Here is a 72,089-nt window from a genome sequence, read left to right as displayed (position 1 = left end):
GATAAAAAAAAAATCTGCACAGCAAAATAAACAGTCAACAAACTAAAAGACAACCTACAGAATGGAGAAGAGATTTGCAAATGACCTATTGGATAAAGGGCTAGTATCCAAGATTCATAAAGAACTTATTAAACTCAACACACAAAAAACAAACAATCCAATCATGAAATGGCCAAAAGACAAGAACAGAAATCTCACAGAGGAAGACATAGACGTGGCCGACACGCACATGAGAAAATGCTCCGCATCACTTGCCATCAGGGAAATACAAATCAAAACCACCATGAGAAATATCAGAAAGGGAGACAGAACGTAAAGACTGCTAACTCTGGGAAACGAACTAGGGGTGTTGGAAGGGGAGGAGGGCGGACGGTGGGAGTGAATGGGTGACGGGCACTGGGGGTTATTCTGTATGTTAGTAAATTGAACACCAATTAAAAAAAAAAAACCACCATGAGATACCACCTCACACCAGTGAGAATGGGGAAAATTAACAAGGCAGGAAACCACAAATGTTGAAGAGGATGTGGAGAAAGGGGAACCCTCCTGCACAGTTGGTGGGAATGTGAACTGGTGCAGCCACTCTGGAAAACTGTGTGGAGGTTCCTCAAAGAGTTAAAAATAGATCTGCCCTACGACCCAGCAACTGCACTGCTGGGGATTTACCCCAAAGATACAGATGCCTTGAAAGACCAAGACACCTGCACCCCAATGTTTCTAGCAGCAATGTCCACAATAGCCAAACTGTGGAAGGAGCCTTGGTGTCCATTGAAAGATGAATGGATAAAGAAGATGTGGTCTATGTATACAATGGAATATTACTCAGCCATCAGAAAGGACGAATCCCCACCATTTGCTTCGACGTGGATGGAACTGGAGGGTATTATGCTGAGTGAAGTGAGTCAATTGGAGGACAATCATTATATGGTTTCACTCATATAGGGAATATAAGAAATAATGAAAGGGATGATAGGGGAAAGGAGGGGAAATGAGTAGGAAAACATGAGAGACTCCTAACTCAGGGAAAGGAACAAAGGGTAGTGGAAGGGGAGGCAGGCACAGGGATGGGGTGACTGGGTGACAGGCACTGAAAGGGGCACTTGATGGGATGAGTACTGGGTGTTATACTATATGTTGATAAATGAAACTTCAATAAAAAATATATAACAAAAAATAATTTTTATTCTGTATGTTAGTAAATTGAACACCAATAAAAAGATAAAAAAAAAGAACAGGAATTTCCAAAATCAGGAAACACCTGCCGTCCTTCCCACTGGCATCCCTTATTCCCTTCAGTCTCTGAAGTGCAATATGCTGCTGTACTACCTTCCCTTTCTGGACCCCAGCCCTGGGGCTGCTGGCACAGAAGGCCCACCTGGCTTTTTCTTTATGCTTGGACAGCAGGTGACATCCCAGGTCGATCCCAGGTTGCAAAGTTGATGCCTCCCAGGGACCCAGATGATAACTACAGCCAGAACTGGAGCCCATGTGTTCTTGATTCCCACTTACCATGGGTGCTGACAGCCGCAGACCCCAGTGGGAAGTCAGCTCATAGCCCTGAGTTTAGAAACCTGCTGTCAGAGCCACCTCCTTCTGCATGTGATACCTGCTCACACACAGAAGTGGGGCACAAGGACTGTGAACCCCAAAGTACAGACCTATGCGTCGCACACCATGCTGTACACACCCCTGTTCTCAGCACCCACACCCTCTGCTCCTCAGACTCCCCCAGCCCCTGCCCTCTGTTCCTCCTTTCTGAGCTGCCAGAGGAGCTTCTCTTCACCCCTCATTTGCTCTGTGCCCTGTGTGTCCAGAGGCTCCTGGAAGCTGCAGACAGGGAAGCACTCTCCCTGCTCTAATAGGATCCCTCCCACCACAGCCTCTGTTTTCAGTTTCCATGGCACTCCTTGGGGAGACAGGAAAACAAAGGGAAATCTGGTGGTCTCTGAGCTTTCTGCTCTGAATCGGCCTGCCCAGGAATGGCTTGACCCATCAATAACCCACCAGGATTTACCCTATATGTTCTCAGACTTCCTACACTCCGATCCACTTCCCTATCAGAAGAAACTACTCCCATGCTGCAGGGTGAGGTGCTGGGCCTGACTTCACAAACTGACCCTGGCCTTATAGGGCACAAAATGCAACAAGATGATTTAAGTTGGACTCAGTAAGAACTTCCCAACACAAGGGGTCTGAAATCTTCATCCAATGAGAAATTCAGTAAGGATGTATACATAGCCTCACTAGAAGCCTCCAGGAGACAAGGACTTGTTCTGGACCTGTCTGGGTAGTACTGACTTGAGACAGAGGTTTTCACTCTGATTCAAGTTATCCCAGCTTCAGAAGGTGGCACACGAGGACTTCTGGGGACCCTAAGGCCCTCAGGCAGATTGGGGGGAGCCTAGAGTTAGGACCTACAGCATGGTCCCCTCATTCCCAGATCCTAGAGTGGAGAATGGGAGAGAGTAGGCCTGAACCCCCCAACGTCTGGCCTCCTTCCCACCCTGGCCACCCCTCTTTATGGTCTCCCTGGTCAGAGCAGGGCCTCTGAGCTCTTCCCATGCAGCCCTGAGTGCAGGCCCCAGCCTCAGACCCAGGACCCTGATACCCTCCCCCTGTTCCTGGCAGGGCAGAGGCACACATCCCCCACCGCCAGGACTGACAACCTCCCTCTTCTGGGCTCCCACCCCACCCCATAGCACAGCCTGAAATCTGCTGGAAATTTCTATAAATCAAATCAAAGACATCAGCTGTGAGTTTTCAGGCTCCCCTGGGATGGCACACACACATACACACATACACATGCACCTGCACCCATGCAGCTACTCACAGTTCTTACACTCATACAGACACATAGACTCATATCATCAAAATACACACATATACACATCCATGCATCACAAACACTCTCACATGTATACAACACAAAGACACATCCTCACAAACTCATATATTTACAGACCTGCACATGCAGACTTGTACACTCTCATACACTCATCAAACACCTGTGCACATATACACACCACTCTGTTTCTTCCAAGAGCCTAGAGCCCAGCTGCCTAGAGTCCAGAGGTCTATAATGTCCAAGAGAAAGCAGAAAAACCCGCATGACACCTATTTCCAGGTTCTAGGCCCACACTGGAGCTCCTCTGCTCTCTCCCCTTCCTTTCACCAGAGTCTCTAGGACTGTGGCCCACACTGTGGAAGTACAATCTGCAGAGATAATTAGTCTCTTCAGACAAGAAACACTTTTGATCACTAACAACACCCCCACCTCACCTCCCACCCCCAGGCCTGCAGCTGAGGCAGACACATAAAGAATAAGACCTTCTGCCCAGTGGTATGTGGGAAAGAGAAATAGCTCAGGAGTCAAGTATCTAAGTTCAAATCCTGCTTTGCCCCTTCATATTTTGGGCCGTTGACATAAAACCTCTCTGAGCCTCGGTTTCATCACTTATAAGGTGGGATTAATAACATTTACCTAATAAGTCTGTAAAGACTAAGACAAGTAAAGCTTCCATCAGCAATGTGTCCACCCATAGAAAGGGACCCCATTCCATTCCTCAACCCCTGTGGTGAGCATCTCCTCAATACCCTTCCAGTCCTGCTGTCCCTGACACAGAAACCCCATCTCTTTCAGCTTCAGACCCCCAGATGCCTACCTCAGGAAAACTGATCTCAGACTAGGCCAGCTCCTTAGGTTGCCCTTGCCCCCACCTCTGCCCCATCCCCCCTGGTCCCTAGTGCCTCTTACCTATTGGAGTTAGTCTTTTCCCTAATAACATTTAATGCAGCTGACCATGGTGCAAATTTCTGAGTTTCCATCTGACACTGACCCATCTTGGTACCAACATCTCCCCACCGTGCCCACCCCCCATCCCTCTGATCCCTCCCCTGCCCATCTCTCCTGCTCTCCTCTCCCACCTGGACAACCTCCCACCACACCAGCTTGCCTCCCTCCCCTCCTGGCTCACCTCCCCAGACATCCCCACCTCCCAGTGGGCTCCACCTTCCCATTACCTCCATCTCTCTACATCCTGCTGCATCTTACCATTTTCCCCATTTCTAATCACTTCTACATGTGCTTTCACACCTCGCCCACCCTTCAGAATCTAGGAATTAGGGCAGGGCTCAGAGCCCAGTGAAAGGGAAGACATTTGTCCCCTTCTCTCTCCTGCCCTCTTCCTGAGGACGACCCGGTCCGGTGATACCAAGAGCTGAAGAGAAATCTCTCCGTTAGCAAACTGATGGGCAAGGGTGCACAGAGGAAGAGAGGTGACCAGGGGATATTGGCCAGGCAATTCAGTCCCATCTGGGAAGCCACGCCCACCACACAAAGCCACACCCCTTCCTGGGTGGCCTCAGGAAGGCAAGGAGGGCCAGATCACAGCTCTGCCCCACCCCACATCAGAAGGGACCCTTGGCAGCCCGGGGACCTCAGGAAGGCCTGATGACCTGGTCACCCCAAAGCCATTCCGTGTCAGGAGAGGACAGAGGCAAACGGTGACTGCTCCCCCTCCAGTCGTCCCACCACCTCAGCCTCCACTCCATCTGGAGGGAGACTCCCCTTCTGCTCCCAGGGCAGGTTTACCAGAGAGAAAGGACCCTGCACAGCCTGAGTCTTTTCTCCCCACAGATCATGGAGGTCTGAGAGGTAGCAGAGGGCGCCTGGTTTATCAGTGACCCTGTGTGTGTGGGACAGGCCTGGCGCCTCCACCTGGAAGCCAGAGATCCCCCTAGAGCCTCAACTCCTTATTTGCCTGTTTGCACTAAGTGATCTCCCCTTCCCCCACTACAGCTTGCTGAACCCCAACACTCCTGGGGAGAGAGTCTCTCTCTGTGGGTCTCCTGTCCCTCCCTGTATCAGGCCCAGGATTTGTGCTTCAGAAAACAAGCAGCGCTGTCTGCTCAAGGGAGTTTCTTCCTTTCCTCTTGCTTTAATTGTTCTTGCTGTTGTAAATAATCATACTATTGGGAAAACATGCAGCTCTCTCCCAACCTTCCCTTTCTCCCCACTTCTTCAGTTTCTCCATAGTTTGTCCCAAATATCTAGCTTCAGATGCCAGGCTTCAGAGGAGGCTTCTGGGCTGGAAGATCACCCCTGACAATGAGATGTCTGTGTATCTGGGTGGGCTGCAAGGGGAAGGCAGTGGTTCCTGGGTGAGAAAGCCAGAGAACACTTTGGAGCTCTGTGCACACAGTGGGTGTGTAATAAGTGTGAAATGGCCCATTGAGAAGCTGGGCTTAGGTAGGTGAGGGAGGGGAGAGAGGATAGGAGTGAGGCTGGGCTGGTCTGAACTGTCTGCTCACCATTCTCTTCCCTTCTGCTCTGGGTCACCTGGAGAGAATATGCTCTAAGATAGGACCTGAGTCTGGAATCCTCCCTAAGCTGTGGGGGTGTCCTCCCCTCCATCCACCTCCACCCAGCCCAGCTCAGGACACCAGTATACCCTCCCCCAGGAGCCGAGCCACTGTTCCCCCACCCCGCCAACCATATACACCCTCTCTTCATCCAGGGCTCCAGATCTCTGAGCACTCATCTTGCACCCCGGCCTGAATGCCCCCATCCTGGCAGACTTAGGTGACCTCCCTGAGCCCCTGCTGTCAACATAGTAGTGTCTAAGCTTTAGCCAGCTCGTTTAGCCCACATGATGATTGACTAATCATTCTTTGTATACCTATGCCCCCAGACCCCCATGCACAAACCCCTGGCACTAGAAACAAGACCCCCTTGCACAATGTTCTAATGCTACAACAGTAGCTGGTACCCTGGAGTCTCATGTAATCAGGAAATGTTAGGGTCCCCTTTACTCCCTTCACTAATTAACTACCTTAATCTCCTTTAAAAACCCTTGGGCCAGTTACAAACCTGGCAGTTGGCCTTGGACTAGCGTTTAACTTCTCCCTAGGTGGCCCAGCTCCTCAATAAAGCTCATGTTCCTTTTCAATCCAAGCTCCTCTCTACAGTATTGGCTTCTGGAGTGACAGGCAGTTGAACTTAGATTGTGGTAACAGATTTTGGCAAGCCAGCCAGGAGCCAAGACCCCTGTGGCATCTAGTTCCCTGGTAATCCCAAGGTGGAGTAATTAGCCTGGATCAGCCTAAGGCTTCCTCCTTAGTTTATTGGGCTAGTACCTTGGAAAACCACAGGAGGTTAGTTGTTCCAGGCTAATTGCCTTTGGGGAGGGAATCTGAGGGATCTGTCCTGACAGCTATCCAGACTATATTTGTTTCAGAGAATGTCCCTGCAGATTCCTGACCCATGCTAGTTGCCAATTTCACTTTTGGTTTGGAGAGCTAAGAAAAGGAGCATTTGAGGAAACTGAGGAACTCCTGGACCAGGTAAGTCCTTTGGAGTGCACACTGCCATGATCATTCATTAAAAACTGTGTCTTTTTGTTTTGTTGTCATGCTTCTCCCATTAGAAAAACAGGACTTTGCAGACAAACTAAAAGGATTTCAATAATTATCAATTTAAGTAGGATTTGGAACAGATCTATTGTGGTGTGTGTGCATGGGGGTGTGTGTTGTGCTGTGTTGCATTGTGTTAACACTGTGTATAACGGGGAGGTCATCTCTATCCTACCAACTAGCCCACTGGCCTGAATTTGGAATAATTGGAAGGAATATAGTCAAGAATCTATGACCAAGAAAAAGACAATTTCTATTGTGATACCACCTTGCCATGCGTGTTAAGCTCAGAGGAAAGATGGCCATGAAATGACCCTCTTGGGTTTCTTCCTGCCATTGGGTTGCCTCCAAGTAGGGGATTTAATGTGGCTCTCTCAGCTTGTCTAGGGAGGCCTGATGTTTAGTCAGTGGAGGAATCAGACATTAGGAAGCCATTTGGTTCAGTTGACAAGGCCCCAACCTTTAAGGAAAAGCAATATCAACCGAGGTACTCTGTGCTTCATTTAGTCTTAGTTTTGTTTCCTCTGTGTTATTTCTGAAATCTTGCTCAGGAAGATAGGAGCACTCCTTCTGTTCCCAAAGAAAATCCATTAGAATATTATTTATTTTCTTAAGATCTATTTATTTATTTCAGAGAAAGAGTGGGAGAGAGAGAGAGAGGGAGAGAGAGAGAGAGAGAGAGAGAGAGCTAGCATTAGCAGGGGAAGGGCAGAGGGAGAGGAACAAGAAGACTCCCCACTGAGCAGGCAGCCAGTGTGGAGTAGTCTTTAAGCATTAGCCAGCACCCTTAGCCCCTGAAAGAGATGGGTCACGGGTATGTCTACACCAGGGAGACATAACAAGATAAACTCACATGATATGGAATGGAGGATTAGAGATATTATTAGCAATCAACTATCCATTTTCAATCAATTATATTGTGATTGAAAAGGGATAAAGTAGAAAAGCAAAGCAGTTAATGGAGACCATGATTCTCCATGAAGCCTCCCCTTTTCTCTCATCCCTTAATCCAGTGAACCCAGAGAGGATAACTGGACCCTCTTCCTTCCTGTGTCTCCCATCCTCTCCTCCTCCATCTTTTGAACAAAGCTCCTTTGGAAAATCTGCCCATATTCACCCACATTCATATCCTCTCTGGCACCAGAATGTGCTCCGGCTGTCCTGATCCACATGCCCCATCCTGTCTGCCTCAGAAGGGAGCCAGTAATGCTGCTGCCCAATGAGGGAGAGACTCCAGAAAGGAAGGACCGTCAGCTAGGAACTAGAGTATTAGTACAGTTTACAGATTATGAACTCTGCCCTGGATATAAATCTGGGCTCCCTGGGTTCAGGAGTCAGCTTCACCGTTCCCCTGCCTCCATATGTGTTCTGGCCTCCCGCCTCCTTTTCCTCGGCCAAGCAGTGATCTTTCTTTCCTACCTCACTTCCCTGCACCCATAGTATGCAGCCCCTGGCTAGATCTAAATCCCACAGGAGCTCATCCCAGCTGCTGGCCCTAAAGCAGATGTTAGTACATAAACCTCCTGCTTCAGGGCAGCAAGCGGACCAGCTGGGACAAGAACCTGACTTTTTGACTTCAAGAGCTCCACAAGTCCAAAGTGGCTTTCCATGTCTCTGGATCAGAAGTGTGTCTTGTGTGTGCCCTGAGCAGCTAGAAGGAAGTATAGTTCTTTCTCTTGCAGCAAGTGTCTCTTCAAAACATCATCCCTAACTCCACCAAGGAGAGTAGGGCCTTTGTGAGGCTAGGAGAAACATTACTCTTGAGCTAGCAACCAAAACCTGTTATCCCAACAAGAAGCAGGGTTAGGAAAGGGTTAGTGGGTATAAAAGCTCCAGGTACCATGCTCAGATTCTTTTTAGTCACTTCCCAGCCTTTCCTACTACAACCACTGCAAAAGACAGAAATGAGTGCTCCCAACTTGTGTCAGGAGAAGGAGGGCAGGAAAGTAGTGGAAAGAAGACCCTGGTAATGACCGAGCTGGCTGAGGCTGCTGCAATATTGGCAAACTGCCTGCTCCTCACAGCCTGGGTTGTCTTCAGCCTTGGAGTAGGGGCAGGAATGACTGAGGAGGGGGAGACAGTCTCAAATTTACTCAGGTGACATCTTCTCCCTCTCCAAAAGCTCAAAAGCCCTGAACAACTCCCCGAGAGAGAACAGAGCCCAGAACCCACTGAAATTGAAATGGGAGCTGAGAGGGAGTCTCTGTGACAGCAGTTAGCCTCTCTCTGTGCGTACTTCTGTCTCCAAGTCTCTAGCAAGATCAAAGCTCTTAACCCCTGTTTAATCTGCAGACTCTGAAGCTGGAGAGGAGGGTCCATCCTGAGTCTAGGGGAGAGCCGAGATGTCCCCTCTACCCAAAGCAGAGAGGAGGTTGGGAAGTTGGACCAAAAAGAGAGTCGATCCTAGGATTGATTGACAAACAGGCCCTGTGGTAGGAAGTCTGTTATTGTCATTCTCTCATTGATTTTATTATTGTTGCTCTTCAGGTTAGAAATTAAAGTAACTCATAGTGATAGTAGGATAAATATATGATAGTGACTATGAAGGCCTTTCCTAACCTCCATATCTAAATAAAACTCCCTGTTTTTATTAATCACAAGACTGTGTTTATTTCCTTTGGAAGTTTATCACACTCTGTAATTATTTGAACATTTGTTTTCATGTTTATTGTCTATTTCCCACTAGGAAAAGCACTAGATTTGAATGAGAGAAAGAATGAATGATGAATGAATATATTATATAGGAATAAACCTCCTGATGGGATAAACATTTCCTAACAATATGATCTATACCTCAAAGTATCATGTCTAGACATTTATTAACAATAATATCCGTTATCAATATTCATAATGCTCTGTTTCTACACCTATACCCATGGCCTCTTTCTCTACACCTGTATACCATGCATGCATGAAAGTTATTTAATAATTCTTTATCTCTGAGTTAAGCCCTGTGGAGAGAATATAACAATATACAGGGCACAGTCTCCCCATCCCAGGGCATACAGTTGAGTGAGGGAGAAAGGGAAGAAATAGGGTAACTATACCTGAAGACAGTGTTTGGAGAGACAACTATGATAATGCTGATCAAAGGAGTAGAGGAGGTTAAAGGAATTATATTGAGTCAGAGGCAGATAATCCAGGAAGGCATGGGCAGCAGGTAACATTTAAACTGGACCTTGAGCATTGCATAGAATTTTAGTAGTCAGAGACTGAGAGGATGGAATTTCAAGGAAAGACATAGGAAGCCTTTCTTGACTTTGGGTATCATTTAATATTTGAAGTTCTGTTCATCATGAGAGATGGAGATGCAGGGACCAGTGAAATTCAAAGTAAAAGTGCAGAAGGTAGAGCTGGAGGTTTTCTATAGGGAAGACAGCATCCAGGACCTGGTCCTAGCCCAGGTTCCATTTATTCCCACTTCTCTTACATCTGATCTTATTGAAGGGGTATATGATTCCAATGGGACAGGGTATCCATTATGCCTCCACCCATATGTCTCTCATCTCCTCTCTGCCCTCACTGAGTTCTTTATTAACAGTGAAAGGATTTCTTACTGAGAAGAGCACAAAACACAGAAAAGCATATACTCAACTAATTAAATTAGGTGGTTTGCATGCCTGGGGAAAGAGAGAAACCCTTCCACCTCCCCCTTCCATCTCCATAGGCAATTTTCCTCCACCTTCTGACACTATAATCTGTATACAATATCTATATTTCCTCCTTCCCTGGACCAAAGATACTGTGAAATGTTTAATGTAAAGTTTATCATAAAAATCTCTCAGAACAGTCTCCTCAGCACTGGAGTTGGAAGGTGGAGCCGGAGTTTCTGTGCTGTGTCTGCCTTCAAACCATATGCAGGTTGTCCTGCCTCCGGCTTCCGAAGTTTGCTTCATATTTTCTTAGGAAGGAAACAGAGATGTTCAACTCTTCTTGCCAATCTTGCTCCTGTCAAAGCTCAATGCTCTCTATGAAGTTAATGTCACAAATGACCAGTTTCTCATAATCTCAACTCTAAATTTTTTAATAAGTAAAATTTTTAATTTTCCTCTTTCTTGGGTAGCTCAAAAAAGAGTCCCACTTGGAAGCAAATAAGTAAATAAAATGGCTCCTCTTAGTACCTTCCATGAAGAGGTTCTAGGAGAGGGGAGGTGGTTATGTGGAGAGTGTACATACAATGGCGGCTATGTATTAGGTTAGAAAATAAAGGACTGGATGGGATTGCCTTGTGGCTGCTGTTCTCTCTTTGTCTACAAACCTCTTCTGATTGTAGCTGATGTATAGGGGCTCCACAGCATCCTAGCATCTTAGCCATAAACTTCCCAAAAAGAGAACTCACTGAGGTTCCTTTGGGAGGTGATGAAAAATAAATATCAGAGCTTGGTACAAGCACACCAACTAGTGCCGGGAAAGGAAGGCAGCCAGTTACTTAGAGGTGGTTGAACTCCTTCAGGATATGTGTACATACACACAGAAACAGACACAGACAAACACACACAGACACACACACATAAACACTATATCCAAAATGTCTAAATAATATGCTGATGTGTATAGACCTATCAAGATAAACATATCCCACACCTTGGTGCATATTTCCACTCAAATTCAAACACATATGTCCATATATTAGACACACACAGAACTCTTAGTGAGGTGCTTTATGAATATATGCATCCAGCCTCACCCCCATTCTAAGCTCCTGACTGCGGGGTGAGGACCAGTGATGGTGAAGGAGAGAGTGTCTGATATGAGCTGCATGTGTCACTAAGTGTGCCTCTGACTTCACGCCACAAAACACATAAAAATTGTTTTTCATTATTCATTATGTGGAGTTATCCACTGTCTTTCAATTGTCTCTATGCCATCAAGTTAGTGATCATCTGCTCCTTACTGAGCCGTTATTCTCTGGGGAGTATAGCTCAAGGGTTAGAAGCACAAGCCTTGCTCAAACTTAGTACAAATCCTAGCGTCAGTTGGCTCAGTGGTTGAGCATCTGCCTTTGGCTCAAGTCGTAATCCCAGGGTCCAGGGATCAAGTCCTTCATCGGGTTCCCCACGGGGAGCCTGCTTCTCCCTCTGCCTATGCCTTTGCCTCTCTCTCCATGTCTCTCATGAATAATAAAAAAAAAAAAATCCTAGCTTCACTACTCACTTTGTACAAATGACCTAACCTCCCTGAAACTTAGTTTCAACTTTTGTAAAATGAGCAATATACTCACCTCGTACAACCTTTGTATTAAATAGGTGATTATGAGACGAGATCGGGCGCGTTCAGGGTGGTATGGCCGTAGACAAAAACAAAAATGAACTATTGGGACTTCATCAAGATAAGAAGCTTTTGCACAGCAAAGGATACAGTCAACAAAACTAAAAGACAACCTACAGAATGGGAGAAGATATTTGCAAATGACATATCAGATAAAGGGGTAGTTTCCAAGATGTATAAAGAACTTATTAAACTCAACACCAAAGAAACAATCCAATCATGAAATGGGCAAAAGACATGAACAGAAATCTCACAGAGGAAGACATAGACATGGCCAACATGCATATGAGAAAATGCTCTGCATCACTTGCCATCAGGGAAATACAAATCAAAACCACAATGAGATACCACCTCACACCAGTGACAATGGGGAAAATTAACAAGGCAGGAAACAACAAATGTTGGAGAGCATGCAGAGAAAAGGGAACCCTCTTACACTGTTGGCGGGAATGTGAACTGGTGCAGCCACTCTGGAAAACTGTGTGGAGGTTCCTCAAAGAGTTACAAATATACCTGCCCTACGACCCAGCAATTGCACTGTTGGGGATTTACCCCAAAGATACAGATGCAATGAAACGCCGGGACACCTGCACCCCGATGTTTCTAGCAGCAATGTCCACAATAGCCAAACTGTGGAAGGATCCTCGGTGTCCATCGAAAGATGAGTGGATAAAGAAGATGTGGTTTAAAAAAAAAAAAAAAAAAAAAAAGAAGATGTGGTTTATGTATACAATGGAATATTACTCAGCCATTAGAAATGACAAATACCCACCATTTGCTTCAACGTGGATGGAACTGGAGGGTATTATGCTGAGTGAAGTAAGTCAATCGGAGAAGGACAAACAGTGTATGTTCTCATTCATTTGGGGAATATAAATAATAGTGAAAGGGAATATAAGGGAAGGGAGAAGAAATGTGTGGGAAATATCAGAAAGGGAGACAGAACATAAAGACTGCTAACTCTGGGAAACGAACTAGGGGTGGTGGAAGGGGAGGAGGGCAGGGGGGTGGGGGTAAATGGGTGACGGGCACTGAGGGAGGCACTTGATGGGATGAACACTGGGTGTTATTCTGTATGTTGGTTAATTGAACACCAATAAAAAATAAATTTATTAAAAAATAAAAAAATAAAAAAATAAAAATAAAAATAAATAGTAATACAAATAGGCCCTAAAAAGCATTAATTTGGTCTCTGTCAGGCAGTTATCCCTTATGCAGTCATCTGGTCTCTCCTTAAACTTTTCAAAAGATGAAAGTATCCTAATGGGTTCCTGAGTTGCTCAGTTAGTTAAGCATCTGCTTTTGGCTCAAGTCATGATCCTGGGCTCCTGGGGTTGAACCCCATGTTGGGATCCCTGCTGAGGGAGGTGTCTGCTTTTCTCTCTCCCTCTGCTGCCCTCCACTGCTTGTGCTGTCATAAATCAATCAATCAATCAATCAATCCAATCGGTCTTTACAAAGAAAGATGAGGAGTGCCTGGGTGTCTCAGTTGGTTAAGCATCTGCCCTCACCTCAGATTATGATCTCAAGGTTCTGGGATGGAGTCCCACATCAGGCTCCCTGCTCCGCTGGGAGTCTTCTTCTCCTCCCTCTGCTCGCTGTTCCCCCTGCTTTGTGCTCTCTCTTCAAATAAATAAATAAAAAGCTGTTCAAAAAAAAGATTAAAGTCCTAATTTCTAGGACTGATCATTAAGAACTCCCATTTCACTCCTCCCCAAACCCGCACAGCTCCTTCAATTCGTATCATCAAGTTATAACACAGTTGATGAAGGGACAGTGCAAACCTGATGCACGGCATGACCAATATGACTCTTTAGTCCCCTTCAGTAAGGGAAGTAAGGGAAATAGAATTGGCCACAGGGGTAACCCATGTAATCCATGCTCCAGAGGACCCCTGAGAACCAGGCAGACTCCAGCGAGGGCAGAGGCATCCCGAAGTGAGCGGAGCGCTAACCCTGCCATAGTGACTGGTCTGGGAGGCCTGGGAACAGGAGGGCAGCCTAGCCCACACTTCTCCCCAAATTCAATTTCCCCAGCCTGGGCCCCTCCTCTTATGTTCCCAGTTCCAAAGTTGTCACACCTTTCCACAGTGGTCATCTGAAGTCTGACACTTGTCATCCATCGCCTAAGTCGAGTGCTTATCAAACTAGAAAGACCATTTGAAGCACTTGGAGTCTGTTAAAAATACAGGTTCTGATTCAGCAGCTATGGGTTTGAGCCTGAGATTCTGCATTTCTAACAAGCTTGCAGGTGACAAGCACACCGCTGGTCCATGGACCACACTCTGAAGAGCAGGATCTAGAAGACCATAGCAGGTACTGCAACTGTCTCCCAGGAACAGTCTCTCTGTCTACAACCTTCTGTCTGTCTATCCTCAAGTTGGCAATGAGAATCATATCCCATCCTTTCCTGATTCAGGAATCTTGTTCCATGGAATAATACATAACACAGACTTGGCTCATAAATCCCTTCAGTAGTGAAAATACACATTCCTCACTAGAGTCTCATCTCCATCACTCCAAAAGGTCCCTGTAGCCTAGTATTACTGTCCTATTTCTTGTCCAACTCACCTATCCCTCTTCTATTTCCTAAATTGCTTCATTAGCATCCTCCTCCAAGAAGGATCTCATTTCTGCTCATACCTTTCCTTCTCAAATAATGATGCCTCAATCCCTATTCAATTCCTAATTTCTCCTATTTTGGTCCACTTTTCTCCCCATTTGAGGTATAAATTCTCTCCCCCCAAGAAATCTTAGATGCTCTCACAAGGTTTTTACATCAGTTTCTCAAAAAAGCATCTAAAAGAGTTCTAAGTATTTGGGTAATCCGGCCACTAGCAGGCATCCCTGAAGTCACCTACTCCCTGTTGGGAAGATAAGAAATTCCACAAGTAAGAGAGTAGCTTCCTATCCCTCCCTCCTAGGCAGGCCCTATACATAAGTATAATAGAAAAACTATGGCTCTACTATGCCAATCATAAACCCCTGACTGTGTCGACGAAGATGTCTGCCTACACTGGAGCCAGTCTCATCTTCTGGAATTCCCTGGAGTCAAATAAACTGGTTGGACCCTCTCTCGATTTCACTACTTCTTTCCCCACCCCCCACCATATCCCATTGGAATAGATGGAGCAGGACCAAGGTGATTGTGTCAGACATTCTCCTGCCCCAGGTCAGTACTTACCCTGTTGCTCTTTGAATACACAAAACTGTTCTTAATGTTGGATATAAAGGAATGGAGGAACCCACTCCCTGCACTAAGCAAGATTCCGCTCTGATAAAACACAGAAGATAGGTCCAGAATTCAGGCATAGCCACACAAAGGCAAAACTGGAAGTGCCTGGTACAGTTCTAGATGCTTGGTACAGATCTAGTTACAGTTCTAGAAATGCTGTTTGCCAAGAAAGTCTCCTAGAAGATAGTTTTAAAAGTAGTACAGTGCTAGTTTGAAAGAAAGGAGGGTTTTCTATACAAAAAAAAGTAAGGCTCAATTAAATTTAACATGAATTTATTAAATGCTCATTACGTGCGTGGCCCCAAGTGGATGCTCAGGGGAGTGAACAAGATACACTCCTGTTGGTCTACAATCAAGTAACAAAATTTGAAAAAAATAAAACACACAGATAACTGTGATTGTTTTAATTTCAGCTTTATGGAGTCATAATTGACATGTAAAGTTATAATATATTTAAAGTGTACATTGTGGTGATTTGATATACATATATATTATGAAACGATTCAGTATGGTTTCCCCACTGTGGAAGGATTAAAGGTCGTATTTTAATATAAGTGTTTCCTTAGATGAGGGAAATGATCAAAGGGTGCGTATGTTTCCTTTGCTTCATCTTTACATGTGCAAGGGCTTCAGCTGGAGCCTTGATCTTCAACATGAGTTCCCTGGACCAGCAGTATCAGCATCACCAGCATACTTGTTAGAAGTGCCAGTTCTGGCCTCCACTCAGACCTACTGAATTCCAAATGCTGGGAATGGGGGCCCAGAAATCTGTGTTTTCACCAGCCCTGTGGGTGAGGTGACACTTGCTAAAGGTTGAGCACCACTTAGCAGAGAACTATTCCTGGCCTCTCTCCACCACCTCTCGCACTATGACTTTGATTAGTGGGTTGAAGAGACGGCACTCAGCCCCTTCGAGTTTTTGGTTGATTTCCTTTTTTTTATCCAAAATCAACCTTCCCATAGGACACATGCATTCTAACCTGCTCATACAAAGGAAAAGTTAATAAAAGCAGGCTCCCTCTTGTGTTGGGAGACAGGAGGTGCTCAGTACTACTTGTGATGAGTAAGTCTGTCAATTTAATGGAGTGAAGCAGGATTCACAAGCCAATTAAGATGCATATCTACAGCTGACTGTTTAATTGTCTGTCTCTATCTCTGGATTATCATTTGGTTCCAAACATAGGAGGGGGAAATGGCATGTTATTTATTGTACCTCTACAGTTCCAATAGTGAGTTGTAGTGAAATGTGGGCAGGATGCAGGTACAGATCTCATACAGTACAGAGACCTAGTTGAAAGAATAACAGGACAGAAAACCAGGGGGAATCTTAGAATTTTTTAAGTAATCGAAACTTTAGAAATGATTATTTCTGACCCCATGTGTTACAGTTAAATAAGCAGAGCGTGGAAGGAACTGAGGGGCTCCCCCAAGCTCACATTGCTAGTTGGTGGTGGAAACCATGCAGGAAACCAGGACCCATGGCTTTCAGTTGTGCACTTTCTGAGCTGGTGGACCAAAGCAGACATCAGTGAAGAAACTCTGAAGTCCAAGAACGCCAATCTCACCAATTAGAAGTACCAGTCCCAGAGATTTTCAGCATGGGTAGTGGGTTCAAAGCCAAAGTGCCTTCTGTGCTCAGAAGAAAGCTCTGCTCCAATCCACTTGTGCATGCCCTGTTGCCCCCTCACACAGCCACGGCTCAGACTACAAATCCTGCTCAGTGTGCTCTGCACATTGCTTCTTTTCCTCTGATTTTACTATTGCTGTTCTCTCTGCCTATAGTCTCTCCTTCCTGACCATGTGTGGAAAATTGTTATCTTACTCTGGAGAGAACCAACACAGGGGCCATTCCTCTACAGCATCTTCTCTGATTTCACCACTTAACCCTCACCTCTGTTCCACCCACAAATGATTATCCTCCATTCTGAATTCCCACTTAATTTGTATGTTACTTATGACAACATTTTCTTTTTTAAAATTTTTTAAAAAGAATTTATTTATTAATGAGAGGCACAGAGAGAGACAGAGACATAGACAGAGGCAGAGAGAAAAGCAGGCTCCATGCAGGAAGCCCGATGCAGGACTCAGTCCTGGGTCTCCAGGATCACGCCCTGGGCTGAAGGCAGACGCTCAACCACTGAGCCACCCAGGTGTCAAATTAGAAAACAACATTTTCTAATTTGTGTCACAGCTATACTTTATGCTTTATATTAGAATATAAGATCCTTAAGGGCAGGTGCTACATTTCCACTCTTTTTCGGTCTTTTTATAGTTTCCTTTATTGTTTTATTATACTGTAATTAACAAACAATGTTGTTATATTGCTCTCAGGTGTACAATGTAATGATTCCACAATTCTGTATATTTCTCAGTGCTCATAAGTGTACAATTAATTCCCTTTATCTATTTCATCTGTCAGTGCACCTAACTCCCCTTTGGTGAACACCGATTTGCTCCTTTAATATTTAAGTATTTGTTCCTTTAGTATTCCAGTATTTAAGAGTCTGGGTGGGGTTTTTGTTCATTTGTTTCTTTTTTTTTCCTTTTGTTTCTTCATTTGTTTTGTTTCTTAAATTCCACATATGTTTGAAATCATATGGTATTTGTCTTTCTCTGACCGACATATTTCACTTAGCACTATTCCCTCTCAATACATCCATGTTGTTACAAATGCCAAGGTTTCTCTTTTCAATGGCTGACTAGTATTCCATTCTCTATATATGCTTCATCTTCTTTATCCATTCATCTGTGGACACTTGTGCTGCTTCCATGTCCTGGCTATCATATAAAATGTGGCAATGACCATAACTATGCATCTATCTTTCCAAAATCATGTAAATAAGAACCTTTTGTACGGTGAAAAAAAATGCTATCAACAAAACAAAAAATGCTACCCACTGAGAGATAAGATATTTGAAAATGATATATCTAATAAATGCTTAATATCCAAAACATATAAAGAACTTATACAACTCAAAACCAAAAAAAACCACTTAAAAAACGAGCAGAGGCCAACGGGCACAAGAAAATATACTCAGCATCACTAATAATCAGGGAAATGTAAATTAAAAATACAAGGAGATGCCACTTCACACTTGTCAGAATGGCTAAAATAAAAAAGACAAGAACTAAAAAGTATCGGCAACGACTTTGAGAAAAAGGAAACCTCATGCACTGCCTGTGTGAATGTAAATTGGTGCAGCCACTATGGAAAATGTGTGCAGGTTCCAAGAAAATTAAAAATAGTATTACCATATGATCCAGTATTTCTACTACTGGGTATTTACTCAAAGAAAACAAAACACTTTTTCTAGTTTTCTTTAATAGTAAATTTTCAAAGCCAGTACAGCTACAGACACAACTGAAAAGCAGACAAGCAAAGGAAATAAAAAGAGAGGAAAAAGAGCAAAGACACATTCTTTCCTCCACAAAACACAGCCATATTACTCTTGCCCCCACCAAAATTCTGTGTGAGGCCTATGTTTCATGAGCTAAAGAGTACTCTTCATTATTGTGCAGGGGGACCTACATTCAAGTAAGACAATGTCAAAGCAAATATGTACTGGCACTGCTGAGTTCAAGATCTACAGTAGAGGCCCTAAGTGAAGTGGGGTTAAGGGGCCAGGCTGTGCTGAATCCCATAGCTGAAGTAGATAGCAAGCCCAATAAGAATCCAGACACCAAATAGAGCCCAGGTACCAGCTATCATTTGCATCATGAGGTAAACATTCAAAAAGATGCTCAGGAGTGGGAGGAGAGGCAGACCAGGTACCTTGAAGTGAAGGGCAGTGGAGCTCTGTGGCTGTCTCCAGATGACTCCAGTGACTCCAGTGATGAGCACCAGGAGGAGCATAACCACTGTGATCCACACTGGGTCTCCAGAAAGTAGATGAGGCCACTGGGCCAGCACCAGGCAGAGAAGAGTCAGCAGCAGAGCAAGCAGTGAGGAGCAAACAGAGACAACCTGGCCAGAAAGTGGAGTGGGGGTGGGGCTGCCTGGAAAAAATAGTGTCTGTAGAGTCAGCTTCTCTGCTGCAGGTCTGTTCTCCTCCTGCACCTGTGCTTCATTTCCCTCATTCTTCCTCTCAGGCTGATACCTGAGGATGAGGACACAAGCAGCCACCAGGGAGTGAGTAAACAGGGTCCCAACTGACATGAAGTCCACAAGATCAATGAACTCAAAGAATAATGCCATGATTGCTGCCATAGTGCCCGAGACCACAGTGGCCACGATGGGGATGTCTTTGCTGGTGTGGGTGCTGGCAAGGACATGGAACAGGAGGCCATCTTTTGCCATCACCAAGATCATCTGACGGGAGGAGAACATATCATTCAAAATGGTGGTAAAAGGAGTACACAGAGCTCCAGTAGCCACAACATAACAAGCAGAGGTCCAGCCAATATGGAGAAATGCCTCAGGCAAGGGGCTCCCACGATGAATCAGGTAGTAGGGCACCATAAGTGTAAGCACTGAACAGACACCAAAATACACCAAGAAGCAGATGAACAGTGAAATTACAATGCCCATGGGGATGGAACGTTTGGGATTCTGGGCTTCCTCAGCTTTGGTAACGATATTGTTGAAACCTATAAATGCATAGAAACAGGTAGCTGATCCATGAAGAATCCCCTGGAAGCCAAAAGGCATGAATCCTCCAGAGCCCAGAGGGCCCAAGCTAGAGGTGTCATTGAATCCAGCCTTTATGTAGTCCTCTTCTGTGAGCTTCCAGTTGTGCAGGTCCCCTTTAATGAAGCCAGAGAGGATGACAAAACTGAGAACTAAAAGGCTCAATAATGTCATCACTTTGGTAACCAAGACTGACTCCTTAGCCCTCAGAGCCAGTATTCCAGTGAGCAACAACACCAGGCCCATAGCAAAGAAGTCTGTATATTCCACAAGCACATGTGGAACATGCAGTAAAACGCTTTCACGCATGGCCTGAGAAATCTGGTTCCCAATCAGATAGTAAAAAGCTAAGGTCCAAGCCAGGGCCATACCGGCTGCACCAGCAACATAGGAGATGATGAAGATCCAGCCAGTGATGAAAGCCCATATTTCACCCATAGTGACATAGGTGAAGCGATATGCAGAGCCAGAACAGGGAATCCAGGAACCAAACTCTGCATAGCACAGCCCAGCCAACACGGAGGATAGGCCAGCCACCAAAAAGCATAACACCGTGGCTGGTCCTGCTTGATTGCTGACCACCTCACCAGCCAGGAAATATATACCTGCACCCAATGTGTAGTCTACACCCAGGGCCACTAAGTCCAGAGTAGTCAGGATTCTGGCAGAGGAAGTCTCAGTTTCACTTAGCTCCACTGGACGTCTGTAAACAAGCCTTTGACCAAACCTGTGAAGTGCCTGGCCCTGCATTTTAGCTGGAATTGAATAGGATTCTAGTATCAAAGAGCTGTAGCAAGCCCAGGGAGCAGAGAGTTTGGGATCAGGTTCAGTGAGGCCAAGTTACACAAAGTTGGGTTGGGGCTGATGAGTTCAGCTTCTTAGGTTTCCAAACTGCTACTTCGTACTCTTCTGGTATGTGCTCTCCCTCCTTAGTGCCTAGGTGGACAATAGATAGTATGTAAAAAAATAAAAAATAAAAAATAACTACCACCTAAGTAAAGAAACAACACCTAAATAAAAAAATAAACATGGTGTACAACCCACCAACCAAAGCTCAGAAGTCCCATGTCACATGCTGCAGCCCAAATACCACAGACACTAACACCAAAGGGCATCATAGGAAACTCAACCCTGTTTTTCCCCTCAGAAAAAGTGCCAAACATCTCCCATATTGTGCTTTTTTACATAACACATGACATAATCCCATTTGGGTCCATCTAACTTATTTAGCTTCATGTACTAATTAAGCTATAAGACAAAACAGGGCATGAATATATTGTTCAATAATTCACAGGTGGATTATGTGCAAAGTGCTTGAGCATGAGTTATGACATATTAATTCAAGGACTAGCAGGCCTCATTGCAATTACAGAACCATATTTAAAATATCATCTGAGTTTCAAATACAAATATTGGTTCCTGGGTCTTAAAACTCTCATCCCCAACATCAGCTAGCCAAGGTGAGATGGCACTTTGGCCCCCTTCCTCACTCTGCCTCATCCATTCAGCTGTACTGATGGCCAGGAATGTACAGACCAACCCTCCCTTTACCTACCTAGGCCCACAGTGGTGCAGTGAACAGAGAGGAGGAGGGATAAAGGGGCAGAGTGTTCATAACCACCTGCAAGAAGGAGAGGACCAGGCTGCCTGGGAAGGAAACTCTCGAGAAATGGAGGCAGCAGCCACCGCAGGTCCAGGACTGAGAAGGGAGAGGAGCCAGGAAGGTGGTTTTTGGAATTCTGACATTCAATATACCTCACCCAAAGTAGCCAGGCAAAATTCACTACAGTTTTTGTATCCACAGTTATAAGAATATGATGGGTAAGGAGAAAAGAAATAAGTCACCTAGCTCAGTAGCTACAACCTAAACAATCCCTTCTATCTCCTCCCTCTCTAGGCTCCAGGAGAGTAGGTGAGCTCACTTCTGCAGACAGTCTCCTTACTGGCCACACTGTACTCTATATACACCCTATGCCATCAGTGAAGTCAGCTGCCAGGGGCCTCTAGAATCTGCCCTGTTCTGTGAGCTTGCATTAAAAAAGGACTCACTTCTAACTGTCCATTAATTTTTCACAAAGAGTTATTTTTAACTTGCTCAAACCATGCCAAAATGTTTTGTAAATGAAGGCATTAGCATGTGTTTCCTCCTTTCTCCTCCTCCCCTACTGCTATTCAAATGGTACCCTCCTTAAGAGGAGCAAGGCTTTGGACAAACAATATAGCAATGCCCCAGAAATGAGTAGTGGATGACAGAGAACACATAATCATGCAGGCCCCAATCTACACCCTACTCAGGTTTTGGTTTTGAGAGAATTTTTGGAAAGATTTTCAGAGATTTTGAAAGACAAGAAAGATCAACTCAGAGCTGAAGAGTTTTCTCTATAGATAATCAAAAGTAATGCTTGGGTTATTGGGTAAGACCTTCCACCTACAAATCCATCTAGACTCTATTTGCTACTCACCAGTTCCAATGTTATGCCTAACCAACACACACATGATAAAGATAAGGAGGCTCAGTTCTGGGATCCCTGGGTGGCGCAGCGGTTTGGCGCCTGCCTTTAGCCCAGGGCGCGATCCTGGAGACCCGGGATCGAATCCCACGTCGGGCTCCCGGTGCATGGAGCCTGCTTCTCCCTCTGCCTATGTCTCTGCCTCTCTCTCTCTCTCTCAATGTGACTATCAGAAATAAATAAAAATTAAAAAAATAAAAAATAAAAAAAAGGAGGCTCAGTTCTTAGCTCATGGAAGCCTTCTACACTATAAATGTGACTGAAGGGTGCCCCACCGATCCCCAGGCTGCAGACCCTTCCGCGGTTTCCACAGCCCTTCCTTCATAGTCCTTCCTTCCTTTACAATCTCACCTCTGCTGATTCCTCCAGCCTCATTCCCTGCCCAGTTTTTGCTCTAGCTTCAAAATTCAACACTCACCCTGTTCCCTTGCCTCTAACACTTTCCTAACCCCTTCACTCACCTATCCCTCCAAATATCTTTCAGTTCCCACCTCAAGAGTACTTCCCTAGGAAGCCTCCCCTGACCCTTATGATGCCCTTTCTATGTGCTCTCAGAGCACCTGGGCTTCCCCATGTGCCATTGACCCTAACGTATCAGAATTCCCGGTCAGCTGCCTATATCTTTCATCAGACTGTGAATTGGGTGCTCAATAAATATTTCTTGAGCAAATACCAAACTAAGAAGAGAAACCTGAAAGAGCACATAATCCAGACTTCCTATCTACTGGACATTGAGACACATACTTTGTAGCCAGGCAACCTTTATAAACCTGTGTCAGGTAAAGATATAGATGGTATCATCTTCCTTGGAGAAGGCGAGGAAAATGAAAAGTGTGAAAGGAAATACAATTGTGGTAAAAGCTTGACCACACATCATTCATGGCGGGTATAGGTAAAAGAGGGTGATAAAGAATAGTTTGCCTTTGAGGACACTTGTTGTAAAGCCATTAGTCTGCCTGTGGTTATAGGCAAACAACTACCCATGCCCTACCCACCTAGACTGACTGACAACTTCCAGGGGAAGCCAAGGGACTTAAAGTACACAGAATCAGAAGATACTCCCCTGTGGTTCTTTTTCTCTTTTTTTTCTTTTTCTTTTTCTTTTTCTTTTTGATTTGTTTCCTTCCCCCACCCCCTTTTTTCTCCTTTCTTTTTCTTTCTCTTTTTCTTCTTTTTTTTTCGTTTTTTTTTCTTCCTTTTTTTCTCTTTCTCTTTCTTTCCTTCTTTCTCTCCTCTTTTTCTCCTTTTCCCAGTACAACTTGCTTTTGGCCACTCTGCACTGAGCAAAATGACTAGAAGGAAAACCTCACCTCAAAAGAAAGAATCAGAAACAGTCCTCTCTCCCACAGAGTTACAAAATCTGGATTACAATTCAATGTCAGAAAGCCAATTCAGAAGCACTATTATACAGCTACTGGTGGCTCTAGAAAAAAGCATAAAGGACTCAAGAGACTTCATGACTGCAGAATTTAGAGCTAATCAGGCAGAAATTAAAAATCAATTGAATGAGATGCAATCCAAACTAGAAGTCCTAACGACGAGGGTTAACGAGGTGGAAGAACGAGTGAGTGACATAGAAGACAAGTTGATAGCAAAGAGGGAAACTGAGGAAAAAAGAGACAAACAATTAAAAGACCATGAAGATAGAATAAGGGAAATAAACGACAGCCTGAGGAAGAAAAACCTACATTTAATTGGTGTTCCCGAGGGTGCCGAAAGGGACAGAGGGCCAGAATATGTATTTGAACAAATTCTAGCTGAAAACTTTCCTAGTCTGGGAAGGGAAACAGGCATTCAGATCCAGGAAATGGAGAGATCCCCCCCTAAAATCAATAAAAACCGTTCAACACCTAGACATTTAATAGTGAAGCTTGCAAATTCCAAAGATAAAGAGAAGATCCTTAAAGCAGCAAGAGACAAGAAATCCCTGACTTTTATGGGGAGGAGTATTAGGGTAACAGCAGACCTCTCCACAGAGACCTGGCAGGCCAGAAAGGGCCTACCCACTTACTCTTTTGAAGGCATCATGCTCAAGTGCTATAATCCAGGTAGGATGTCCTAACACAGAGGTTCTCACTTCAGGGGACAGAGGCAGGTATAATGAAGACAGTGGGGGACATGTTCAAACTTCAGATCCTTTCCCTCTGGAGATTCTAGTCCACTGGTCCTGTACTTCCCTTGACTGCTCTAAGCCACCCCCAACTTGCCCTCAAGTTCAAGAGGAAGAGATTGTAAAAGCTTCCTTCACAGGAAGGCAGCACAGTTTAGTAGTTTGGAGTGAGGCTCTGGACGTAGACTGTTCAGGGTCATTCACAACTCAACCTCATAGCCAAGTAACTCTGGAAAAATTGCTTCACCTCCCAGGCCTTTAGTTTCCACACTAGCCAAATAGGATTAAAAGTAAATGCCTCACAGGGTAGTTGTGAGGCGCAAGATAAATTATGCCTGTAAATTACGTAGCTCGGTGTCTAGCAAACAGTATGGACATAATATCATCTAGCTAACACATAATATTAAATCTGATCCAGAGTCCTCTAACATTGCTAATCAGTCTTTATAAATGTCTAACCTCAAAATTATCTGCTAAATCTCAAGCCAGTTAGCTAGCCCTCAAGAGACAATGAAAACAGGTTTTTTTTTTTTTTTTTTTTAACATATAATTTGCCTTGAAACCCTAAGGACTCTAACTAGACATTCTCATCCATGCTGGTGCTAAAAATGAGACGGCCCTAGGCTAATGGAGTTAGAGCAGGCATCAAGAAATGTAAGGCTCAGATATAATAAGTAATAATAATAGTAAATAACATCTTTGCTTTCAGATAATAATAACAATATCTGTGCCTACAGATGCCTCATCTTATTTCTGAAAGAGCCAGTGCTGGGCACTATAGAAGGAAGAGTAATGACCATTATCTCAGAAATGCTGCATGTGTGTCCTGGCCCTTCCACGTGATCACATGAACAAAGGGAATTTGCTCACTCTCTCTAAGCGTCAGTCTCCTTGTCCACAAGGGCCCTCACCTGACCTCCCTCACTGCATCAGCATGAGAATTCAGTGAGAAGATACAAACCATCAGGTACCACTGGTGGGAGTGTCACTGAAGCACAATCCCAGTGGAATTAAGAATGCACACACCCTCCCACCTCCCAGTCCCTCTCCCAGGTACGCACCCAGGTACTGTCTCTTGAGTCCATAAGGAGCCCATGTGAGCACGTTCATCACAGGACTGGTTGTGGTGGCAGGAAGTAGGGGCTGCGCCAGTGTCTGCTCCTAGAATAACACATAAGTACAATGTGCCATGTGTGCACAATGAAATATGACACAGTCAGAGATAATAAAGTAGATTTACAGACAGCAACTTGGGTAGATCTCAGAAACAAGGATGAGTAGAAAACTTAAAAGCCATATGAGATGTGTAGCACAATACCATTATGTACATTTACAAAAAAGTCCCAAAATACTGTATGTTTGCTGAGGATACACATATACCTGTTAGAAATGTTATGTCATTCCTCTGCTCAAAATCTTCCACTAGTTTCCCTTTTCATTCAGAGTAAAGCCAACCTCTGCATTTAAAATAATTACAAAGTCCTACAGTATTTGTCACTGACCCAGCTACCTCTCAGCCTTCATTTTCTCTCTTCCCAAGTATTTCACTCTAGCTACTGGCCTCCTAATATACAAGGCAAGACCCTACCTCAGGGCCTTTGCACTAGCTATCTCCTATAACTGCACCACTTCTAGTTCAGATATCCACATGGTTGTTCCCTTAACTGCATTTGGTAACACAGCACCTTTGTTTTTTTGTTTTTTTGTTTTTTTGTTTTGCTTTGTTTTGTTTTTAATTTTTTTATTGGAGTTCAATTTGGCAACATACAGCATAACACCCTGTGCTCATCCCACCAAGTGCCCCCCTCAGTGCCCAAATCCAGTCACCCGACCCCCCCCCCCCCGCAACCACTTCCCTTTCCACTACCCCTTGTTCGTTTCCCAGAGTTCAGTGTCTCTCATGTTTTGTCACCCTCACTGATATTTTCACTCATTTTCTCTCCTTTCCCTTTATTCCCTTTCATTAATTTTTATATTCCCCAAATTAATGAGATCATATAATGTCTTGTCCTTCTCGAATTGACTTATTTCACCTTTGGAGCACAACCTTCATGAGTCACTCCATTTAATAGCCCAACCCCTTCCTGACCACACAAAACAGACTTGATTCTCTTGCTATTCTTTTTCCCATAGCAATTGTCACTATTTAACATACTATATGTTTTAGTTTATTTGGTCATGACTTTTTTAACTTCAAAAGACTGTAAGCTCCATGAAAGCAGGACTCTTTAAAAATTGTTTTGCCCCTGGCTATACTTCCAGCACCCACTATGGTGCCTGACAGAGTTAGCAGTGTACTTTTTGAGTGGGCAAATGTATCTAAATACACATGTAGAGCATGGGTTGAAAGAGTATTTCTTAAATACACTAAAGCACATACCTCCAATGGGAAGGGAAAATGAAAATAGAGATAAGGTTGAAAGGGGAGGGGCATCTGGGTGGTTCAGTGGTTGAGCACCTGCCTTTGGTTCAGGGCATGATTCTGGTCCCAGGATCCAGCCCCACATCAGGATCATTGCAGGGAGCCTATGTCTCTGCCTGTGTCTCTCTCTCTCATGAATAAATACATAAGTATCTTTAAATTTAAAAAAAGGATGAAAGGGGAAAATACAATGCATCAAAAGGGCCTGGCAGAAAATGATCATGCAAACACACCATGACTGAGGGATGGACTGACCCCACTCTGTCCACTGCAAGTTCCACACAGGAATTGCAGGAAATAATGTTGCGAGAGGAGCTGGTACAGAGCCTTATAAATGGTAGGCACTCAGTAGATTTAAATTGAAGGGGAAAAGGAATTTTCTAATCGTCAGGCTATGGAGAATAGGACGAAGAAATACCTGCTAGAAAGAGGGTGAAGAACAGGGAAGATGGGGCACCCCTCCGACTTCTTCCCTCTGAACCCATTTCCCTTCTTCCAATTTCTCTTTCTCCTTCAACTCCTTCAACTGTCTGTGGAGGCACCTGTAGTTCACACTAACAATGCTTGTAGTATGTTTCTCTCTCTGGGGAACTGTCCCCAGCCACCTATCTCCCAACAAAGACACAGCAGTGGTTCTTCACATTGTTGAATCACACACCATTCTGAGGTTGATCACCTCACAAAAATATCAGACACTCTTCTGAAACCCATCGCTGGACCCTGAGCGGAAAACCCAAAAGAGGATGATCTGAATGACAGGGGCAGTAAGGGGTCATGCTTTTGATAATTTGTTTCCCTCAACTGTGTTGCGCAATGTGATCCTTGCACTCTTCCCACTTTTATTGAACATGAGAAACAGTGGGCCTACAGACAAAGTATGAGGATACAAGTGAATGAACCAAAAGAACAAATACCTCAGAATAAAATAATCATATTTTAAGACTCCAACAGAAGCAAGCAGAACAAACAAATGAACAAGCAACCTTGCAGAAGAGAAAGGAAACTCATCATTCAGAATCCGGAGAGTCTACCACAAATCCAGCTTATAACCAACAGGGAAAGGTCAATGTCAAACACAATGATAAGAAATGCCTTTTCTCTGTGCAATAATCTGTGATTATTCCATTGGTATATTTAGTCCAGACTATCTGACCCACCTATCAGAGTCCCACCCTAATTCTGCCCATATCTCAGATACATCACTTCCTTCTAACTCAGCTCCTCACATCCTGACTTACCATTCCTGGGTACATTACCTGCCCTGCCAGCGATGCCCTCCTCACTCCTTTCTGTCCAGTCTTGATCTTCTAGCTCCTCTCAATCCTATTCTACAATTCCTCCACACATCTAGGAAGACTTTACTAGCCTTCCTGACTGATTCCCACCAACCCTTACAGCCAATCCTGATGCTCAGCTGAAACTAATTTCCCCTGTTTGCTGGTATACTGGATATGTCACTTAAATCTCTTTATATCTAAAGGCTTCCAGAGGGCTATGCCAGGATCTATGTATCTCATCATTCTGGATTCCACACTCCCATTTCCAATTCTCACTACACAAGACAAAGATCTGCTCATAATTGTAGCAAGCAACAAAAAAGGCATTTAGAAAAGAGAAAATGAATATATAGATGTATTCATTGACTACCAAGTCTTAAGATTCCTAGAAGAAGGGTTGTTTTGTTGTTTGGAAAGAGAGAAAGGCCCAAACAGAGGTATAAATAGGAGACTAGAACATGCACCATCATGTAGTTCGAAAGCATTTCCTAAGGACATTTCCTAATGAGGGCACTAGCACTCTGAGTCTCAGTTTAATTAGGAAACAATCTCTCCCAAAAGGAGATCTTGTTCAGGGGGATTGTTTGAAGAAATTCAGAGAGGGGCCAGGGAACATGAAGTCAGCTTGTAAGAATTCCATAATGGCTCCAGCTCTCTCTCCCCTCCTTCCTTCTCCCTGTGTTTCTCTTGGTCTCTGAGCTCCTTCCAAAGTCTAAAAGAAAAGTTCCATTCCATGTTGCTCAGAAGAATACCTGTCGATAATGCAGGCTGCCTTCTTTTCCCAGCAGCCCTACTAACTCTCCTTTGTCCTAGAGGTCATTATGTTCTCTCCTCTGTCTCTATGAAGGGCATAGCACTCACTCTGTACCTTTCACTTTCAAAATATTTTTTCCAAGGTAGTAAGTTCCACTGGTTCCTGTGCTTGGGTGTTAACACTCCTGCCAACCAGGAAGTTGGTCTTGTGGCTCCTCCTAAATAGCTTCAAAGATAATTTGTATACCAGTTGCTTTGCTAGAAGTCTGATAAAGAATTGGAGGATGGCTAATGAGGGTGTTAAGTAAGGAATTTTCAAGTTCTCCAAGTTTCAGAGAAGTGGACTTTAAATGCGGTATCTCCAGAGATTATAACAATCCCTCTATATCCAAGCATAGCTCCTTCCTGATCCCAAAGTATGCAAATACTCTCATCCTCCTTAAAATTTCCAGACAAGGAAAACGCCAGAGCCTATCAAAGAAGTAGCTCCCAAACAAACAAGTATAAAGCTTTTTGAATAGATGAACTTCCCCAGAGCTCCTGAAGTCCCAACTCAAGCAGCCATGGACTCAGGTAGGGGGCAGTCAGGAATACAAGAGTAGAGGCTTTGAGTTCACGGCCAGAGTTTGAAATATTAGTACATATGGTGCATATGGTGCAGGTGTAACCTACCCTTTCATTGTGCAAACAATTCAGAATATATATGAAAAGTGAAACAGAACAAAAGCCACTATGAATACTGGGGCTGAGTCTCATATCCAAGGGTAAAAAATATAGATTACAAAATCAAATGAAAAATGGATTCTTCCCATTTTCTCTTTATGTTCCTACTTTCTGCAGGAGTCTATGTCAAATAATGGTCCTTCATTTATTCATTCAACAATATACTGCTCCCCGTTTATTTAGTGCTATGGATAAAGCAAAAGAAAACACACACATCCTTCCACTCAAGTTACTTACAATCCTCTAGGAGGGAGAAAAAAACACATTAGTAATAAGAATATGTATCGAGTTGTATTTGCAATCAGTGCTGCAAAGAAAAGGGAAACAAGAAAAGGTTAGGATGTGCTCAGAGGGTTGCTGTCATTTTAAAATGGGGGGTTCAAGGCAGTCTCACCTTCACACTGTTGTCTAACTGTCACCACCATCCTTTTCCAGAACTTGCTCATCTTCCTCAGCTGAAACTCTGTACCTATTACACAGTACCTCCCCATTCTTCCATCCTGCAGCCTCTGGCAACCACCCTTCTACATCCTGTCTCTATGAATTTGACTACTCTAGGTACCTTATATAACTAGAATCACAATATTGTTCTTTTGTGATCTGCTTACTTCACTTGGCATAATGTCTTCAAGGTTTATCCAGGTTGTGGCCTATGTCAAAATATCTTTCTTGTCTAAGGCAAAATAATATTCTATTGTGTGTATATCCCACATCTTGGTGATCTATTTATTCACTGATGGACACACTGGTTGTTTACCTATTGGCTGCTATGAATTATGTTGTTATGAATTAATTCTTATGAATTAATCCCTGCTTTCAATCCTTGAGGTACAAACCCAGAAGTGGGATTGCTGGATCATAGGGTAATTGTATAGGTTTACCTTTTTGTTGTTGTTTGAGAAATCACCATACTGTTTCCCACAGTGGCTGTCCCATTTACTTTCTCACCCACAATGCACAAGCATCCCAATTTCTCCACATCCTCACTAATACTCATTATCCTCTGTTTTTTATTAGTAGCCATCCTAATGGGTGTGAGGTGGTACTTGGCTATTTTTTAGGAATTACAGGGAAGCCCATAGCGCCAGGACACAGTGAATGAGGGGGAAGCAGTGGGTGATGAGATCAGAGAGAAAGCAGGAAACCAGATCCTTCATGTATGGTCTAAAAGTCACTGTGAGGACTTTGGATATTACTCTGGGGTGTGATGGAAACCCTAGAAAAACTGAGAGTTTCATACATTGCTGACTGATTTCATGTTCTGTGAACTAGGTATTGGGTTCTCTATCTAAAGAAAGGCCTCCTCCAGAGTTTGAAAGCAAGGAGTGGAATGGAGACAACGCTTGCAGAGCTCTCAGTAGATGTCCAGTGCTTCTGATAACACAGTGAAGGCTGAACAAGCTGTACGCTTCCATCTGCCTCCCTTTCTAGATGCTAAATAAGAGAAGCCATACAGCCTCCCATGGGACTGTGACATGACAGATTGCTTTCAATGAAGCTGTTCACTTTCTGGATTATTTCCAGGCAGGGCTCCATCACTTAAAAATCAAACAAAAGTCATTTTAGTGTTATTCACTATTTTAGGTTGTTCCCACCAGTATTTTGAATAACCAAGAGCTGACATGGAGATAAATGGCCTTTTTGTGGAACCTGGTGTAATTAAGGACTGCAAAGACTGGGATAGGCAGATAGAAAGGGGACAGGAAACATGTGAATCAGGCACTGAATCATGTGCAGAACTGAATTGACGAATCCAGTCCTAAGGCCCAGATGCTTTAGAAAGGACTGTCAGAAATGTCTGAGATGCTCAGAGCTGGAGATAGAAAGGGCCCCAAGGGGAAGCCTGAATACACATTTCTATGAGGCGAACAGAAGCTCTCATAACCTCATTTCCCTTGGGCAATGGTAATGAAAGCTTCTACATCCAAATGAAAAGTCCAAGGAGTTATACAGTTTCTCAACAACAAATAATCTGGTGGGAAGATGGCTGCCCAACCAATGACTATGAATGCTGGAAAACATACACTTGTAGGGTGAGGGGTAGGGGGACATGGAAGAGTAGAGAAGGAAAGAATTATTGGACTTTCCCTGTCGGAAAGAAGGAGATAGAGAAATTAATTTTCACTACTGCATTCTTAGGATACAAAAAGGGGCTAGGGGAGAGAAGGAAGTAAAATATCCCAGCAAAGCAAAAGGCCCTGTACTCCTAGGTTCCATGTGCTGTGTTTCTTTCCAGCTGAGGACCACTGTATCCATCCTCTACTCTCAACATAGTACGATCACCACCCACCTCCAGGGTAGAGATTCCACAGTTTGCCTCACAACATAATTCCCATCACATTTCCCCTCTCTGTGGGCTCCTTTTAGACATCTGGGTTACCCTTAACTTTCAAACATGTATTATAAAAATGGGACTAAGGAGCAAGATGGCGGAAGAGTAGGGTCTCCAAATCACCTGTCTCCACCAAACTACCTAGAAAATCTTCAAATTATCCTGAAAATCTATGAATTCGGCCTGAGAATTAAAGAGAGACCAGCTGGAATGCAACACTGAGAAGAGTTCGCGCTTCTATCAAGGTAGGAAGACGGGGGAAAAAGAAATAAAGAAACAAAGGCCTCCAAGGGGGAGGGGCCCCGCGAGGAGCCGGGCTGAGGCCGGGGCGAGTGTCCCCAGGACAGGAGAGCCCCGTCCCGGAGGAGCAGGAGCTGCACCGACCTTCCCAGGGGAAAGGGGCTCGCAGGGAGGTGGAGCAGGACCCAGGGGGGCGGGGATGCCCTCGGGGACACTAATAGACACCTGCGCCCCGGGAGAGTGCGCCGAGCTCCCTAAGGGCTGCAGCGCGCACGGCGGGACCCGGAGCAGCTCGGGGGGCTCGGGGGCAGCTCCGCGGAGGGGGCTGCGCGGCCCGGGAGCGCGAATCCACCAGCGCAGGCTCCGGAGCACAGGGCGCCGGGACACAGCCCAGGATCCGGCCTCCCCGGGACAGGCAGAGGCCGGGAGGGCCCAGGACAGCGAGGACGCTCCTGCCCCGAGCTGAGCAGATCAGCGGCCCCGCCCCGGAGCCTCCAGGCCCTGCAGACGGAGTTCCTGCCGGAGCTGAATCCAGGGCTCCAGAGCTGGCCCCGCCACTGGGGCTGTTTCTCCTGCGGCCTCACGGGGTAAACAACCCCCACTGAGCCCTGCACCAGACAGGGGCACAGCAGCTCCCCCAACTGCTAACACCTGAAAATCAGCACAACAGGCCCCTCCCCCAGAACACCAGCTAGACGGACAACTTCCAGGAGAAGCCAAGGGACTTGAAGTACACAGAATCAGAAGATACTCCCCCGTGGTTCTTTTTTTTTTTTGTTTGTTTGTTTTTTGTTTTTTTTTTGTTTTGTTTTGTTTTGTTTTGTTTTGCTTTTTGATTTGTTTCCTTCCCCCACCCCCCTTTTTTTCTCCTTTCTTTTTCTTTCTCTTTTTCTTCTTTTTTTTCTTTCGTTTTTTTTTCTCTTCCTTTTTTTTCTCTTTCTCTTTTCTTTCCTTCTTTCTCTCCTCTCTTTTTCTCTTTTTCCCAATACAACTTGCTTTTGGCCACTCTGCACTGAGCAAAATGACTAGAAGGAAAACCTCACCTCAAAAGAAAGAATCAGAAACAGTCCTCTCTCCCACAGAGTTACAAAATCTGGATTACAATTCAATGTCAGAAAGCCAATTCAGAAGCACTATTATACAGCTACTGGTGGCTCTAGAAAAAAGTATAAAGGACTCAAGAGACTTCATGACTGCAGAATTTAGAGCTAATCAGGCAGAAATTAAAAATCAATTGAATGAGATGCAATCCAAACTAGAAGTCCTAACGACGAGGGTTAATGAGGTGGAAGAACGAGTGAGTGACCTAGAAGACAAGTTGATAGCAAAGAGGGAAACTGAGGAAAAAAGAGACAAACAATTAAAAGACCATGAAGATAGATTAAGGGAAATAAACGACAGCCTGAGGAAGAAAAACCTACGTTTAATTGGGGTTCCCGAGGGCGCCGAAAGGGACAGAGGGCCAGAATATGTATTTGAACAAATTCTAGCTGAAAACTTTCCTAATCTGGGAAGGGAAACAGGCATTCAGATCCAGGAAATAGAGAGATCCCCCCCTAAAATCAATAAAAACCGTTCAACACCTCGACATTTAATTGTGAAGCTTGCAAATTCCAAAGATAAGGAGAAGATCCTTAAAGCAGCAAGAGACAAGAAATCCCTGACTTTTCTGGGGAGGAGTATTAGGGTAACAGCAGACCTCTCCACAGAGACCTGGCAGGCCAGAAAGGGCTGGCAGGATATATTCAGGGTCCTAAATGAGAAGAACATGCAACCAAGAATACTTTATCCAGCAAGGCTCTCATTCAAAATGGAAGGAGAGATAAAGAGCTTCCAAGACAGGCAGCAACTAAAAGAATATGTGACCTCCAAACCAGCTCTGCAAGAAATTTTAAGGGGGACTCTTAAAATTCCCCTTTAAGAAGAAGTTCAGTGGAACAGTCCACAAAAACAAAGACTGAATAGATATCATGATGACACTAAACTCATATCTCTCAATAGTAACTCTGAATGTGAACGGGCTTAATGACCCCATGAAAAGGTGCAGGGTTTCAACTGGATAAAAAAGCAGGACCCATCTATTTGCTGTCTACAAGAGACTCATTTTAGACAGAAGGACACCTACAGCCTGAAAATAAAAGGTTGGAGAACCATTTACCATTCGAATGGTCCTCAAAAGAAAGCAGGGGTAGCCATCCTTATATCAGATAAACTAAAATTTACCCCAAAGACTGTAGTGAGAGATGAAGAGGGACACTATATCATACTTAAAGGATCTATTCAACAAGAGGACTTAACAATCCTCAATATATATGCTCCGAATGTGGGAGCTGCCAAATATATAAATCAATTATTAACCAAAGTGAAGAAATACTTAGATAATAATACACTTATACTTGGTGACTTCAATCTAGCTCTTTCTATACTCGATAGGTCTTCTAAGCACAACATCTCCAAAGAAACGAGAGCTTTAAATGATACACTGGACCAGATGGATTTCACAGATATCTACAGAACTTTACATCCAAACTCAACTGAATACACATTCTTCTCAAGCGCACATGGAACTTTCTCCAGAATAGACCACATATTGGGACACAAATCGGGTCTGAACCGATACCAAAAGATTGGGATTGTCCCCTGCATATTCTCGGACCATAATGCCTTGAAATTAGAACTAAATCACAACAAGAAGTTTGGAAGGACCTCAAACACGTGGAGGTTAAGGACCATCCTGCTAAAAGATAAAAGGGTCAACCAGGAAATTAAGGAAGAATTAAAAAGATTCATGGAAACTAATGAGAATGAAGATACAACCGTTGAAAATCTTTGGGATGCAGCAAAAGCAGTCCGAAGGGGGAAATACATCGCAATACAAGCATCCATTCAAAAACTGGAAAGAACTCAAATACAAAAGCTAACCTTACACATAAAGGAGCTAGAGAAAAAACAGCAAATAGATCCTACACCCAAGAGAAGAAGGGAGTTAATAAAGATTCGAGCAGAACTCAACGAAATCGAGACCAGAAGAACTGTGGAACAGATCAACAGAACCAGGAGTTGGTTCTTTGAAAGAATTAATAAGATAGATAAACCATTAGCCAGCCTTATTAAAAAGAAGAGAGAGAAGACTCAAATTAATAAAATCATGAATGAGAAAGGAGAGATCACTACCAACACCAAGGAAATACAAACGATTTTAAAAACATATTATGAACAGCTGTACGCCAATAAATTAGGCAATCTAGAAGAAATGGACGCATTCCTGGAAAGCCACAAACTACCAACACTGGAACAGGAAGAAATAGAAAACCTGAACAGGCCAATAACCAGGGAGGAAATTGAAGCAGTCCTCAAAAACCTCCCAAGACACAAGAGTCCAGGGCCAGATGGCTTCCCAGGGGAATTTTATCAAACGTTTAAAGAAGAAATCATACCTATTCTCCTAAAGCTGTTTGGAAAGATAGAAAGAGATGGAGTACTTCCAAATTCGTTCTATGAAGCCAGCATCACCTTAATTCCAAAACCAGACAAAGACCCCACCAAAAAGGAGAATTACAGACCAATATCCCTGATGAACATGGATGCAAAAATTCTCAACAAGATACTGGCCAATAGGATCCAACAGTACATTAAGAAAATTATTCACCATGACCAAGTAGGATTTATCCCTGGGACACAAGGCTGGTTCAACACCCGTAAAACAATCAATGTGATTCATCATATCAGCAAGAGAAAAACCAAGAACCATATGATCCTCTCATTGGATGCAGAGAAAGCATTTGACAAAATACAGCATCCATTCCTGATCAAAACTCTTCAGAGTGTAGGGATAGAGGGAACATTCCTCGACATCTTAAAAGCCATCTATGAAAAGCCCACAGCAAATATCATTCTCAATGGGGAAGCACTAGGAGCCTTTCCCCTAAGATCAGGAACAAGACAGGGATGTCCACTCTCACCACTGCTGTTCAACATAGTACTGGAAGTCCTAGCCTCAGCAATCAGACAACAAAAAGACATTAAAGGCATTCAGATTGGCAAAGAAGAAGTCAAACTCTCCCTCTTCGCCGATGACATGATACTCTACATAGAAAACCCAAAAGTCTCCACCCCAAGATTGCTAGAACTCATACAGCAATTCGGTAGCGTGGCAGGATACAAAATCAATGCCCAGAAGTCAGTGGCATTTCTATACACTAACAATGAGACTGAAGAAAGAGAAATTAAGGAGTCAATCCCATTTACAATTGCACCCAAAAGCATAAGATACCTAGGAATAAACCTAACCAAAGATGTAAAGGATCTATACCCTCAAAACTATAGAACACTTCTGAAAGAAATTGAGGAAGACACAAAGAGATGGAAAAATATTCCATGCTCATGGATTGGCAGAATTAATATTGTGAAAATGTCAATGTTACCCAGGGCAATATACACGTTTAATGCAATCCCTATCAAAATACCATGGACTTTCTTCAGAGAGTTAGAACAAATTATTTTAAGATTTGTGTGGAATCAGAAAAGACCCCGAATAGCCAGGGGAATTTTAAAAAAGAAAACCATATCTGGGGGCATCACAATGCCAGATTTCAGGTTGTACTACAAAGCTGTGGTCATCAAGACAGTGTGGTACTGGCACAAAAACAGACACATAGATCAGTGGAACAGAATAGAGAATCCAGAAGTGGACCCTGAACTTTATGGGCAACTAATATTCGATAAAGGAGGAAAGACTATCCATTGGAAGAAAGACAGTCTCTTCAATAAATGGTGCTGGGAAAATTGGACATCCACATGCAGAAGAATGAAACTAGACCACTCTCTTTCACCATACACAAAGATAAACTCAAAATGGATGAAAGATCTAAATGTGAGACAAGATTCCATCAAAATCCTAGAGAAGAACACAGGCAACACCCTTTTTGAACTCGGCCATAGTAACTTCTTGCAAGATACATCCACGAAGGCAAAAGAAACAAAAGCAAAAATGAACTATTGGGACTTCATCAAGATAAGAAGCTTTTGCACAGCAAAGGATACAGTCAACAAAACTCAAAGACAACCTACAGAATGGGAGAAGATATTTGCAAATGACATATCAGATAAAGGGGTAGTTTCCAAGATCTATAAAGAACTTATTAAACTCAACACCAAAGAAACAAACAATCCAATCATGAAATGGGCAAAAGACATGAACAGAAATCTCACAGAGGAAGACATAGACATGGCCAACATGCATATGAGAAAATGTTCTGCATCACTTGCCATCAGGGAAATACAAATGAAAACTACAATGAGATACCACCTCACACCAGTGAGAATGGGGAAAATTAACAAGGCAGGAAACAACAAATGTTGGAGAGGATGCGGAGAAAAGGGAACCCTCTTACACTGTTGGTGGGAATGTGAACTGGTGCAGCCACTCTGGAAAACTGTGTGGAGGTTCCTCAAACAGTTAAAAATATACCTGCCCTACGACCCAGCAATTGCACTGTTGGGGATTTACCCCAAAGATACAAATGCAATGAAACGCCGGGACACCTGCACCCCGATGTTTATAGTAGCAATGGCCACGATAGCCAAACTGTGGAAGGAGCCTCGGTGTCCAACGAAAGATGAATGGATAAAGAAGATGTGGTTTATGTATACAATGGAATATTACTCAGCTATTAGAAATGACAAATACCCACCATTTGCTTCAACGTGGATGGAACTGGAGGGTATTATGCTGAGTGAAGTAAGTCAGTCGGAGAAGGACAAACATTATATGTTCTCATTCATTTGGGGAATATAAATAATAGTGAAAGGGAATATAAAGGAAGGGAGAAGAAATGTGTGGGAAATATCAGAAAGGGAGACAGAACGTAAAGACTCCTAACTCTGGGAAACGAACTAGGGGTGGTAGAAGGGGAGGAGGGCGGGGGGGTGGGAGTGAATGGGTGATGGGCACTGGATGTTATTCTGTATGTTAGTAAATTGAACACCAATAAAAAATAAATTAAAAAAAAATAAAACTATTGTAATAAATAAAAATAAAAATAAAAATAAAAATGGGACTAGAATATAGGAGAAAGCTGCTCTTTCTCCTGTCCTCAAGTAGAAAAATAATAGACGTAACTAGCACTAAAAGCCTTATGTCATTCATCATTAATTCAATCAATAAATAATAAGCACCTTCTAAATGCCAGTCCTAGTGTTTGGCCCTATGTACAAAATTAGAGGAAAAGGATGTGTTATCTACCTAATGGCACTAATTATCTTTAACAATGTTCTTATACTCCTGCCCAAAATGTGTAACCTGAATCCAATGACAAACAAAATGAATAAGTCTGGGTTTGTTCCTAGGCATCTTATGACTTTTGAACATCAGTATTCTGAAAGCTATAGAATATTTATTTTAAAAAATTGAAGAGGACACTAAGAAATGCAAAAAACATTCCATGCTGATGGATTTGAAGAACAAACATTGTGAAAATATTTGTAGCATCCAAAGAAATCCATACATTTAATGAAATCCCTATCAAAATGCTACCAACATTTTTCGCAGTGCCAGGAACCACTATAGTAATTTGTATGGAACCACCCAAACAGCCCAAGCAATCTTGAAATAGAAAAGCAATGCTGGAGGTATCACAATTCTGGGCTTCAAGCTGTATCACAAAGCCATAGTCATCAAGACAGTATTGTACTAGCACAAAACAAACACATATATCAATGGAACAGAAGAGAAAACCAGAAATGGACCCACAATTATAGGGTCAAATATTCTTTAACAAAATGGGAAAGAATATCCAAAGGAAAAAAAGGCAGTCTCTTCAACAAATGGTGCTGGGCAGACTGGATAGCAACATGTAGAAGAATGAAACTGGACCACTTCTTACTGCATACACAAAAGTCAAAATGGGGCACCTGGGTGGCTCAGTCAGTTAAGTGTTTGCCTTTGGCTCAGGTCATGAACTCAGGGCCCTGCGATAGTCCTCGGCATTGAGTGCCCTGTTCAACATGGAGTCTGCTTCTCCCCCTGCCACTCCCCCTGCTTGTGCTTGCTTGCTCTTTCTCTGTCAAATAAATAAAATTTTCAAAATAAAAATAAAGTAAAAATGGATGAAGAATCTTCTCAACGTGAGGCAGAAAACCCTCAGAATCCCAGAGAAGAACACAGCTGGGAACATCTTTGATCTCAGACATAGCAACTTCTTACAGCCACATCTCCAGAGGCAAGGGCAACCAAAGGAAAAAAGAACTACTGAGACTTCATCAAGATAAAAATCTTCTGCACAGCAAAGGTAACAATCAAAACTAAAAGACAGCCTATGTAATGGCAGAAAATATTTGCAAATGGCATATCTGATAAAGGGCAAATATCCAAAATCTATAAAGAATTTATCAACCTTAACACTCCAAAAATAAATAACCCCAATAATATTTTTTTATTTTTAAATATTTTTATTTATTTATGATAGTCACAGAAAGAGAGAGAGAGAGAGAGAGAGGCAGAGACACAGGCAGAGGGAGAAGCAGGCTCCATGCCAGGAGCCTGATGTGGGATTCGATCCCGGGTCTCCAGGATCGTGCCCCGGGCCAAAGGCAGGCACCAAACCGCTGCACCACCCAGGGATCCCAATAACCCCAATAATAAATGGGCGTAAGACTTGAACAGACATTTTTCCAAAGAAGACACCCAGATCGCTAACAGACACGTGAAAAGATGCTCAACATCACTCATCATCAGGGAAATACAAATCAAAACCATAATGAGGTATCACCACACACCTGTCAGAATGACTAAAATTAACAATACAGAAAACAACAGGTGTTGGTAAGGATGTGGAGAAAGGGGAACTCTCCCACACTGTTGGTGCAAATGCAAACTGGTGCAGTCACTCTGGAGAACAGTGTGGAGGTTTCTCAAAAAAGTTAAAATAGAACTACCCTATAATCCAGCAATTGTACTGCTAGGTATTTACCAAAGGATAAAAAATAATGATTTAAAGGGCCACATGCACCTTACTATTTATAGCAGCATTATCAACAATAGTGAAATTATGGAAAGAGCCTAGATGTCCATCAACTATGAGCAGATAAAGAAGATGTGAGATGCACACACACACACACATACACACACACAATGAAATATTACTCAGCCATTGAAAAGAAGAATCTTGTCATTCGCAACAATGTGGATATAACTTGACTGTATGTATTATGTTAAGTGAAGTAAGTCAGTCACAGTATGACAAATACCACATCATTTCACTCATATGTGGAACTTAAGAAACAAAACAGATGAACACAGGGGAAGAGAAGGAAAAATGAAATAAAAACAGAGAGAGAAGCAAGTCATAAGAGACTCTTAATGGTAGAGAACAAACTGAGGGTTGATGGAAGAAAATGGGTAGAGGATGGATGGTGGGTTTTTAAGAGGGCACTTGTTATGATGAGCACTGGGTGTTAGCTGTAAGTGATGAATCACTAAATTCTACACCTGAAATCAATTTTATCAAATATGTTAACTACCTAGAATAAAAACTTGAAATAAAAAAACTGTTCAGTCTACAAAGCAATTTTCCACAGAAAGCTGACTTGCTATAAAATAGCTGACCTACACTGTTCAAAACTGTCATGTTGGGAATGGCAGGCTGAGGACCTATTGCAGATTAAAGGAGAATAATGAGACATGACCATGAGATGTAATACAGAACCCTGGATTGCACCTGGATCAGGGAGAAACATTTTACTAATAAAAAAATTGAATAATTAATAAACTTTGAATACGGACCACACTTCATACAAACACACACTCACACACACACACACACACACACACAGGAGAGAGGAAATGCATGTGGCAAAATATTAAAGGGCAAATATCCAAAATCTATTACATTGCTCAATCTCATTGAAAGATAAAAGGGTGTTAAGACTACTATTCTTGAAACTTTCTTTAGGTTTGATATTTGTCAAACAAAAACTGTAGGAGGAAAGCAACAATGTCTCAGTAGTATAGGCTATGGTTTCTCCTTCCTTAAACTTCCCTTATAAACAAGCTTGCCATCACTTTTGGCTAAAACAAAATCCCATCCAGGATGATCTAGCCCCAGATAAGGATCATTAGATCAGAGGAGTGGGTGGAAAGCCAGAACTCCTTTGGCTTTGATTTACAACCCAAATTGTCAGCAAGCAAAAATTCCTAGAAGTAAATACTCCCTCGACTCGTGTTAGTATGGTTATAAAAACTCTATCCCTTTATTGTTATTTTGTTGGACTAACACAAACGAATACATCTGAGCCCGGGACTTGAACTCTAGAGGCATTGGGGAACCTGTGCATAGGCGAGAGGCAGAGAAAAATGGTATCTGGCAAATAGGGAAACCAGGTATATGTGTAAGATTTAGGGATACATGGACATACGGATGAAAGAGAACCAGAACTTGTTGAGCTTCAAGGAATGCACAGACTTTATTTCATTTAAGCCCCATAACAATCCAATGACATAAATATTGTTATTCCACATTACAGACTGAGAGGAGACAACTGTCCCAAGCTCATACAGCAAGTACAAAGAAGAGCAGGAATTGAACTTGGTCTTTGTTACTTCAAAGACCATGTTCATTCAATGGCAGCACCTAACCTCCACAAAGAGTCAAGACTCTAGGGCATGGCTAGTAAAGTAGTATTTGAGTATTTTCTTAGTGATAAGTCAAAGAAGAAGAAGTCTTTACCTATCTTCTCCCATCTCCCAAGTGAATACTGATGGGCCAAGATTTAGAAGTACTGGGATCATTAAATCTGAGAGCTCTATCTAAAATATGTTCTGCTAAAATCCAAACCTAATATAGGGCCAGAATGTCTCCAGACTATTCTTTGAGATGCCAAGAATATTCCAAAGTATTTCTGTACCTATTCCAGTGGACCCAGATATGATTTTATTTCCTGCCCAAAACTTTAGCCCATTTCCTTTTGCTTGGCTGTGAGTAGAAATATAGGATAATAGATCTCTAGATGCCAAATATGACACCCTCCTGAGACGAAAAAAAAATGGGCATCAGTGTTCTCCACTGTGACCTATGACTGTGACCAGCTCTGAGCACACAGCACCTCTAGGTACATTGTAAATATTTATTGATCACTCATGGAAAGAATAGCAAAGACCAATGCACATCAGGCATCATTATAGACATCTTTGTCTATTTTGGATTCACCTCTCTATATTTCTATATTTTTATGTTATTAACAAATATGGATTTGATAAGGAATAATGGGCATTGTGAACATGCTATTAGTATAGGAAGATCAACAGAGAAGATAAAAGATAACCTTTCTGTTTTAGTTTCAAAACATGAAAACCATAAATATGTCCAGAAAAAAGAGGATTGACAAAGCAGCCTCTAAGGACTTTATTGGAGGAAATTGCAAAAAGAAATATAAGGAATCCTAACTGAAATAATTGGTTTCAGATATTTCAGAATCACCAATCTAGCCCTCAACTCAATTCAGCTGACATGAAGTCACATAGACATTCAGCGCCTTGTCCATACAACCTCTACCTACAAGGTTCTATGGATTGCAAATACTGCATATCCAGGGCCAGCCTCCTGCTATACTCCTGGTCCATAAAATTGGTAAATCTAACAATGAGACACTATCACATCTCATTCAGTTTCAAGCAGCATCCATCAAAGAGAGCTGCCCTTCTTTAAAGCAGCATAAAAAAAAAATAAAGCAGCATAAAGCCCTAGATCACATTCTTTCTGACAATCACATTGCACCAGATAATTGAAATGTGAATGCTCTCTACCCTCCTTATGGAAAACTACACTTTCCTTAAGTCTTAAGAAGACACACACACACACACACACACACACACACACACACACTATCCCAAACAGACCTGAGTTTCCTGCTCTCTATCAAATCCAAATTTCTAAGATTGTATCTCTAAGTCATTCTCCTCACTGTCCTACTACTTGCTTCTACTATTAACCTTTTATGTAGCTCCTACTTGAACAGGACAAATATTTCCCCACACATACATATCTTGCTGACATTAACATCAGCCCTCACACAGACTGTCCCTCTCTGCCTAAAAACATTCTTTCCAAATCCTGTCCATCATGACTCTACTTCCAGAAATGGCTTGGTCACACCTACAGATAGATATCAGATCTTTCCAGTATGCTCCACTTGCCCCATGCTCTCCCTTCATTAATGTCCAGTGGTATACCTCAGGGCCTAGAATGCTGCACTGGGAGAAATCCCAGTTAGGGAAGAGAGAAGGAGTAGTAGGTGGTGAGGTGGAGCCCAGGAGCAGAGCTTCTGGCTGATGTTGGTTGCAACTTGCCTTTCATTCCCCAGCTGAAGCCTGAGGTACAAAGAGTTAACTGGCCACAGCCAAGGAAGTACTTTAGGCCCTCCAGCCCATTTTGCTTGTCAGAGATCTGACACAAGAACTGAGGTCCAATTCTCTTTCACCACAACAAAGTGAAAGTACAAGGGAAGTAACCCAAGTCAACTGGAACAAAGTGTATTACCTGTGACAATAGTGATTTGCTCCAGTGTCCTCTCCTTGATGTGTGACTACTGAACAGGCAACAATGGAGAGTTTTATTGCTTTACTTTAGTTGTAAAACAAGTCACCTAATGATTTGACATTAGGGAACATGACATGATTCGCTAACAGCCATAACTACATGTAAGGCTAGCCTGCAGAGGGAGGAGTGTACAACAAAGGATTCAATGGTGTGTAGAATAGGATCTCACTTGTTTCAGGAGGATAGGGAAGTATTGATGAAATGAACTTATATTGTAAGCTCCTATGATGAGGGTTTTCTGTATTTGCTCTTGTTTCTCATGTTCTGTCTGTGAATAACTATGTAGATGTGTTCAGGGGACTTTGGGTTGGGCCTAAACAGAGAAATTGCATGGTCTTTCAAATAGAAACCACATGAAGCTTCTAAGTGAGAAAGACTGAATTCAATCTATTAAAGATCAGATTTGAACTAAGTATAAATGAATTCAAAAGCAAATTCCAAATTAGAAAATGGAGGGACCACAGGGATTCTTTGTGCAAAAGAACTCAATCAAAAGCAACAAATTCCTTCCCAGTAATTTATCAACACCAACACCATTACCCTCAATCACCACACACTCAGTTACACACAGTGAAATACAATGGTGGCATATACAGATCCTCCTCTCTGGGAACTTAAAATTTAGTACAATTTGTGAAAAACCCCCCACATGCTGAAATAGGTAGAAGAATACATAATCTACAAACTAGGAAGAGTATTCCTAAGTAAAAAATAAACAGTCAAGGCAAGGGCATGTCAAGCTCCCACATGGCTTCCTAGTTGATGGAAGGTAAAGAATATTGAGGACTGCACTTTCTGGTGTTGGGAAGATGACTGAGAATCTTCTGTGAACTGTGGGTCACCAGCATGAAAGAGGAGGGAATTACTCCATCTTGGCATTGTGTATAACTATTTCCTAGGAAACCATTAGCTCAGGCATATCCTCAGCCTAGGTCATGATCCAATATGTCAAGCCCCTTCAGGCCTTCTTCCCATGCCCCCCACCAAAACCACAAAACAAAATCCACTGCACCTTGACTCAATAAATCCAGTTTGTCCAACTAGACAGATCCAGTTAAATATTTGCTATAGATACTAATACAGATCATGAATGAAGATAAAACGATGATGATGATGATGAAGATGATGATTGATGATGATGATGATGATGATAATTCTCAGTCCTGGTCTGCACAGAAATGAAAGAGAGAAACCATTACAGTCCTAATAAATGTGTGACATCTCTCCTGGGGAAAGAGAAGGAAAGGTCAGATAACTTCCTTGAAAGGTTGGAAAGAAAGCTGTAGTAACAGAACTCAGCTCATACCAAAGAAAATAAATACACAAACATATCTCCCAGGAGTCATCTGCAAACAACCTCACTGAACAAATAATTTACAAATAATAGGCATGCTCTCTATTTTGTACTGATCTTATTTTGTACCATATTCTGTTTGCATGTTACTTGGAAGAATCCTTTTTCTCTCTTTTGAAAATAAAAACTCCTGGGATGCCTAGATCACTCAGGTTGGGTGCTTGCCTTTGGCTCAGGTCATGATCACGGGATCCGGGATCAAGTCCTGCATTAGGCTCCCTGTGAGGAGCCTGCTTCACCCTCTGCCTGTGTCTCTGCCTCTTTCTGTGTCTTTCATGAATAAATAAATAAATATTTTAAGAAAAGAAAATAAAAACTCCTTAGGATAGAACCTGCTTCATGTTCCTCTCCTTGAGGCTAGAAACCCTAATTCTGCAAGTAAATATTACTACGGGTAACCGAGACTTGAATTTGAAGGCATGGAAGCCCCCAAACTGTCTGCTCATTAGATGAAGAGGAAACAGCCATCTTCTCCAACTCACCTACCTACCCTCCTGCCCCCAGCACTACACCTCTCAAATCCCATCCAGGCAGGCAGAGGCAGAATTCAAAGTCACTGAAACCTCATCCTGATGCAGACTAACACCCTCCACACCCACTGTATGTAGACCAAATCCATCCACGCAGATGCAGATCAAAATCTATGTAGATGTGGACTAAAACATTTTGCTTCCTTCCTACAAAATATGTGGTGTCCCCACTAGCAGCAAGACTGTGCTAGATCATGGCATCATTATTTGGGTAAATAATCAGATTACCAGAGCTTCTCTCCAGGTTTTATAGACTCCATATTATCTAGTGTCATTCTGGGATGGTTGTGAACAGGAAACTTTTCTTAGTCCCTCCAGGATAACTTGAGAGAAGACAGGGTGAAATGCAACATTCCTTGATTTGACAGATTGACAGGTTGAGATTCAGTCAGAATCCAGTGTTGGAAATTCTTCACATCTGTGTTTATACCAAAACAAGATGATTAATATAACAAATCAGAAAAGCCTGAGCTTTGGCTTCTCTAAAGCTTTTAGCTTTAGAGTTATTCAGGAATTAATGGACTCCTAACTCTGGGAAACAAACAAGGGGTAGTGGAAGGGGAGGTAGGCAGGCGGGTGGGGTGACTGGGTGACAGGCACTGAGGGGGGCACATGACGGGATGAGCACTGGGTGTTATACTATATGTTGGCAAATAGAACTCCAATTTAAAAATATAATAATAATAATAATAGAAATAAAAATCAGCATGCAGATGTAAAAAAAAAAACAATAAAGTAATGGGCTATCCAGAAGAATCAGAATGAGATTGTCCAAACAGGAATGAGAAAGAGATCTGAGAAAAGCCAGGAAGGGTGTGCAATTAAGTGACACACTAATTCCAAGGAATTAGAAAGTGATGGGACACACCTATGTCAACAGTAAAAATAACTTTCTTCTCAACTTCTACCTATGATTCTTCATTTTCTTAATCCTGAATGCTGTCAACACAGAACATCTAATAAAAGCCCTCACAAGAAAGCAGATAGAAGGAAATCCATCTGCCTGTCCACCTTATGCTCCAAATTACAACTATAGTGTAAGGGAGCCCAGAGCCACATCACTTTTGCCAAGAAGGCTTACTAAGCACCTCTGTTTTATTCCCTCAAAACCCCCTCTTTTCTTCTAAGCACAGAATCTAGAAATTCATCCAGTGGTCGCATCCATCACTATACTCTGTCTCCACATATAGACAAGCAGGTCAGATTAGTCAGAGCATATGGCTCCTTCTACCATGCACTTCCTCCCAATACACAACCTCAGTAATACACTCCACACCCAGTGGCTTAGGAAAGGCCAACTATCTCTCTGGTTATTTTCCTTCAAATCTTTAAGTGTGTCCTTCTGTCCTTCCACAGAAGGACTCAGCTGTTTCTGTCTCTTTGTCTCTCTCACCAGACTGTGCTTGGTCCTCTCATAGGCCTAGGTAGCTTCTCCACACTGCCACCATCTCCTTGGAAAGTTAATTGTTTTGTTTTGTTTTATTGAAGGAAAGACATCTGATCATGTGAAACATATGAAAGTTCTTTCGTGCCTCAAAATCCTGAGAACTTATCCAAATATAGACCCATAAGACTTCTACATCAAGATCTATCTGCCTTACCCCAGCTTAGGCAACATAATCTACAACCAAGAGCCTCCACCACTAGGGACATTCTTTATCCCTCTTCCCTAGTTTTTTCTAATCCCTACTCTGCTTTGTGTTATCTGTGATGATCAGAGAAAAAATGGACAAGGATAAACCAAGGAAATTAATACAGAAATCATATTTATCAATTTGGAAAATACTTGGTAAAGAAATTGCCCTTTCACCATGATTTTGCTTAAACTAAGGATAAAATGTATCTGCCTTCTAGACGCATGTAGCATGTTTCAGTTGATAATGGAGAGAAGTTGCCCAAAAACTACTACAGGGCGAGAGAAAGACAATCTAGAAATTACCATGTGCCACATATAATCAATAAAACAGGTGTCTCACATGGATAAGTGTAGTCTGGGCTTTGATGCTGGCCTACTGCCCACAGTGTGCATGGGGGTAGGTAGGGTGGAGTCCAGTTTAAGACTCCAAGGGCCTTCAAGTTTAAAGAGTTGCAAATATGTTTTGTGATAACAGCAAACTGCTTTTTGGCGACCCAGTGTTTTAAAGACCACTAGGGGGATCCCTGGGTGGCGCAGCGGTTTGGCACCTGCCTTTGGCCCAGGGCGCGATCCTGGAGACCCGGGATCGAATCCCACGTCAGGCTCCCGGTGCATGGAGCCTGCTTCTCCCTCTGCCTCTCTCTCTCTCTCTCTCTCTCTCTCTCTCTCTCTCTCTCTCTGTGTGTGACTATCATAAATAAATAAATAAAAAATATAAAGACCACTAGGCAGGCATACTCCAGGAGAATTTGGTAATCTTTCCTCCTATAGACTGACCCAGCCTATAACCCATCCCCACCCACAATTTTTTAAATTATATAAGAAAGGCAGGGAGATACCATCAGCAGCTGTAAAAATATTTAGCTCTTTGAGCCCGGAGGATGAAGACCTTCAAATCCCCTTTGGTGATGGGGGACCACCTTATCAAACTGGACCAGCTATTCTGCAGAATAAGGAAGTATCCACGAAATGCCATATATTATAAGCTCCCAGAGAAAAGAATTCTCTGTATTTGCTACCATTTTTTCCTGTATTGTCTGTTAGTAATGACACAGATGGGTTTTGTTGACCTTGGATTGGGTCTAAAGTGAGAAATTGGATGGTTGCTCAAGTAGAAACCACAAAAAGTATCTAAGCGTGAAAGACTGGACACCTATTCAAGATCAGATTTCAACTAAGTGTAAATGAATACAGGGGCAAATTCCAACTTAGAAAATTCAGGCACCACACTGATTCACTGTGCAAAAGAACTCAAGGAAAAACAATATTTCTCTTCCCCTCTAAGTTATCAATACCACTACCGTTACCTCCAAATCATCACATACTCAGTGCAAGACAATAGTGGCAAATAGACAATTAACTGCTCTGGGAACTTACAATTAAGGGCATTTTGTGAACATCCCACACATACACACCTGCCGAAATAAGTAAAAGTTACATAAACTATGAACCAGGTAGAGAATTCCTAAATCAGACATGAACAGTCATAGCAAGGGCACGTAAAGATCCCACATGGCTTCCTAGCTGATGGAAGACAAGTGTAGTAAGGACCTCATTTTCCAGAATTGGCAAGACTAGTGAGTCTTCCATGCATTGTGGGTCATCCTGGGAAGGCTGCCTGGAAGAAGCGATACTGCTCCAGCTTGGCATTGCGTATAACTGTTTCCAATGAAAACATCAGTTCAAGCTACATTTCAGTTTGGGACATGATCCGATAAATACAGCCTTTCGGGCTTTCCTCCCATGCCTCCCACCAAAACAAAATAAATTCCATCACACCTTGAACCTATAAACCCAATTTGCCCAACCAGACAGTTCCAGTTAAATATTTCCTACAGATACTAATACGGATCTAGATAATAAGATGCAATATATATATGTATAAATTATATATGTATATATGTATGTGTATGTATATATACATATATATTATATATGTATAAATATATGTATATATATTTCTGTGCTGAAAAGGCCAGTAGAGAGAAACCACTGCAGTAGCAATAAGTATGTAATTTAATTTCTCCCCTGAGAAAAGAGAAGGACCCTGAAGGACCCTTTCACTGAAAGTTTAGAAAGAAAATTAAAGTAACCAAATTCAACTCATACTAAAGAAAATAAATATGCCAACTTATCTCCTGAGAGTCTTCTGAGAAAAACCTCACAAAAGGGATCACTTTCCAGGCATCCTCCCACCCATGATCTTACTTTGTACTATATACTCTTTGCATACTACTGGGAAGAAACCTATATCTCCCTTTCTAAAATAAAACCTCCTTAGAGTAGAACCTGTTTCATGTCCTCTCCATGAGGCTAAAACCGTAATTCTGCAAGTAAATATTACAAAGTGCAATCCAGACTTGAACTTGAAGCATGGCAACCTCCAAACTGTATGCTCATTAGACCAAGAGGAAACACAGCCACCTCCTCCCACTCACTTACCACCCCTAGCACTGTATCTCCCAAATCCCATCCCAGTTTGGAAGAGGCTGAATTCCAAGTCAGTGAAAACCCATCCTGATGCAGACTAACATGCTCCAGACCAACTACATATAGACCAGATCCATCCACATAAATGTAGACCAAAATCTGTGTAGATAAAGACCAAAACATTGTTGCTTCCCTCCCACAATATCTATGGAGTTTCTGCTACAAGCACACACCAAACTAGTATCATTGCACGATTAATTGGGTGAATAATCAGAGCTAGAGCTTCTCTAGAGGCTGCATAGACTCTACATTATCTAGCATCATTCTGGAATGACTGAAGATGGTGACTTTTCTTAGACCCTCTGGGATAACTTCACAGAAAACAGTGAAATGCAACATTCCTCAGGTTCAGTTTCAGGCAGAATCCAGTTCTGGAAATTTTTAACATTTCTATCACACCAAAATAATGTGGCAAATCAGAAAAGCCTGAGCATCTGCTTCTAGAGGTCTTCAGAAACTACATGGGCTACCAGGAAGAATCAGAATTAGAATTTCTAAACAAGAATCAGAAAGAGAGCTGGGAAAATGCAGGAATGGTGTATAATTAAGGGATTAGAAAGCGATATGATACATTGATGTCAACATTGAAAATCAGTTTCTCCTTTTTTCCCTCATGATCGTCTGCTCCGTTTTCTCAACCACTGAATCCTGTCAACATAGGATACCTAATAAAAGTTCTCAGGAGAAAACAGTACAAGGATATCCATCTGCCTGTCCAAACTACAACTATTTATTTTCCAAATTACAACTCTAATGTAGGATGCCCTTGATCTACAATGAGCACTGATCTACACTCATTTTTTCCAAGAAATCTTCCCGACAGTTTTGTTTTCCCCACCCACTGACCCTTCCTTTACCTGTAAAAAGAGAATCTAGAATTCTATCCAGTGATCCCATACTCTGCCTCCACTTTTCGACTAGCAGTCATGAATGATCAGAACCCATGACTCCTTTTTCCACGTACCTTCTCCCAGTACACACCCTTAGTAATACACTGCACACTCCGTGGCTTAGGAAGGGCCAACTATCTCTCTGGCTATCTTCCTTCATATCGTTAAATGTGTTCCTTTGTCCTCCCATGTAAGGACTCTGCTATCTCCTTCTCTCTGTCTTCTATCACCCGACTGTGCCCTACTTACTGCCCTATTCCACACCACGACCATCCACCTTGAAAAGTTAATTTGTTTTGTTTCGTTGTAAGAAATATACCAGATCATCTGAGTCATATGAATGTTATATCATGCCCTGAAGTCCTGAGATCTGATCCAAATGTAGATCCATATGACTTCTCTACCAAGACCCACCTGCCTCACCCAGCTCAGGCAACATAATCTACAATAAAGAGCCTCCACCACCACTTTTTCTGGGACACTCTTTATCTCTCTCCCCTAGTTCTTTCTACTCTCCACTCTGCTTTGTGATTTCTAGGAGATAAAAGAAAAAATGAAAGAGGATAAACCAAAAGGATATAATCCAAAACTCATATTTATCAATTTGGAATATACTCGGTGAAGCAACTTCACCTTTCCACTTGACTTTACTTTGAGGTTAAATTGAATCTGTCACCTGGAAGCATGTAACATGCATCAAATGATGATGGAGAGAAGTTACCCAAAAACTGCTAGATGGCAAGAGAAAGAAAGCCTAGAAATCAACATTTGCCATATACATTCAAGAAAACAGGTGTCATGCATGGATAAGTGTTGTGTGGGTTTCTGGTGTTCAGTGCTAGCCAAAGTGTACCTAGCTGTGAGGAAGAGGGAAAGGGAGCACAGTTTAAGATTCCAAAGACCTTAAATTTACAAGTTGAAAATATGTATTGTGATAACAGTAAACTGTCTGCTGAAGACATCAGAAGTCAGTCCTACTTCAGGCTTCTCCTCCAATATACCTGTCATGATTGATAGATTCTAAAAGACACAAGAGAGCCCTTCAGTTTTAAGGTTTATTTAGTACAGGCTCATGTATAATATACTTGGGGACTCAAACAAGCCTTCATAAAGTGTTTCAAAGACCACTAGGCAGCCACACCCCAAGAGAACTTGGTTATCTTTCCTCCTACAGCCTGACCTGGTCCATAATCAATCCCCACCACAACCTTTTAAAATGAGATAAAGGGCATTTGGGTGGCTCAGTGGTTGAGCATCTGCCTTTGGCTCAGGTCGTGATCCTGGGGTCCTAGGATCAAGTCCCACATCAGGCTCCCCACAGGGAGCCTGCTTCTCCCTCTGCCTATGTCTCTGCCTCTCTTTGTGTGTCTCTCATGAATAAATAAAAAAATAAAATCTTTAACATTAGATAAGAAAGGCAGGGAGATACTTTGAGACACTGTAAAAACACATATCTAACTCTGTGAGCCTGGAGGAAGAACACCTTCAAATCCTCCCTGGTGATGGGGGCCCACCTATCAAACTGGACCTGTTATTCTGCAAAGTTCATACAGATGTCCTCTCTAAGAAGATGAGAGACAGAGACTTTCAGAATCTCCAGGGAGAAAGTGAAGCAAAACATGAAGAAGGCAGCAGAGCCAGGTGGGAGAATCTTCATTCATTACATAACATGTCTAAGCACACTGTGTGCTGAGCCCTCTGGGAGAGACAGAGATGAAGAAAGCAAGCTGTGCACCAGGTCAGAAAGGAAAAGGCCGGAAGGAGAGCAGGGCAAACAGGTGGGAGGACGCTGGAGGAGAAGTTCCAAGGAATAGCTGAATAATCTCCTATTCTGATTGTCCTCATCAGAGCTGAGACCCTTTCTGATAAGGAGGAGAATAGAGTGTACACCTCCAAAACCCTCTGACCCCAGAAACCCTACCTGCCTTCCCTGAACTCTCATGTCCTCTGGTTTAAACACACACACACACACACACACACAACACACACCAATCAAAGGTCTACCATGAATTACCCTCCATTCAAACCCAGCAGGGCGAGACAGCCAGCTGCACTTCAAGGCCAGTCTCTTTTTCTGTCTCTGTCTCAGTTTTCTTGCCAACTCTATAAACACAGGAAAACACTTACCCATGGGGTTCTCTTGCCTCAGAGCAGAAAGAACAGATATGAAAGTGCAAGCCGTGGGACACCTGGGTGGCTCAGGGGTTGAGCATATACCTTTCGCTCAGGGTAGGATCCTGGAGTCCTGGGATCCAGTGCCCCATTGGGCTTCCTGCATGGAGCCTGCCTCTCCCTCTGCCTATATCTCTGCTTCTCTCTTTGTGTCTCTCATGAATAAATAAATAAATAAATAAATAAATAAATAAATAAATAAATAAAATATTTAAAAAATAAAAGAAAAAGAAAGTGCAAGCCAAGCCCAAGGACAGGGAAAGGCTTGGCCAAGCAGTCAGGACTTAGAGTGAAGTTTGGCAGAGGCCCATCAGAGATGGGGCCCTTGGGGGGTGGGGCCATGGGGAGGTGGGGCCATGGGAAGTGGTATGAAACCAGAAAGGGGTTGGCTTAGACAGAAACCAGGAAGAAAGCTTGAGGTGGACAAAGGAAGACTAGTGGGGCCCTTTTTGGGTAAGGAGGTGGACCGAGGGCTGAAATGAGACTTTGTTGGAGATGTTTTTGGCAGCCAGATGTGAATTTAGACCAAGGTCCTGGGTATGGAGGAGGCCCTGGCTGGCAGGAGGAGAGTATGGCAAACCAAGTGGAGCCCAGCCTGTGGTGATTTAGAGGCAAGTCCCAGATCCAGCTAAAGAGCCCACTCAGCAGACCTTTAAATAAAAAGAAAAGCACCACCCCCTAGCTGTCTCTCCCACAATCTCCTACTAGATTCTCTACCACCATCACTCACTCCCCACTCTTAACACCATTCCAGGAATAAAACTAAAAGGGAACTGGCCTAAGCTTTAACAGGGATTCCCTGAAACACTCTTTCACTATTCTTGGCATATACTAACTGAATGTGCATTGAGCATTGTGCTGGAGGAAGCAATGGAAAGATAGAGTCCTTGTCTAGCAGAGCTTCCTGCTCTAAACATTCAAATGATAGGGCTTCCAAGATATACAAATAGGTGACCAAAGGAAGGGGCCTCGTTCTTCCCAGAGCATTAATCCTGAAATAGAAACAAGTCTTGTCAGAGATGGAGAAAATGGGGCCTAATTAGACACCCAGGGATGAATGTACAAGTGATGGACTCAAAATCACTTGAGCCTAAAGAAAAATGGGCACTACTACCTCTACTTGAGGGTGCTGAGTCCTCTACACCCTAAAGGAGATTCCTTAAGGACTCAGGTGAAGGTGGAGGGAGGAGAGAAAAGGGTCGCAGCAGGTCTCTAAAGGGACAGAGTCTGTACTAAATACACTAAGATAGAACATTGAAATTAGAACAGAAAGAAGTGCCCCCCATCTCAGGAAGAACATTCACCTGAGGAAACCTACAGATCCCACTGCCCCTGCCCTAACACATCTCCAGGAAGCAGGGACCAGGGCCCTGACTGAGCACCTCCTGTGTTCCAGGCACTGTGCTGGGGAGGGGGTGAGTGGCCCAGCCTAGACCACAGAGCTAGGATTCCCAGAGGCAAAGGAGCCTGGCAGGATTGGCAGGAGGGCTGTGATGACAGGACAGTAGGGGAGGGGCAGCTGGGTGTGTGATCTGTGTCTATTCCCAGGGTCCTAGGCAGTCTTCCCTGCCTCAAGATGGGATTGTTCCAGATGTGCCTCTGCTTGAGGGAAAGAAGGGCAGGTGCAGGGGAGGGTCTGTGTATCCTGCATCTGGTCCCCAGAGCAATCCCTTCCCCTTCTCCCTGTGCTATTTACTTTCTGATGGGGAGAGGGTGGGAGGCTGGGGGACAGGCCAGGGCCCCAAACATCACCAGTTATGAGAAGAACTTACTGAGGCACGTTTCCTGACTCCATCTCACAGAGCAGCTTAGGTGCTCTGATGTTTCCCCCCAGCTCCCTGGGACCCAGCTGCTTCAGGTGGACTTGCTCCCCCTTCTCCCTGCTGCCCTTGCTATTGAGCCCTGGGCACTATTGCCTCCTCCACATTGGCCATGGAGGCTCTGAAGCCCCCACCTCCTCTCTCTCAGGTTTCCACTCCTTCAGTTAAGTCCACGCCAATGTCTCTTCAACCACCATCACCACAGCCGTGGCCACCCCATGTTGTAACCCCAATCTCAGTGTTCACTGTCACTCAGGCCCATTTGTCTTGAAGAAGAAGACAATGAGCAAAGGAACCTACACATGTGCCTTTGCACCAACAAGTTCCAGAATGGCTACAAGCTCTGGAGGCAGAGGCCATATTCATGGGAACCAAGGCTGTCAGGGCCCCCTGGGTGCTGTGGAGATGCACCATGGTGCCTCTGAGCCTTCTGAGTATCCCCTGCTGATCAGAGCTGGTAGGGAGGAAATGCAGGTACAGGCCATGGAGGGGTCACAGGGAGGACCCAGTGGCCACAGGTGGCTGGTGACCATTACCGCCTCCAGAAAGCATATCCAGGAGAAGCACACCTGTGACATGCCTGGCAAGGCCTTATGCACGGTCTCCTGCCAGAGCCAACAGGAGCTGCAGCACTGCAGACACAAGGACCCAATGAGCTACCTCACTACTCAAGTCCTACAGCTGCTCCCACTGCAGGATAGCTTCTCCTGCCATTCACCTCTACTGTCGCACCCAACAAATGCACTCCACAGACAAGGCTGCTGCCAGGGCTGCCCCAGGCTCCTTCCTGTACCTACCTGGGGGTCCCAGAGGCCCTACGTGGATATGGAAACTGTCTCCCCTGCCCTCCCTCCCATGATGCTGCCATCAAAGGAGGCCTGGGCTCAGCCCTAATGTCTCAGAGTTCATGCAGTCTGGCACTCCCAGTGCTGGGGACTGGGAACCAATGAAAAGGAGAAACTGAGGCAGGCAGGCAAGGGCGGCTGGCCAGCTCCGAGGGATGTGCTGGAACAGCCTGGTTAGGGTTCCCATAGAGGAGAGGGAGGAGAAGTTTAGGCCTGGGACTCTGTCTGCACCATGCACAGAGTGAGCAAAATAACCTATTAGTGGCTGCCCATTAATTTGGGGACACACATCTGTTATGAAACACACTGAACCAGACTTGGGACTGCAGAAACTTCCTCCCCTGAAGAGATGGGCTTAATTTTACAGAAATAAATTTAGAAGGCACTTTGGAAAGGATTTCCCTAGAGCTAAGGTAAGTAAACGCTAGAGCCAGAGAAACACACACACAGAACCCAAACGGAAAAAAGGGTTGTGCTACTTCCTTGCCTGTGACATGGACCTCTGAGTGACATGTCCCACATCAGGGAATACAAAACAGTCTCTCTAAACATTAGGAAAGTAATTCCCCAGCATCCCTGAGCTACAAGAGGGCGATGACTTTTCCCCTCCCCAGTCATGGCAGACATTCTAAGGAAGGAGGACATAGTCTGGAGTTAAGAGCCCACCTACAAATGCCTAGTTTGCTGTCCTGTCTCCCAAGGCCTCCCTCTCCTGGTGGATCTCCACCTGTCTGCACCTCTCTGTGTCCATTCTTTGGACTCCCTCTGTGAACCCAGCCCAGGGGGAAGGAAAGCATCCCAAGGGAAGAGGACACCACCCTGTTCTCTGAGATGTGAGTCGAGAGACACACAACACAACAAACCCTGGCAAATGAAAAGGTTGGAAGAGGAAAAGGAGGAAGAAGGAGAAGGAGAAGAACAAGAATGAGAAGAAGGAAGAGGAGGAGGGTGATGGTGGAAGAGTAAAGCACTGCTGTTTCATCTGGTTTCCTTGAATCCAGCTAGATATCTATCAAATCTTTCTGAACACCTGCAAACTCAACCAGAGCTATAAGAAAAGAATAACTGCAACTCCTCCTAGGCAGATCTGCAGGTCGTCCCTCCCACCCTGCTGAAGTGAGCAGCTGGACCACAGAATTACTTAGAAGCTGCGGCTGTAGGCAGATTGGGCAGAGTGCGAGCCCACGGTGAAGAGGCAGTGGCTTCTGTGTGTGCAGTTTGCTTGGGTAGTGAGGTAAGACACTGCAGTGGCTCAGCACTACCTGGCCTAGAACAACTGGGAGATGGAAAGAGCGATGAACTCCTACTTCAATCTGCCAGTGCAGGAGAGCACCAAGGAGAGCTGCCAAGAGACCTTGATGGGGCCAGAGTCCTGTCCAGAGTCCTAATGGATGAAGAGACAACTGATTTAGATAGTTCTAAAACTAGCACATCTGAAAGGAGTCAGCAAGAAGATGACAGCATATTCTCCTTCATCACATGGTATGCTGATGGATTGAATCTAAACAATCTACAAGAGAGGTCTCAAGAGGTGTGTTCCTATTTAACTTTGTACAGCCCAGATGTGGTATTTCTACAGGAAGTTATTCCCCCAAATTGTAGCAACCTAAAGAAGCGAATAAGTAGTTGTGAGATTATTACAGGTCATGAAGAAGGGTATTTCACAGCTTATATATGTGTTGAAGAAATTGAGAGTGAAATTTAAAAGCCAGGAAATCATCCCTTTTCCAAATTCAAAAATGATGAGAAACCTTTTGTGTGTATACACAAGTGTGTCGGGAAATGAAGTTCGCCTTAAGACTCAGTTGGAGAGCACAAGAAAGCATTCTAAGAAACAAATGAATCAGTTAAAAATAGTTTTAAAGAGGGACACCTGGGTGGCTCAGTGGTTGAACTTCTGCCTTCGGCTCAGGGCATGATCCTGGAGTCCGGGTATCGAGTGCCACATGGCACTCCACTTGATGAGCCTGCCTCTTCCTCTGCCTATATCTCTAATTCTCTATGTCTCTCATGAATAAGTAAATAAAATCTTGAAAAAATAGTTTTAAAGAAAATGCAAGAGGCTCCAAAGTCAGCTACTGTTATATTTACAGGAGATACAAATTTAAGGAATCACAATATGAATGACAAAATCAATTCTGTGCTTGTGGGCAGAAATTAAATGAGAGATGAAAGGCTGTCAGGACTTCACTTCTGAAGTGAAGGCAGTATCTTAGAGTGGAGCTCTCCTTCTCTTTGTGATTTTATGTCCTTGTACATAGATTATTTTTTAAAAAGTCAAACTGACTATTGGACTGTGTGCAAATCAGTGATCATGGTAGCTGTTTTGTGGTACCTGGTTGACTAACTGACCTGCTCAAGAGAAAAATTCTGTTTTTCAACAAATGGTGATGTGAAAACTTGATACTTACATGCAAAAGAAAAAACAAAGTTGCATCCTTACTTTATACCCCGTACAAAAGTTTATTCAAAATGGATCAACAACCTACACATAAGAGCTAAAACTATAAAACTCTTGGAAGAAAACAAAGGGGAAAATCTTCAGGACGTTGGATTTGGCAACAACTTCTTGGATATGACAGGAAAAGCACAGATAACAAAAAAAAAGATAAGATTAACTTTATCACAATGAAAAACTTTTGTGCATCAAAGGAAATGATCACAGAATGAAAATGCAGCCCATGGGATGGAAAAAATATTTGGAAATTCTATCAATGACAAGTGAGTAATAATAATATAATTAATATAATATTGATGGGGGGAGGGGCAAGATTGCAGAAGAGTAGGGTCCCCAAGTCACCTGTCCCAACCAAATTACCTAGATAAACTTCAAATCATCCTGAAAATCTATGAATTCGGCCTGAGATTTAAAGAGAGAACAGGTGGAATGCTACAGTGAGAAGAGTTCATGCTTCTATCAAGGTAGGAAGACGGGGTAAAAGAAATAGAGAAACAAAAGGCCTCCAAGGGGGAGGGGCCCGCGAGGAGCCGGGCTGAGGCCAGGGCGAGTGTCCCCAGGACAGGAGAGCCCCGTCCCGGAGAAGCAGGAGCTGCACCAACCTTCCAGGGCGGAAAGGGGCTCGCAGGGAGTTGGAGCAGGACCCAGGAAGGCGGGGATGCCCTCGGGCTCCCGGGGACACTAACAGACACCTGCGCCCCGGGACAGTGCGCCGAGCTCCCTAAGGGCTGCAGCGCGCATGGCGGGACCCGGAGCAGCTCGGGGGGCTCGGGGGCGGCTCCGCGGAGGGGGCTGCGGGGCGGGAGCAGCTCGGGGGGGCTCGAGGGCGGCTCCACGGAAGGGGCTGCGGGGCGGGAGCAGCTCGGGGGGCTCAGGGGCAGCTCCGTGGAGGGGGCTGCGGGGCGGGAGCAGCTCGGGGGGCTCAGGGGCAGCTCCGTGGAGGGGGCTGCACCACCGGGAGCACGAATCCAACAGCGCAGGCCCTGGAGCACTGGGCACAGGGACACAGCCCAGGATCCGGCCTCCCCCGGGACAGGCAGAGGCTGGGAGGGCCCAGGACAGCAAGGACACTCCTGCCTCAAGCTGAGCAGATCAGCGGCCCCACCCCGGAACCTCAAGGCCCTGCAGACAGAGAGCTCTGTGGTTACTGTGGGAGCTGACTCCAGGGCTCCAGAGCTGCCCCGCCACTGTGGTTGTTCCTCCTGGGGCCTCACGGGGTAAACAACCCCCACTGAGCCCTGCACCAGGCAGGGGCACAGCAGCTCCCCCAAGTGCTAACACCTGAAAATCAGCACAACAGGCCCCTCCCCCAGAAAACCAAATTAATAAACTCAAATTAATAAAATCATTAATGAGAAAGGAGAGATCACTACCAACACCAAGGAAATACAAAGGATTTTAAAAACATATTATGAACAGCTATGTGCCAACAAATTAGGCAATCTAGAAGAAATGGACACATTCCTGGAAAGCCACAAACTACCAAAACTGGAACAGGAAGAAATAGAAAACCTGAACAGGCCAATAACCAGGGAGGAAATTGAAGCAGTCATCAACAACCTCCCAAGACACAAAAGTCCAGGGCCAGATGGCTTCCCAGGGGAATTCTATCAAACGTTTAAAGAAGAAACCATACCTATTCTACTAAAGCTGTTTAGAAAGATAGAAAGAATATAAATAATAGTGAAAGGGAAAATAAGGGAAGGGGGAAGAAATGTGTGGGAAATATCAGAAAGGGAGACAGAACGTAAAGACTGCTAACTCTGGGAAACGAACTAGGGGTGGTAGAAGGGGAGGAGGGCGGGGGGTGGGAGTGAATGGGTGACGGGCACTGGGTGTTATTCTGTATGTTAGTAAATTGAACACCAATAAAAAAATAAATTAAAAAAAATTTAAAAAAATTAAAAAAAAAAAAAAAGAAAGAGATGGAGTACTTCCAAATTCATTCTATGAGGCCAGCATCACCTTAATTCCAAAACCAGACAAAGACCCCACCAAAAAGGAGAATTATAGACCAATATCCCTGAGGAACATGGATGCAAAAATTCTCAACAAGATACTAGCCAATAGGATCCAACAGTACATTAAGAAGATTATTCACCATGACCAAGTAGGGTTTATTCCCAGGACACAAGGCTGGTTCAACACTCGTAAAACAATCAATGTGATTCATCATATCAGCAAGAGAAAAACCAAGAACCATATGATCCTCTCATTAGATGCAGAGAAAGCATTTGACAAAATACAGCACCCATTCCTGATCAAAAATTTCAGAGTGTAGGGATAGAGGGACCATTCCTCAACATCTTAAAAGCCATCTACGAAAAGCCCACAGCAAATACCATTCTCAATGGGAAGCACTGGGAGCCTTTACCCTAAGATCAGGAACAAGACAGGGATGTCTACTCTCATCACTGCTATTCAACATAGTATTGGAAGTCCTAGCCTCAGCAATCAGACAACAAAAAGACATTAAAGGCATTCAAATTGGCAAAGAAGATGTCAAACTCTCCCTCTTCACCGATGACATGATACTCTACATAGAAAACCCAAAAGACTCCACCCCAAGATTGCTAGAACTCATACAGCAATTTTGTAGCGTGGCAGGATACAAAATCAATGCCCAGAAATCAATGGCATTTCTATACACTAACAATGAGACTGAAGAAAGAGAAATTAAGGAGTCAATCCCATTTACAATTGCACCCAAAAGCATAAGATACCTAGGAATAAACCTCACCAAAGAGGTAAAGGATCTATACCCTAAAAACTATAGAACACTTCTGAAAGAAATTGAGGAAGACACAAAGAGATGGAAAAATATTCCATGCTCATGGATTGGCAGAATTAATATTGTGAAAATGTCAATGTTACCCAGGGCAATATACACGTTTAATGCAATCCCTATCAAACTACCATGGACTTTCTTCAGAGAGTTAGAACAAATTATTTTAAGATTTGTGTGGAATCAGAAAAGACCCCAAATAGCCAGGGGAATTTTAAAATAGAAAACCATTGCTGGGGGCACCACAATGCCAGATTTCCGGTTGTACTACAAAGCTGTGGTCATCAAGACAGTGTGGTACTGGCACAGAAACAGACACATAGGTCAATGGAATAGAATAGAGAACCCAGAATTGAACCCTGAACTTTATGGTCGACTAATATTCGATAAAGGAGGAAAGACTATCCATTGGAAGAAAGACAGTCTCTTCAATAAATGGTGCTGGGAAAATTGGACATCCACATGGAGAAGAATGAAACTAGACCACTCTCTTTCACCATACACAAAGATAAACTCAAAATGGATGAAAGATCTAAATGTGAGACAAGCTTCCATCAAAATCCTAGAGGAGAACACAGGCAATACACTTTTTGAACTCAGCCACAGTAACTTCTTACAAGCTATATCCATGAAGGCAAAAGAAATAAAAGCAAAAATGAACTATTGGGACTTCATCAAGATGAGAAGCTTTGGCACAGCAAAAGGATACAGTCAACAAAACTAAAAGACAACCTACAGAATGGGAGAAGAGATTTGCAAATGACATATCAGATAAAGGGCTAGTTTCCAAGATCTATAAAGAACTTCTTAAACTCAACACCAAAGAAACAAACAATCCAATCATGAAATGGGCAAAAGACATGAACAGAAATCTCACAGAGGAAGACATAGACATGGCCAGCAAGCACATGAGAAAATGCTCTGCATCACTTGCCATCAGGGAAATACAAATCGAAACCACAATGAGATACCACCTCACACCAGTGACAATGGGGAAAATTAACAAGGCAGGAAACCACAAATGTTGGAGAGGATGCGGAGAAAAGGGAACCCTCTTACACTGTTGGTGGGAATGTGAACTGGTGCAGCCACTCTGGAAAACTGTGTGGAGGTTCCTCAAAGAGTTACAAATAGACCTGTCCTACGACCCAGCAATTGCACTGTTGGGGATTTACCCCAAAGATACAAATGCAATGAAACGCCGGGACACCTGCACGCCGATGTTTCTAGCAGCAATGTCCATAACAGGCAACTGTGGAAGGAGCCTCAGTGTCCATCGAAAGATGAATGGATAAAGAAGATGTGGTCTGTGTATACAATGGAATATTACTCAGCCATTATAAATGACAAATACCCACCATTTGCTTCAATGTGGATGGAACTGGAGGGTGTTATGCTGAGTGAAGTAAGTCGATCGGAGAAGGATAAACATTATATGTTCTCATTCATTTGGGGAATATAAATAACAGTGAAAGGGAATATAAGGGAAGGGAGAAAAAGTGTGTGGGAAATATCAGAAAGGGAGACAGAACATGAAAGACTCCTAATTCTAAGAAACGAACTAAGGGTGGCGGAAGGGGAGGAGGGCGGGTTGGGGGTGAATAGGTGATGGGCACTGACGGGGGCACTTGACGAGATGAGCACTGGGTGTTATTCTGTATGTTGGTAAACTGAACACCAATAAAAATAAATTTATTATTAAAAAAAACAAAAACAGAAAAAAACTAACTAAAATAACTTATGGTCACCTACGTTAGATATTCTTAATAGTTTGAGGTGTCACTCAGCATGACCAAGGAGGGCAGGGCGTTTGTGAGAAGGGCAACCTTACTCTTGAGCTAGCAAGATAAATGTGTTATCCCAACAGGAAGCAGAGTCAGGAAAGGGTTAGTGGGTATAAAAGCTCCAGGTACCAGTCTCTGATTCCTTTTACCCACTCCCAATTCTTTCCAAAGAGGCTACTGTACAAGAGACAGAAACGATTGTTACCAACTTTTGCCAGGAGGAGGAGGCAAGAAAGTAGTCAAAGGAAGACCCTGGTAATGACAGAGCTGGCTGAGGCAGCTGGGATACTGGCAAACTGCCTTCTCCTCACAGCCTGAGTTGTGTTCAGCCTTAGAGCAGGAATCCAGGAATGACTGGGGGACTAAGGGTTGCTCTCCCTCCTTCCTATCCTTGTAACTTATCTACATCTCCTACCTAGTCAGTTATTCCTGCCTTCTTTCTAGGTTATGTCCACTTACTCTGTTCCTCTCAACCTTCTTTATGTATGATTCCAACTTTCAAGAGATAAGAAGATAAGTTTTAAGGGCAGCATCTGTGAAGGAGTGGGATATGGACCCAGCAAGAGGCATGGTGGTCAGACACCAGGAAGAACCTGATAGGCACTGACGAACTGGCCTCAGCTCCTCCTGACTTATCTTCCCTAATAGATTGTGCTGAGGTAAAAGTGACAGAGACTTCAATAAAATTGGTTAGGTTAAGGGGGTCCAGAAGCCCTCTTAGCCTGATGTCTGGCCTTAACACTATCCTAATTATGAGGAATCACTGGCAAGTTGGGGAGGACTTGTCTGGGGATAATGGTGTCCGCAGATGCATTCTTTAACCAGTCATAAGGAAAGTGGGGCCATCCACCACTTCCACAAGTCACAGCCTCATGAAGTGGAATGAGCTCTGGCATTTAAGGAGGTTTTATTTCTCAGCCTCATAGAACTGGTGAAGGTGATAGTTGAATTACGTAGTTGCCCAGGAGTCCATCCCATTGTTCAGTTGTTCAACAGTCCTCATATGCCCATCGGGTCCTGTTATTATCTCCATAGAGTTATAAGCACAAAGATTGTCTATATATGAGTTACTATGATAATTTCTCTGAAGTATTCCTCAAGTTATCTAGCTTAGGCAAACAACAAATGTTCAAAGACAATTAATCAGAACTAGAATTTAACATCCACAGAGGTGTGTTATTGAAACATAATATTGTCTTTAAAATCATCCTCAATTCCAAATAAAGCCATATAGAGTCTAATTTATTTGGAAGACAAGTCCAATTTTAATAATATTGGCCTAATTATTTACAGAAGAATAGTGTTTGACCTTATAGGTTCTTTCAGACTTGCTTCGCTGGAACTTTTCATAAGAAATCTCTTGATTGAACTTTTTAATAGCCTCTGGAGGCCAGAATACAAACCAACTACTTGCCATCAGACTTGCCTGCAATATCCATAGATTTGGGTGAAGTCCTCCTCTTGAGGTGCCCCAAATATTATGAGGTTTCCTACACCTGCCAAGAAGTGACATTCTTTCCTCACCTACTAAGGCTGCTGACAGCTGTTAAGCAAGGGATCTGGCCAGCATTTCCCAGGGGCTTTATGGGCTCTACAAATTCAAACTTAGTTTCTTAAAGTTGTCTGGTCCTAATTCATCTCTGCATGTCTCTCAAATATGAATCCCAGTCACAGCCCTGGCAAAGTAACCAATGTTTCCAGTGTTGTCCTGTTACAAGGAGAACAGATTCTTATTGAACACCTACAAATATCTACAATTGCCATGAAAGAAAAGAATTACAAAGAGTTTCTGAACTCTTGAGGTTCAGAGAAGTTAAATATTTCAATTTGTTCAGGAAGCAACATTTCACCATGTGTCTGTAAGTCATAGATACCTTAAGAGAAAGTTTCCTTAAATATGGAAGAGCCAGCATTAGAAAGGCAGCAATGTTTCTTTTTCTTAAGATTTATTTATTTATGAGAGAGAGAGAGAGAGAGAGAGAGAGCAGAGACACAGTCAGAGGAAGAAGCAGGCTCCATGCAGGGAGCTCAACGTGGGACTTGATCCCGGGTCTCCAGGATCACGCCCTGGACTGAAGGCGGCGCTAAAACGCTAAGCCACCGGGGAGCCCTCAAACAAGATTCATAAAAAGTATAATCATATAAAAATAGAGAAAGGTATTATAAGGGAAAGGGGGGGAACTGAGTGGGAAAAATTAGAGAGGGAGACAAACCATGAGAGGCTCTTAACTCTGGGAAATGAACAAAGGGTTGTGGAAGGGGAGGTAGGCGGGGGGATGGGGTAACTGGGTGACAGGCACTGAGGAGGGCACTTGATGCGATGAACACTGGGTGTTACACTATATGTTGGCAAATTGAAGTTCAATAAAAGCAAATTAAAAATAAAATAAAATGCAGAAGAATGAAACTAGACCACTCTCTTTCACCATACACAAAGATAAACTCAAAATGGATGAAAGATCTAAATGTGAGACAAGATTCCATCAAATCCTAGAGGAGAACACAGGCAACACCCTTTTTGAACTCGGCCACAGTAACTTCTTGCAAGATACATCCATGAAGGCAAAAGAAACAAAAGCAAAAATGAACTATTGGGACTTCATCAAGATAAGAAGCTTTTGCACAGCAAAGGATACAGTCAACAAAACTAAAAGACAACCTACAGAATGGGAGAAGATATTTGCAAATGACATATCAGATAAAAGGCTAGTTTCCAAGATCTATAAAGAACTTCTTAAACTCAACACCAAAGAAACAAACAATCCAATCATGAAATGGGCAAAAGACATGAACAGAAATCTCACAGAGGAAGACATAGACATGGCCAGCAAGCACATGAGAAAATGCTCTGCATCACTTGCCATCAGGGAAATACAAATCGAAACCACAATGAGATCCCACCTCACACCAGTGACAATGGGGAAAATTAACAAGGCAGGAAACCACAAATGTTGGAGAGGATGCGGAGAAAAGGGAACCCTCTTACACTGTTGGTGGGAATGTGAACTGGTGCAGCCACTCTGGAAAACTGTGTGGAGGTTCCTCAAAGAGTTACAAATAGACCTGCCCTACGACCCAGCAATTGCACTGTTGGGGATTTACCCCAAAGATACAGATGCAGTGAAACGCCGGGACACCTGCACCCCGATGTTTCTAGCAGCAATGTCCACAATAGCCAAACTGTGGAAGGAGCCTCAGTGTCCATCGCAAGATGAATGGATAAAGAAGATGTGGTCTGTGTATACAATGGAATATTACTCAGCTATTAGAAATGACATATACCCACCATTTGCTTCAACGTGGATGGAACTGGAGGGTATTATGCTGAGTGAAATGAGTCAATCAGAGAAGGACAAATAGTGTATGTTCTCATTCATTTGGGGAATATAAATAATAGTGAAAGGGAATACAAGGGAAGGGAGAAGAAATGGGTAGGAAATATCAGAAAGGGAGACAGAACATAAAGACTCCTAATTCTGGGAAACGAAGTAGGGGTGGTGGAAGCGGAGGAGGGCGGGGGGTGGGGGTGAATGGGTGACAGGCACTGAGGGGGGCACTTGACGGGATGAGCACTGGGTGTTATTCTGTATGTTGGTAAATTGAACACCAATAAAAAATAAATTTATTATTAAAAAAATAAAATAAGTTTTAGCTAAAAATTAAAAATAAAAACTATAATCATCTCCCTCCATTCATTCAGCCCCAGTGTAACTAATTCTTATTTCTCTTTGAATGCAGGTTTCCCATTAGGTCCAGAAATTTTTACCCAGTTTAGTTTTGTTTCTGTTTTTGTTTTTGTTTTTTTGTTTTTTTGTTTGTTTTTGCTTTTAAAGAAAAGGACCCTGCATTTATCAAAAATCCTTTCAGCGACTCTCCCTGAAAAGGAAACTCATTTTGCAAGGGCATTAATATAATAAATGTTAATAATAGAAAACTCAAAAGTGGACATGGTTCAAGATCTGGTGAAAGTTCACGATAATGCAGTTGTCAAAGAAATCTGGTTATGTCTGTGACACACAACTTTTCATAATTAGAATGTCAAGTGGTGACCTTATACCAGGACATATTAACACTTCAGGAATTTCCTCTTTTTCTAGAACAGTTATAGTCTGTATTCATACAGTAAGCCTCCCATGTAATTTAGCATACCAAATACACAAGTCTAATTTGCCAAAAAGATTTCATTTACAATTCAAATTTTGGGGAGTTTGTTCAAAACCTCAGAAAACTCTGAAGCACACACTTAAATAGGATTACAAATCAGTACAAAGCTTAATATTATCTATTTAGCCAAGCTGACAGTAAGAGATTCTACATAAGTATATGATTGTTAACAAAAATAGGCTCCTTTAATATTGAGAAGTTTTAATTCTCTGAAGTAACCAAAAACCTGCTAAAACATAGAAAACATTGTTTTGTTTTGCTTTCTGATTCTTTTCAGACCTTTTCAGCCTTTATTTAACATATGTCCTGATGAATTTTCTTTGGGAAAATAAGGAGTGTTTCCATCTTCCTAGGCAAAAGTTCAGACAACATACAAAAACAAAACCATGACTAAATGAGGCCCAGAGGACCTCTGTTGGCATTCCCTTTTCCCGAAAAGTTGAGGCCTTTACCAACTGAACCAAATGCCTTTCTAATTTCTGGTTCCTCCTCCAAAGTCAGAGTTCCACTGACGGAACCAGAGGGCTCCCTGACAAGCTGAAAGAGCCAAACCCCAAACCCCTATCTGGAGGCAACTCAATGGGAAGAAGAGACCAGGAGGGCCATTTCATGGTCATCTTTCCTCTGAGCTTGACATACATGGCAATGTTGTGTCACAGTAAAAATAATATCTTTCTTAGTCATAGATTCCTGCCTTCCACTTACTCAAATTTGGCCAACTGAAATAGAGAAGGAACACTCATTATACACAAATTTAATACAACACAACACAACCTTCACTTTCTGCACACACACCAAAACAGATCTGTTCCAAATTCCAAATAAGTGAACATTATTCGAGTCCCTTATAGTTTCTCCCAAAACTGTGCCTTTCTAATGGAAATGCATGGACAAGGAAACAGAAGATGATGCATCAGGAATGAGCAACTTGCATTGGTATGAACTCCTCGGGATGTATCTTGTCGAGAAGCTGCTCAGCTTCCCCAAATACCCCTTTCTTTACCACTACAACCAAAAAGTGAAATCGGCAGCTGGCATGAAGAGGGTATTAGCAGGGACTTTCTCTCAGACAGAATAGTCTGGGCAGCTGCCATGTAGATCCCTCAGATTCCCTCCCAGAGACCAACTAACCTGGAGCAGCTAACCTCCAGGGGCATTGGCTCCTGGCTGGCTTGCCAAAATTTGCTGCTGAAGCCAAGTTGAGCTGCCTATTGCCCCAAAAGCTAATGCTCAAGAGATGGGCTTTGATTGGAATGTAATATGAGCTCTACTCAGGGGCTCAGCCACCTGGGGAGAGGCTGGACTCTTGTCCAAAGTCCAACTCCCAGATTTCTGCCTAGCCCTGGGGTTCTTAGTTTAGAGTGGTTAAGCAGTAAAGAAGTCCAGTGGTTCCTAACATTTCTTGATTACATGAAGACTGATGATACCAGCTAGATATATTATCTCAGTGCTGGGCAGTTGTGCAAGGAGATCTGGTTCCTTGGTGCACAGGATTGGGGGATATTGTACAACAGCCTTTGGATTCTTTTTCATGATGTGTAGAAGAGCTCTGTTCTGTTCTTTTCTAGGAAAGGATGCATGATCTACAAGGATACAAAAAAAGGTTAATCACAGGGGCTCAGAGTGCAGGCTAAAGCTTAAAGATTAGGAGGTCAATGTTCCTTGGAATGGATCCTTTTGGGGTGATTAAGCCCTTCAGGCTCTTCTGATGTGTGGGCTCAGCACTCCCTTGGGAAGATTTGGGAAGATTTGGGCCATCTGCATTAAAGGTTATTAGGGGAAACTGACAGTTCAAAGGGTCAAGAGGCATGGTGGACATAGGTGGGGAGAGCCACGTTTCGGGAAAGGGAGTTCTATGTTGGGACCACATCAGAGATTTCCTTAGGTGGGCACCTGAGGGTGTTAGGCTGAAGGAGATGGAGTTCCCATTCAAGAGACAGGAGGACTGGAAGTGTGTTGGAGAGACACTCAGCACAGGGGCTAAAGGATGAAATGGGGTCACTTTCCATGAGTGGACACATTACTGATGGAAGTTTTACCTGTCCTTTAATCATCACAGAATTATTAGGAAAATTTTAGTAATCCCATTTTACAGGTGGTGAAACGGAGGCTCAGAGAGGTTCTAGCCAGTGCCAAAGGTAACACAGCATATGAAGAGGCAAATTCAGGAATGTGAACTCTGGTCCTTGGCTCCTGAGCTCTTGCTCTTTCCACCACACCATTGGGCAGAAAAGCCTTATTCTTTTATGTGCCTGCCTCAGCTGCAGGCCTGGGGGTGGGGTGCAGTTGTGGGGGCTGGCAGATAGGTGCTTAAAAGTGTCTATTATATGAAGGATGCATTCACTCTATAGATCGCACTTCCACAGTGTGGACCCCAGTCCTCGAGACTCTGGTGGCAGGAAGGGGGATACAGCAGAGGAGCTCCAGTGTGGGCCTGGAAACTGGAAATAGGTGTCCTGTGGGTTTCCCTGCTTTCCCCTGGACATTCTAGACCTCTAGACTCTAGAGGACTGGGTTCCGGGGCCTTCGAAGGAAGGAAGAGAGTGGTGTGTATATGTGCACAGGCGTGTTTCATGGGTGTATGAGAATGTGTAAGTCTGGGTGTACAGGCCTGTCTGTAACTGTATGAGCTTTGACATGTGTATTTCTGTTACATATAAGTGAGAATGTTTTGACATATATTTTTGTATACATATCTATTTTGAGGGCATGCATTTGTATGTATGTATGAGTGTGAGAATCTGTGTGTATGGAAATGCATGGGTGTAGGGGTGTGAGTCCTGGGGGTGGAGGATGGGAGCCTGAGCAGGGGGTGCCTCTGCCCTGCCAGGCACAGGGGGAGGGCATTAGGGTCCCGGGTCTGAGGCTGGGTGCAGACTGGGGCCTGAGGCCTGCACTCAGGGCTGCATGGGAAGAGCTCAGAGGCCCTGCTCTGACCAGGGAGGGCCATAAAGCGGGCGTAAGGGCAGAAGGGAGGCCAGACAGTGGGGGTCCAGGCCAGATCTCTCCCTGCCCCCACCCCCAGGATCTGGAAATGAGGGCACCAGGATGCAGATCCGCTCTAGCTACCCCCATTCTGCCTGAGGACCTTAGGGTCCCCAGAAGACTTTGTGTGCCACCTTCCGAGGCTGAGATGACCTGAATCAGAGTGGAAACATCTGTCTCAAGTCAGTCCTACCCAGACAGGTCCAGAATAAGTCTTTGTCCCCTCGAGGCATCTGGTATGAATTCTTGCTGAATATCATACAAGGTGGGCCCTCAGACCCCTTGTTCTGGGAAGTTCTTACTGAGTCTAACTCAAATCCCCTTGTGGCACTTCCAGTCCTATCCACTGAAACTGAGTTTGTGAAGTTGGACCCACACCCCACCCTCCAGCATGGAATGGTTTCTTCTGGATAGGGACGTGGGTTAGAGTGTAGGGACCCTGAGAGGAGAGAATGTGGGGTAAAGCCTGGTGGGTCGCAGGGGGTCAGACCTTTCCTGGGCCGGAGGCCCTGATGAGCAGGGCAGATCCAGAGCAGGGAGCTCAGAGACCACCAGGAGCAGCACTCCCACCTGCAGACAGGAGCCGAGGCCCCCGGGGTGGGAACACTCAGTGTCCCCTGCTCGGTGATGGCCGCCTCAGGCAAACAGGCCCCGACCCTGGTCCAGGAGTCCTTCATGTGTCCCAGCTGGAGGCCCCTAGACTCTGTCCTCTTCTATTGGCTTTATGGGATGGGGAGAGGGGAGGAGTACTCCAGCTAGACTGGGGTACTCTCCCCCCTTCCTCCACCTCCAGTGACTCCTGCCCAGCCTTCGCAGCTGGGCTTCAGGGCTTCCTGCCCACTGACACCTGTCCCTGGTCCTTCCCGCCCTCCCTCCACAGGCTCCCTGCATCTGGTCTCTTAGCTCCCCCTGGCAGCCTCCTGCCTCCTCCTAGCCTTATAGCCTGTCCCCACTCTGAGCCATCCTCTCTCCTCCTCTCCTGCAGACCAACCTCTCAGCTCCTTGCAAACTCGCCCCATCCTCTCCTCTGGGAAGTCTTGCGGGATTAATTCCTCTGGTTCTGGACCCCACACTGTTTCTATCTGAACCACTGCCAGGGTACCTGCAGGCCGGTCCTGTTCCTCTGTCTTCTCCTTCCTGGCTGTGTGCCTGGTCCCTGCTCCCCCTCTGTCCTCACCCCCTCTACATACAGCTGTGCCCCCATAGGCAGGGCTGGGTTTCCCCTCGACCCCCTCCAGGCACCAGGAGGACCAGGACTGCCCTGGACAATTGCCTGGGCCCCTCTCCATGTTCTGTGCTCAGGGAATAGCAGAGAAGATGGTGTACAGCCTGGGCTCATCCCGAGGGGGGAGGGGGCAGTGTGGACCCTCCCCTGTCTCTATCCTCTTTTATTGAGGTGTAGGCCTTCCCTGGCCCCATCCTCCTGTCCTTGTCTGCCTCTGACCCAGTGCACAGGCCTGTGGAGACGGAGGCCCCTGACCCCCTGGGATGTTGGCCTGGGGTGGGAAGCAGCAGGCAGGCCCACTGACATTTCTCAACCTGAGCCTCAGCTGCCCCTGGGCACCTGCTTCCTGGTTGGGGCTCTGCACACCTGTGCTCTCCCAGGCTCCTCTTCCAGGCTCCCTTCCTTCCTCCCCTCCCTCCTCATGCAGCCCACCTGTCCCCACTGCCTGGGCTCCTTCAGCCCACTCTGCCTCTCCTGAGAACCTTGGGGTTGGCCTGCTGCCTGGAGAGGAGGGTTAGTGGTGGTGATGCAGGTGGAGGGGAGGGGCCTGGCTCTAGGCATCACCCTAGTTTGAGGACTGTCTCTGTGTGGGTTGCTCCCTTGTGGCCTTTCCCAGAGCTGCATGGTAGGGGTCCCAGTGCTGAGATGGAGGGGGAGGATGTCCTCTGGGCCTGTTGGGGGAGGGCAGCAGGCCTCAGGGACCCTGGAGGCTTCCTCAGGGATCTTTCAATTCCTGGTTGACAGGGGAGTAGAGACCTGGGAGGGGGGGAGGGGGGAGAGCAAATCAGCATGGACACATCTACAGGGGGACATTGAAACTCTGTAAGCGACCAAGGTCCTAGTCAAATTCTTCCTTCCCAAAAGAGCCCTAAAGGGAAACAATGTGAAACTACAGCAAGAGGAGCTGACATCTGACCTGAGAGGAACTTCCCAGGCAATCCCGAAGTGCATTTGGACGCCACTGCTTCTGAAATGTGCACAGCTTTTGCAAAGCTCCCCAGTTTCCCAGTAGGTTGCCCCGCCTCTCCCAGATTTGGCCCAATGCTCAGCTCAGGGGGCCTATGCAGAGAAGCCCAGGGTCCTCCCCGTCCCTACTGCAGCCTGTGTGTGGTGATGGCCAAGATGCTACTGTGGGAAGTCCCTTCTCTGGTCTCCCTGCAGTCCTTCCTGTGCGCTGGGAATGGGGGGATCCACCAACCACCTAGAAGAACTGCAGGTGGGAAGGTGGCTAGAGGACAACAATCTGTGTGAGGAAGGTTCTGGGCGAGGGCTGTTGTGCCTCACTTTCTCCACACCCCCCCCTCTTCCTTGCCCCATGGGCCCGGGGAGATGAAGGCGATGGCACAGAGTGGCTCAAAAACTGGGGAACAGTCTCTGCTTGGGCTTCAGGACTCACAGGTGCTGGGGAAATACAGCTGAGTCCCAGTCATGGCCCTTGTTCTCTGCTGTG

General features: G+C 44.0%; 1 protein-coding gene and 1 pseudogene across 2 annotated transcripts; one reads left to right on the top strand and one right to left on the bottom strand.

Annotated features, from left to right (window-relative positions):
• Positions 1–18,218: 18,218 nt before the first annotated feature.
• Positions 18,219–52,846, bottom strand: LOC100686261 (cationic amino acid transporter 3-like). Of its 2 annotated transcripts, XM_038577003.1 has the most exons (5): positions 52,529–52,846; positions 45,614–45,803; positions 44,514–44,669; positions 25,222–25,321; positions 18,219–20,476 (listed from the first exon to the last, which is right to left on the bottom strand). In XM_038577003.1, the coding sequence occupies exon 5, from the start codon at positions 20,288–20,290 to the stop codon at positions 18,527–18,529; it is 1,764 nt and encodes a 587-aa protein (XP_038432931.1). In that variant the 5' UTR covers positions 20,291–20,476; positions 25,222–25,321; positions 44,514–44,669; positions 45,614–45,803; positions 52,529–52,846; the 3' UTR covers positions 18,219–18,526. The 2 variants fall into 2 exon arrangements, with proteins under 2 accessions (XP_038432931.1, XP_038432932.1); XM_038577004.1 differs by lacking the exons at positions 44,514–44,669; positions 45,614–45,803.
• Positions 52,847–54,876: 2,030 nt separating this feature from the next.
• Positions 54,877–57,399, top strand: LOC100686184 (annotated as a pseudogene).
• The last annotated feature ends 14,690 nt before the right edge of the window (positions 57,400–72,089 follow it).

This window comes from Canis lupus, chromosome 27 (assembly GCF_011100685.1).
Source record: "Canis lupus familiaris isolate Mischka breed German Shepherd chromosome 27, alternate assembly UU_Cfam_GSD_1.0, whole genome shotgun sequence".
Taxonomy (NCBI): Eukaryota; Metazoa; Chordata; class Mammalia; order Carnivora; family Canidae; genus Canis; species Canis lupus.
The sequence above is the reverse complement of the archived record's forward strand: the minus strand, read 5'-3'. Positions and strand labels throughout refer to the sequence as shown.

Coding starts and splice junctions, on each gene's coding strand:
- LOC100686261 (XM_038577003.1), bottom strand. CDS start 20,290: ATGCAGGGCCAGGCACTTCACAGGTTTGGTCAAAGGCTTGTTTACAGA.